This window comes from Coturnix japonica, unplaced genomic scaffold (genome assembly GCF_054131305.1).
Source record: "Coturnix japonica strain WE unplaced genomic scaffold, WE-NBRP24 Scf040, whole genome shotgun sequence".
Taxonomy (NCBI): domain Eukaryota; kingdom Metazoa; phylum Chordata; class Aves; order Galliformes; family Phasianidae; genus Coturnix; species Coturnix japonica.
In genome coordinates this window covers 5,059,182-5,128,844 of record NW_028188943.1, presented here as the reverse complement: position 1 = coordinate 5,128,844, position 69,663 = coordinate 5,059,182, and the positions used below count along the sequence as shown (strand labels likewise).

The 69,663-nt window shown below is 48.0% G+C and overlaps 4 protein-coding genes and 2 long non-coding RNA genes across 8 annotated transcripts; 3 read left to right on the top strand and 3 right to left on the bottom strand.

Moving 5' to 3' along the window:
* Window positions 1-26,021: 26,021 nt before the first annotated feature.
* LOC116654023 (uncharacterized) lies at window positions 26,022-34,573 on the bottom strand. Its single transcript, XR_014940260.1, has 3 exons — window positions 34,134-34,573; window positions 28,994-29,148; window positions 26,022-26,624 (listed from the first exon to the last, which is right to left on the bottom strand). It is a non-coding gene; the product is annotated as an uncharacterized LOC116654023 (long non-coding RNA).
* Window positions 34,574-38,427: 3,854 nt separating this feature from the next.
* Window positions 38,428-39,671, bottom strand: LOC146753097 (uncharacterized). Its single transcript, XR_014940339.1, has 4 exons — window positions 39,585-39,671; window positions 39,058-39,493; window positions 38,788-38,906; window positions 38,428-38,622 (listed from the first exon to the last, which is right to left on the bottom strand). It is a non-coding gene; the product is annotated as an uncharacterized LOC146753097 (long non-coding RNA).
* An 82-nt stretch (window positions 39,672-39,753) lies between these two features.
* Window positions 39,754-40,920, bottom strand: LOC146753096 (E3 ubiquitin-protein ligase PHF7-like). Its single transcript, XM_085531214.1, has 4 exons — window positions 40,730-40,920; window positions 40,497-40,588; window positions 40,307-40,405; window positions 39,754-40,061 (listed from the first exon to the last, which is right to left on the bottom strand). Exons 1-4 carry the CDS (start codon window positions 40,782-40,784, stop codon window positions 39,933-39,935), a joined length of 375 nt encoding a protein of 124 aa, XP_085387340.1. The 5' UTR covers window positions 40,785-40,920; the 3' UTR covers window positions 39,754-39,932.
* Window positions 40,921-42,090: 1,170 nt separating this feature from the next.
* On the top strand, window positions 42,091-45,109 carry LOC146753095 (uncharacterized). 2 transcript variants are annotated; one of them, XM_085531111.1, is made up of 3 exons: window positions 42,091-42,378; window positions 42,470-43,175; window positions 43,341-45,109. In XM_085531111.1, the coding sequence occupies exons 2-3, from the start codon at window positions 42,824-42,826 to the stop codon at window positions 44,138-44,140; spliced, it is 1,152 nt and encodes a 383-aa protein (XP_085387237.1). In that variant the 5' UTR covers window positions 42,091-42,378; window positions 42,470-42,823; the 3' UTR covers window positions 44,141-45,109. The 2 variants fall into 2 exon arrangements, with proteins under 2 accessions (XP_085387237.1, XP_085387236.1); XM_085531110.1 differs by having other exon boundaries at window positions 42,470-45,109.
* A 16,978-nt stretch (window positions 45,110-62,087) lies between these two features.
* On the top strand, window positions 62,088-62,890 carry LOC146753094 (uncharacterized; the record flags this gene model as incomplete). Its single annotated transcript, XM_085531089.1, has 2 exons — window positions 62,088-62,144; window positions 62,447-62,890. A coding segment is annotated over exon 2 (441 nt), but the record flags the coding sequence as incomplete, so codon positions are not given.
* A 781-nt stretch (window positions 62,891-63,671) lies between these two features.
* LOC146753093 (uncharacterized) lies at window positions 63,672-69,317 on the top strand. Of its 2 annotated transcripts, XM_085531240.1 has the most exons (5): window positions 63,681-65,026; window positions 67,571-67,648; window positions 68,071-68,142; window positions 68,234-68,335; window positions 69,044-69,317. In XM_085531240.1, exons 1-5 carry the CDS (start codon window positions 65,014-65,016, stop codon window positions 69,289-69,291), a joined length of 513 nt encoding a protein of 170 aa, XP_085387366.1. In that variant the 5' UTR covers window positions 63,681-65,013; the 3' UTR covers window positions 69,292-69,317. The 2 variants fall into 2 exon arrangements, 1 of the variants encoding a protein (XP_085387366.1); XR_014940349.1 differs by lacking the exons at window positions 67,571-67,648; window positions 68,071-68,142; window positions 68,234-68,335; window positions 69,044-69,317 and adding an exon at window positions 66,234-66,441 and having other exon boundaries at window positions 63,672-65,026.
* Window positions 69,318-69,663: the final 346 nt, after the last annotated feature.

Below are 69,663 nucleotides of genomic sequence, written 5' to 3'. Positions count from 1 at the left end.
TTGTACCACGATAAAATTGGCAGCTGACAAAGTGAAGTTTTGTGCACATTCAGCTCTGCGGTCATCTTTGGGTTTTGGAAGTAATATTGTTCATATGATTAGGAATTACACAATTTACATTGTCGCCTCTGTGAGTCCGGGGGTGTACTGGATATTGTGTTGAGGGACATGGTTTAGTGGGAGCTATAGGTAATAGGTGAACAGTTGGACTGGATGATCTTTTAGGCCTTTTCCAACCTTGGTGATTCTATGAATCTATGATTGAGGTTAAACAATTATTCAGGAGTATCACTGAGAGATCTGCCCCAAGGTGAGAAGGCTCTGCATGGCAGAGGGTGTGGGACGGTCTGGGCAGCTGCCTGGAGCGGTGGGCACCCCCAGGGCTTTGGAACTTCATCTCTGAGCAACTGCAGGATCCTGAGAAACTTGTAGAATATTGGGGGAAGGTCTGATGAAACCCTGGAGATCTCAAACAGGCACAAATAACTGGAGTGTGCCAGGGCCTGGCCCACACCTACTGAGCTGTGTTTAACATTCTTCAGCATCATCAATGGGAAGATCGCTGGATCTGCTGACAGATCCCGCTGCCACTCCATCCCTCATACTGAGCTCTGCAGTCACTTCTGCTACAGGTCCTGTAGCTGTTCCAAGTATTGCTATAAGAAAATGAAACAAATGCTTCCCAAGGGAGGTGCACTGTGCCAGGAGGTACAGCCCTGTAACCCTCCAACCCCTCCAATGAGCACAGTGGCTGCTCCAACTTCAGTCAAAGGTCCTATGGTGATTTCAGCTCTGGCAATGAGCTCTGCAGTTGCTCCAACTCCTGCAGTAGGAAAACAGCCTCTCCAGTTCCTACAGTGAACCTTGAGGCTGTTAAAACCCCTGCAACAGGTCCTAGACATGCAAACAGATATGCATATAAACTATTATCATCTATATATCATATGTATATGTATTAGTACACGCACACGTTAGCCACTGCCTATATTGTATATATGTGAAAATATACTATATATATATAAGATATGTATATCTGCATTTATCATATTTATAATCGTTTTCTTTTTATCTTGACCTTAGACCACAGATTCTAAACCTCAGCACTGCCTTGAGTCCCTTACAGATCTCCTTGGGACTTCTGAAACTATCCCTGCCAGTCAGTGAAATGCATCAGAATATCTTGATGGCTTCTCAGGGAGCAACTGGTGAGGTATATTCCTTACATCAGCTTTGAAAGAGGCCTCCAGTTCTCTGGACCTGCTCTGAAGCAGCCCTCTTGTTATGGCAGTGCCAGCAAGGAGACCAGCTCTGACAGACCTGTTCATATTGCCGGCTACTGACTGCAGCCCTGAATTGCTGCTGTAGAGACAACAGGACTGTCGTGAGACACACAAGACCTTCAGGACTGCACAAATGAGAGGACTCAAGAGCACTGCAGCACTGGAAAGAGCACATGAATGAAAAGAGCACTTTGTGCTGCTGTCTGTGGCTGTACCTCCCCAAATCCAGGCAAAGTAGGAAGAAAGAAAAGCTAAGTAAGTCTATTTTGAAAGCTTTTTAGGTATCTTATAACATATTCAGGGAATCTGGTTCCATGTTTACATGAGCTCTTGGAGTGAGAAAATGGAAATTAGGTAGGAAAGAATTTAAATACATTTTTATTTATAAGTTCAATAACATTTTTTTTTTGCACATTCCTATATGTCACATAATCAAACAGATAAAGATGCATAAAACATAAAGAACCATCACTGGGAATCCTATTGAGGAAGTTGTGCATTTTATTGTAGCTGGAATAGTGCGTATTGCAACACCTTCCTGACAGCGTGCTTGATCTCCCTGTTCCTCATGCTGTACATAATAGGGTTCAGTGTTGGAGGAACCACTGCGTACAGAAGTGCCACTGTCAGATCCAGGAGTGGGGAGGAAATGGATGGGGGCTTCAGGTGGGCAAAAGCACCAGTGCTGAGAAACAGGGAGACCACAGCCAGGTGAGGGAGGCACGTGGAGAAGGCTTTGTGCCGTCCCTGCTCAGAGGGCATCCTCAGCACAGCCATGAAGATCTGCACATAGGACACAACGATGAAAACAAAACACCCAAAGGCTAAACTGACACCAAAAAAGAGAAACACAACTTCCCTGAGATAGGATGCTGAGCAGGAGAGTTTGAGGATCTGGGGGATTTCACAGAAAAACTGGTTCACAATGTTTCCTTGGCAGAGAGGCAGTGAAAACGTGTTGGCAGTGTGCAGCAGGGAATAGAGAACCCCAGTGCCCCAGGCAGCTGCTGCCATGGTGGCACAAGCTCTGCTGTCCATCAAGGTCCCGTAGTGCAGGGGCTTGCAGATGGCAACGTAGCGGTCATAGGACATGATGGTGAGAAGGAAATACTCTGCTGAGATGAAGAAGAGAAAGAAAAAGAGCTGTGCAGCACATCCTGTGTAGGAGATGGCCCTGGTGTCCCAGAGGGCGTTGGCCATGGCTTTGGGGATTGTGGTGGAGATGCAGCCCAGGTCAAGGAGGGCCAGGTTGAGGAGGAAGAAGTACATGGGGGTGTGCAGGCGGCGGTCGCAGGCTACGGCTGTGCTGATGAGGCCGTTGCCCAGGAGGGCAGCCAGGTAGATGCCCAGGAAGAGACAGAAGTGCAGGAGCTGCAGCTGCCGCGTGTCTGCCAACGGCAGCAGGAGGAACTCGCTGATGGAGCTGCTGTTGGGCATCTGCTGTTGTTGGGCTTGGAGTCCTGCTCAGAGTGCAGAAGATAATGACAAGTCCAGACCATTCTCAGAGACACTCCTCCTGCAATAATATAAAATGTTTTCATTCTCCTACAACAGTGTAAATTTAGCACCATTACTTGCATTTAATTTCATTTTGTTCAGCATTCCTTAGGCAGAAGCAGCATTTGGAGCTCTAACCATTCCTCTTACTTTCTTACCTTATCCCGCCTCCCTGGATATTTTCATCTGTTTCCTGTCTCATATCTTTACCCCAACTGGTCTTAGTGCCCCAAAAGCAGCCTCTGTGCCATTCAACTTCAGTTAGAAAAAGCTGCCTGTTTGCAGCTAAAGTGAATTATTCATACCTACAGAAAATGATGATAATTAAAATTGGTTCCATCCTTCAAAAAAATGGGAGACTGGAAGCACAAAACGTATGACTGTTCACAAAAAAAGCAACTGATGGATGCAAAATTCTCAGAAGTGTGACAGCTACTTTCTGCCTCCAATTCGTTTTGCCTCAGAACAAGAAATGGGAATCCCCTGCCTTGGATCTCCTCTTCCAAGAGCACTAGAAAACAGAGTTGTGCAATGGATCTGTGATCCCCCTGCCCCAGGCAGCAGCTGTGGCAGCACAAGCCCTGCCGGGGGCCTCCTTCCCCCAACACGTCTCCCCGCAGCGCCCTGGGCAGCTCCCCGGGCAGGCTGAGTGCTGAGCCTGGCAGGCGGCAGAGTCCCATACCCGGCACACAGCCCCTGGGGCACAGCAGGGACCCTGCTCTGCAGGACAGCCCTGGGCACCCGCCTGCAGCCCCAGCTGCACAGCCTGCAGCCGTGCTGGGACATGCAGCACTCAGGGCTGTGCTCTGACTCTGATGCAGGGAAGTCCAGAGCTGGAGCAGAAGGCTTTTAACACAGTAAAGAAACATGCAGTGCCTGCATCCAGATCTGCTATGGGATGTCCCAAATTAAGTTGACCCTCTATGAAAAGCAGCTCATGGTCAGCTGTGAGACTTACCGTGTCATGGTCTGTGAGCAATGCTCCTGCAGAGAGCTCACAGCCCGCTCACACCACACACATACTGCAAGCTCTCTCCATATTCTCTCTTCTGTTTCTGTCACCTGCAGGCTGTGCTGTGCACAAGAGCTGCTCCTGGGCACAGCTGTCTCTCTGCAGCTCTGCCCACTTTTATGAGCTCCCTGTGTCCCAGGAGCCTGGACAAGCAAGCAGCAGATTATGTCATTTTTATCCTTCCAACTCATCTCCCCTGACATGTCCCTGGGTCCTCATGGCCAACAGCTCCTGAAAGACAACAGCATCATGACTGTGCTTTGAAATCCACTCAATTAACCGCCACATGTCCAGTGGTCAGTGACTGAGAGGAGACATATGGGGAGTGCTCCCAGAGAATATTTGATGAAACAATAAGGGCACCCAGACAAGGAAGGCGAGGTTTGGACTTTCCCTGTGCAGGACAGTGATCCAGCTGAGGCAGTGCAGGAGTCTCATCCCTTGATAGAAATCCTGGAGCTGAAATGGGATTCAGCTCCCTACACACCCACAGGAGCTGGGATTCCTCTGGTTCAGTTCAGAAGTGCACAAGGAGTTGCCTGCATGTGAGCTCCTGCTCTGAGTCCTCGGTCCTTCAGCTGGGAGGCAGTTGCTCACACACAGACACTGGGTGATGCCCAAGGTGCCTGGGCTGCTCCTGATGTGTGCCAGTGCTTGTAAACCGTGTGGGAAGTCCCTGAGATAGAAAGCTCCTTCCTGGGCATCAGCTGAGGGCCAGAGAGGGGATAGCACCGGCTGTCTGGTGAATTCGCATGCAGTTGCAAGAGCAGCACAGGGCCATCTGGAAAGCGATGCCATAAGTGCGTCCGTGTTGCTAAGTCACCTCCAAGACCCACGATTGCTCTAATGTCTGTGTGCCACCTTCTGCACACTGATACCATAGATGAGCTATCCAGTCCAGCTATGTCCAGTGATGCTTTTCAATTAGGATGTTTACTTCTGTGGTTTTGCACTAATGCAAACACCAACAAACAGTAAGCTAGAAATATTGGTAGAGCTGCTGGTTTGGGCTCCTGTTTGGACCATGGGGACACAGTTGAATGGCTTCCACAACTGCACTGTAGCACAAGGGGGATACCAAGTCTTTAGGATGGATGGGCGAGGAGACATAGAAAGGTGACTGCCCACTGTGAGAGTGCACTGAGCTCTGCCTGGGGATGGAAGAGCAGACAGGTCAGAGCTAATTCAAATGGCAAACAGAGGAGACCATCAGTGTGTTTTCCTGTCTTCTTGATCAGGGAGAGTAAGTGGAAGGTGCCCTCTGCAGACAGATGGGAATCTGATGTTGTCTGTCCCTTGTCCCATTTGGGGGCCTTTGTCACTCCATTATCTGCGGCAGGGACAGCACAGCAGGGCATGTGGCATCCAGCAGATCCATGGAGAGCACAGATGGCAGATTCTTGACCAAGCCATGGAGGAACCAAAGAGGAGAGGTGCTCTGCTGGATCTCATACTCTCCGGCATGGAAGGACTTGTGGGAACTGTGAAGGTCAAAGGGGCATCAGGCCATGTGCAAGATGCAAATGTATCTCTTTTTATTTATTTATTTATTTTGAGGCTGTAAGCTTAATAGTTGATCATAAATGTCAATAAAACTGAAACCAATAATTGAAGACAAAGATGGAAATCAATGAAAATGTGTTAACCCTTCTCAACATGAGAAATTCTCATGAGTCTTGTTCAATTTTAAGTTGTATATATGAATCTTTGAGGTGATTTGATGTCTTTTTTTTTCTTTCTTTCTTTTTTTCCTTTTACTGAAACTACAATGTTTTCCAGAACTGTGTTCGCTGGACACAAATGCCTTCAGGTTCACAGACACAGACAGCGGTGCCATTGCAAATGCCCTGTGACTATAGCCCGGTGCCCAGCACTGCTCTTCCCTGCTGCCTATTTGATGTGTCTCATCCTCCAGGTGTTTTCAACTCTCCTAAATAAATGGCCATGGTTAAGGGCATGTTTTCAGCAGGCCATTTGGGCACACACTACTCCCACTGCCCTCCAGATTTCTCCATCCCTTGCTCTTTGTTCAGTCAGATACCTCCCAATTATCTGTCTGATTTCTGACTTTCAGGGGGATTACTGGAATTTGTTCCATCTCCCCAAAGTCTGATGGAATGTGTTGTCAACTCCTTTACTGTGATTTGATCTATCCCTTCCTATCTATTCTTTTTCTTTTTCTTCTTATACTTTTTCTCAATCACTGTCTCTTTTTTATTAAGGCACGAAGTCTGAAAGATGTTCATTAATGTCAGTAAAAGTGAAAAACAGAGTTGGAGACAAAGATAGAAATCAATGAGAATGTGTTAACCCATCTCAATGTGTGAAATACTCACAAGTCCTGATCAATTTTAAGTTGATACCTCTCAACAACCTGGCTGATCTATCCCAGGGAGATTACTGGAATTTGCTCTATCTACCAGAGCCGGATGGCCTCTGTTGTCAACTACTTCACTATGATTCAATCTATCCTATCCTACCTCAGTCTAAATCATTTCTTTTAAAAATATTCCATATGAAAGACAAACTTCAATAGATGCAGCTTGAACATGGCATGCAGTTGATCACTGTGTTTTACTGTTCATTCAATTGCATCACCTTTCCTTCCATTTGCTGGCCAGATAAAAAAGAGAAATCTTTCCTTTTCCATGTGCAGCTGGTTCTCTGAGGAAAGCCAGTGGGAGTTGGTGCAAAGCAGTTTTAACACTGAGAGGATGAATGCAGAGGAGAAGAGTGATGTGAAGAAAAGTGATGCAAGTCCCATAGGTCCATTGTGAGCAGAAATTGGGTGGGGAGGTTGAGAAGGACCTTTGTCAACACAGTAACAGTACAGAACTCATTGGGACATCCTGGATTGGTATCAGTTGCACAGTGCTGCTTTAAACCCAGCTATAAATAAAGAGACAATAAATTTATAATGGATTCTTTCTCTTTAAGCTCTCTCCAGATATCCCTCCTTTTTGCTGAACAAGATCTGATAACCTGAAGAAGATAACAAGATGGCATAAAACACAGGAGATTATTTAGGTTATAATGGGCCCCAGGGCGCATTTGATGCTGAGTCTATCAATCTCCAGTGCAGAGAGAAGTTTCCACAAAGTGCTCAACAAGACAAAGTCAGAAGTAACAGTGAAGTTTCTTGGAGTATTAATGGGCCCACTGAGGAACATTAACAAGCAAGCTTCCCAAGGGACTTGTTAGAGAAGATAACTGGAAGCCATGACTACAGGCAGGCAAAGGCACTGGCATGCTAAGAAACCTCTCCTTTGCCTTACAAAGCAGACAGGTCAAGCCCTGATTACAAGACCAGTGGTAGAGAGGTCCTGTATCTCATGTTGGCTCCTGGCATTTCCTGGGGCAATGGGTTGGAATTTTGTATGATGTTAAATGAAAGAAATGGGGAAAGAAGATCCCAGGCTCTACATGTAGTGCAAGGACGCTGTGAGGTTCATGTCCCATATGAGACCTATGTTTCATTGCAGAATGTGAGAAGGGATGTGAGAAGGGCCCAGTCTGAACAAGCAGTCAATCCCTGTGAAACTCTGAACTTCAGATCTCTCAGTTCCAGTGCCCTCCTTTGCACATTCTCCCAGAGTTTGAAGTCCTTTATGTTCTGCGGTGCCCAGAAGTGCACCTAGTGCTGCTAGTGAGGCAGTAGCAATGCAGAGCAGAGAGGGACGATCCAGCTGGCAATAAGTTGCTTCATGCACTCCAGGGGACCGTTGTCTTTCCTGGCTGCCTTGGCACACTGCTGACTCACATTCAGTGTGATGCTGACCAGCACCCCAACCCTTTCCAGTCAGACTCCTCTCCAGTGTCCCATATCCAGTCAGTGTGTATGTCCAGCATTGCCCCTACCCAGGTGCACAATCAGGCACTTGTTCTTGTTATACTTTATGCACATGGTGCTTAGTACCAACTGGTACCCACTTCTCTGACTTGTCCACATCTCTCTGCAAGTCCTCTCCACCCTCAGTGGAGGCAGCAGCACCTCCTCATCTGGTCTCATCAGCAAACTTGCTCAGAACGTCTTCTAGTCCTGCATTCAAGTCATCTGCATAAACATGAAAGGAAAGTGGCCCCCAAATGGAACCCTGGGGACCCCGACAGTGACCATCTACCATCCTGATGGAACCCACTGACTATAATCCTTTGGGACAGAACTACTGGCGAACTGCTCACCCACCACATTGTGTTTCTGTCTAGCCATATGCAGAACATTCTGTCCAGAAGGTTGTTGTGAGAAACAGTGTCAAAATCTCCACTGAAATCCTCAAGGATTACATCAACTGGCTTCCCTTGGTCAACTAAACGGATAACTGTGACACAAAATGAGCTTAAATTAAACAGGACCTTCACCTCACAAACTTGGGTTGGCTGCGACCAATGACAGAATTGTCCTTCAGCTGTTTTTCCATAACTCCCACCATCATTTTCTCCATAATTTTACCAGGCTCTGGACTGACAGGTCCATAATTGCCCAACTCATCTTTCTTGCTCTTCCTTACAACGAGACAACATTTGCCAGCTTCCTGTCAGCTGGCATTACCCTAGACTTCTTTAGATGCAATTGAAATGAGAGCCCAGAGCACACTAAGATGTCATCATTGAAAGAAAGTAGATGTGCCATAGCTTTGCAATGCCTTGAACTCCAGAGTATGCCACAAATGGAGCAGAGGGGAAGATTTGCCTCTTCTGTAGTGAACTCATTCATTTGGTAAGCAGAATAACACTACCTGATACATGGGGACTGTGTCTCTGCTCTGCTCTGCTCAGCTCACAGGGCAGCGGTGCAGGGTGTTGCTCTCATGTCAGTGCAAGTAAACTCACTTTAACCCTTTTTCCTCTGTAAATGCTTCCTCTATTTGTATGCTCAGATACACTTCCACATTCCCTCAAGTACACTTTCGTATATCATTAACAATTACACTTTCTTATACCATCAAAACAGTTTGTCAAACAGTACAGTTCTTCAGTTCACATAAACTACCTTAATACAGTCTGTATTCTTCAGTTATAAACACTGTGCCACAGAACCAGCACTGACTGAACCACCTCCCTCACACACTTCCTCGCAAGCAGTACATAGTATTACATAAATGGGTTGACACTCATTGGTCGGGTGGAATGTACACCTCTCCTCAGGACCATCTTATTAATCTACAGAGTACAAACTCCTGTCTTCTTACATACAAGCAGAAAGTACTTATGAGTGGACAGACAACACAGTCTTTCACTTTGTCTGTGTCCAGCCATTTCCCTCACAGGAGGAAGGAAACACGGGTCGGGACTCGGCACTCACCCTGCAGCTGTTCTGTGTCTCACTCACACCACACTCACTCTGACATTTAGATCAAAAACCATGGTTTATTCATACTACACAATGCTGACAACGTTTTCTAGCTGGAATCTTAATAACACTCATACTCTGGTCGACCAGTTGCAAACGTTAGTGTTTTTCCCAGAGTCGGCTTGACACATGGTACCAAACACTTAAAGCAGATGATAATATTGAACATACAACCTATAAGCCCCATGATTACACCTTGGAGAACCCAGGCTACCATTTGACAGGCTATCCAATATATACCATACCTGTAGGAAAGACCAACCTAGGTCCCTCCTATTGTCAACTACCTGGGAGAGAGTATTTGTTCTTGTTTCCATTCATATGACATACAGTTCCCTTTCATAGGAACTCACCCAAGGAGTCTTCCTACCCCAGCTGGGAACCAAAGCCATGAGCTCACCTCCCTGGGAGCAGCGCGTATGGCTGTAAACTGTGTAGGATGTCTCCTCAATACATATGGGCTCCACTTACCATACACATACCTGGTCCACCTATGGGTGGTCCTTGTCTGTCCCTGCAGTGATCAGGTGAGGAAGGGAGTCCTTCAGAGAAATCTCAAGGTGCGCCAAAAGTGTCTCCCTCTCAGCTGGTCCTGCAGCGAACAGAGCTGGTCCCACCTGGGCCGCCAAATTGACTACAGGAATTGAACTCTATAACCTCTATAACTGATACAGTCTCCCATGACATACTTATACCAAAGTTGAGGAAGTATGGGATAGGTGAGCGTACAGTGAAGTGGGTCGAGAGGGACCTGGGTGTCCTGGTGGATGACACATTGGCCATGAGCCATCAGTGTGCCCTTGTAGCCAAAAAGGCCAATGGCATACTGGGGTGTATTAAAAAGAGCGTGTCCAGCAGGTCGAAGGAGGTGATCCTCCCCCTCTACTCTGCCCTGGTGAGGCCTCATCTGGAATACTGTGTCCAGTTCTGGGCTCCCCAGTACAAAAAAGACAGGGATCTCTTAGAAAGAGTCCAGTGGAGGGCCACAAAGATGGTGAAGGGCCTGGAGCATCTCCCTTATGAGGAGAGACTTAGGGAACTCGGTCTGTTTAGCCTTGAGAAAAGAAGGCTGAGAGGGGACAGGATCCAGGTTAATAAATACCTGAGGTGTGGGGGTCATAGTGGTGAGGCTGGTGTCATTTCAGTAATGCCTGGGGACAGGATTAGGGGTAATGGGATGAAAGTACAGCATAGGAAGTTCTGCACTAATGTGTGCAATAACTTCTTTATGGTGAGAGTGACAGAGCACTGGAACAGGCTGCCCAGGGTGGTTGTGGAATCTCCTTCTCTGGAGATATTCAAGACCTGCCTGGACGCCGAGCTGTGCAACATGGTGTAGGGAACCTGCTTTGGCAGGGGGACTGGACTCAGTGGTCTCTGGAGGTGCCTTCCAACCCCTACAATTCTGTGATTCTGTGAATATCATGGGGTGGTTTGGATGGGGAAAGACTACCCCTTTGAATGACCTTTTGTCAGGGCATGTCCTGGGATTCCTAGGATCCTCAAAATGCAGCATTGCTTCTGTCACTGAAAAATGGGGCCCTGTGTGGGACGGACGGAGGGTCCATGAGTCCCTGGCCCACCTGACTGAGTATTTCCATGGTCTTAGCAAAGACATACGTACAACTTGAGAATGACAGTTAGCTGCGTTCATGGTGGCATGGCCACTGCTGATGGCCTTGAACTGTCTGAACATAACTGAAGAGGCTCAGGCTGATGCAAATCAGCTATTGAATGACAGTGTTGAAAAACTGGAAAGACAGGTGGCAGTTTTGATGGGGAAAAAACCTAATTCAATCATTCTCCTATGGAAGATCAGTAACATCTCTCTGGAAGACCATGGGGATCCTGTACAAGGGAATCTGTATAAAATGGACTCTGTAAATGAAGGCACTAAAAGGTCAGATTTTGAGGTTCCATTTGGACTAGATCTATTTGAGATCTGACTGATTGTAACCCAAAAATGAAAAAAAAATGCAGGATAGGCTGGTGGGAGTGCCCTGACCAGTGTCCAACCCCCCAAACCCTGCTGCCCATAATACAGCAGCTGAACTGTTGGATATAGTACAGTGGTTTAGACAGAAACCAAGAGAGCATGCCAGCATAGCTGCTCTGGTTATGGGACATGGAGGCAGAAAGCGCTGTGGTGAATGGACTGGAAATTTCAAAACTGACATCCATTACTACTCACCCTGCCCTCAGGCAAAGACTGTATGCTCTGTCCAACATAATGAGGATAGATGTGTGTCATATAACATGGCCAAATAAGAATGACATACCATTAAATATGAGCCTGTGGTCCTCTATGGAGGACTAACAAAATTATATTAGAGAATTAGGCATGAAAGAGGCAATCTATGAAGATGATTTTGAGAGCCCAGTGAATAAATTTTTCATCAGGAACGAGGGATCTCATCCTACAGCCATCACCTTTACATCAGGATGGGTCTATGTTATCCATACTGAACCCCCCAGTGGCCCTCAGGTGCTGTAATACAACAGGCTGCCCAATTGATGGGGAGACAAGAGTGCCTATGGCCAGATGCAGGCTCTGAATGGTGGTGGAAAGGTCAGAGAACCATCTGCTGCCATGACTTAGGCGTCCAGCCCCTAAGGTAATCCAGTCTGGACCCATTAGAGTCTTGAGACAGCAAATGTTTAAAGACCAGATTAGAGCAGGAGTTCAGTTTAAAAAGATCGATGGACAGCATAATCAGGAAAAAATATCTGTTAAACAGGCCCAAGCACTGAGTATTTATAGTCCAACCTTTTCAGCCAAACTAGATGTGAATGTAACTCAAGAAGGGTCTGGATGGGGGCTCTGGCAGAGCCAGAGTTCTTTGTGAACCCCTATGAGGTTTTAGTCACAGGTTTGGCATGGAGCAGAATAAAGATACATCACAGTTGAAAAGCATTTATTGGCTACCTATTCTACACTACAGGTGGTAGAACCAGTAACTCAGATTTCAGAGGTTATCGTTAAACAACAAGGCCAGTCCAGGGGTGGGTAAAAGATCTAACACACATCTCTATGATGGGGGTGGCCCAATCACAAGCAGTGGTGCGCTCAGTTGTTCTGCTTGCCTGCTCCTCAAGGAGTTAGGAGAAATCTGTGCCTGCTGCGTGTTCGAGTGCATGCGCAATGCCATGTGGAGGGCTTATCACAATAAAGATTGGTGGATTTGCTGCGTAGACCGGTCAGAACTCAGATCTGCGTTGTGCTTCCTGCAGCACCAAACGCCCAACAGTGGCAGTTCCGTGTATTGGCCAGCAGGTGGCAGCAGAGACCACGGAAAGAACCTCTGCGGGACAGACCCTGGGGATCCGTTCTCTTTTGATTACAGGGGAAGAACACAAAGATGGAAGAGGAGGGAAGGGGGAAAAAAAAAAGAAAAAAAGAAAAAACCAAACCACAGCAAAGAAATAAAAACTTCTCCAAACGTAGCAAACGTGAATCTCTGTCAATAAATAAATGAGTAATTGAATTGATGTCCCTTCCCCCCCCCCCCCCCCCCCCCCAACTTCTGAGATGAAAAAAACCACCTGGTATCAATTGGACAGATGCACACAGTGAAGCCAGGGATGGTCTGAAACGCAAAGCAGCTGAGCAGCTTTTAGAAGAAAACAGAGTAGTAACAACTTCTGTACCTACATTCACCACTCTGAGATCCTGTCTGGGTCACCCAAGGCTTGTAAATAACCACTGGGTCGGTTCTGATGTCGAGTGATTTGTTGTCAGTTCTCTCATGGTTCTCCGGTCAGTTCTCCGGTGCCAGGATCTGCCACAGGGCATTCTGACCACGGGCATCATGTTTCTACGCTGCCGCCTGCATTTAACAGGCAATGGGACTGCCCAGCATGTGCAAGGCAGCACCTCTTTCACACCACCAGAATGTTTAAGGCTGTTGGGATTGTTGTTAGCGTCCCATTAACACTGAGGCTAGAGATACCCTTAGGATTGACATTACTATTAGCATTACTTTGATGGTGCCCTATCTGGGTCATTTCCAGGGGATGTCAGGAGTAAGGCATAGTGTCAGGAGAAAAAGAACAGACTCTGTTACTTTATAAACGTGATAATAGAGAGAGTTCATTGGAAAAAATACAACTCTTAAATAATACAAAGCATGCTTCTGATTGGATGCAGGCATCATCTGGGCTCTGATTAATATTACTTTTAAGGTAAAGATTATTGTTACCTTAATGATTGTTTTTTGGATTATGATCAGGGTAAAGGTTCCTTTTGCTACAAACTTCTAGCATCATTTTTGTTGTTGCATTTGGAGTTAGGGACGATTTTAGAATCAGGGTAAGGGTTAGGATTAGAGTTACATTGCAGGTTAATGCTGTTATCTTTACAGCTCCTGTGAGGGTTGGGGTCTGGGTCAGGTGTTTAAAAAATGAAATGAAAAAAGAATTAAAAAAATACATTGAAAGCTTCAGATTTCCTTAATCTTTGTGGGAATCATATAATGTGCAACTCAAATCTACCTCTTCGTGCAGTGACTGCCTGTAAATTTGCTAGAGCCTAATATAATATGGCCTTGTGCTTCCCGCTAACTCACCTTCATTTCATTTTCATTAAATTTGCTTGGTAGTCAGATTTTGGTGTGTGGATATTTTAAAACAATCTAACTGACATTGGCAAAAAATTTAAAATAAAATTATAAAAAAAATGCACAACAGCATTGTATCAATTTTTATAGATAAGATAAAGAAGAGCAGTTTTCCTTAGTTTTCTATGCCTCTTTAATTTCTTACTCTCTCCCCTTGTGTGAGAAACTCTCAAAGTCAAAGATTTCTAGTTAGGCAAAGATGGCAGCAATAGCAGCAGTGCTTATTCATTATTGCAATACTGCGCGCACATCCCCTATTGGCCAGGGAGAAACTGCACACCAGTCAGTGAAATCAATTCTGTTCTGTGCCCTAAACCCAATGCAGGTGATGCTCTCATGGCTCTCATTGGTTGAGCATCTCAGGCTCACAGACTCCTCGAGACTGTTGCTAGGATTCATTTCCATATAAGGTCAATTACCAACCTCTTGTTTTTAGGTTTGCCTTGTACTTTTCTGCGGACAGAGAAGGGCAATGTTTCCAAAAGTCAGTACATTCATTCTGTCCTGTGCTGGGCTCTACCCACCCTGTGTATTTATCTTGTGCTTGTCTCAATTCTACCCATGTCAGAATGCCCCCAGTCTTAACTTAACTCTGTTCAGAAACTTTCTTGGTGGAAAAACTACTTATACAGCTGTTTTACAAGAGGGTTATACATTCAGTTAGGGCCTACACTATGTACTGAAAATACTGGAAACTTCCACTGCAAAAACACAATCTACCTCTCCCATCTGTGCAGCCTTGCAGACCCAGAGCATGCCAGGTTATTTCTGCTTTCATAGCATTTGCATGCTGTAGGGTGAGCAAAAGGTTCTGCTGCTTGATTCTTCTGCAAGAGCTGCCTACCGGCAAATGGTTGCAGGGATGGAGGATGTGACAGAAAGCATTTGTCTCCACAAGAGCAGAGTTACATTCAGTGCAGAGAGTGTGAGAGTCAGGTTGGTGTGGAAAAGCACTGACACGCTGGGGATGATGCAGTGCTCACATGTCTAACACTCACAGACATTACTGTCAGAAGGATGGTGCTGTGTTGTGCTTCTACCTTTGGCAGCCCCTGGAGAAATGCTGTGGCACACAGAACACCTTTGTATTGCACTGACTGCTGCCATGCAGCATGGATTTAACACACCAAATCCAGAGCAGCATGACTGCATCTAACTGCCCTGAGAAAAACTACTGTAGCTGAAGAGATGAGGAGGCAGCTGCTCATCTGCAGAACAAGCAGTACTGCCAGATATTGGGCCAGGTGAGCACCTCCTGCTGCAGCGTGATGATGACAGGGCTGGAGATGATCTGCAAAGCCAGCTTAAAAGTGGGAGACGTGAGTCAACATGGCAGGAGGACAGAGGTGTTAGGGAGCAGCCAAGGCATCAAAGAGTATCAAAAGGCTTTGAAAGGTATCACAAAGCAACAGCCAGGAAGACTGGGATTATCATGAGCAGCAACCTGGATGCTAGAGATTATTTGCTACCATACAAAATGGTAGAGATCTTGCTGCAGACATCCCAAAGCCAGGCAAAATGGGAACCCAGAGCTCTGCCTGCACGAACCCCACAGCCAGAGTGTTGCAAGCTGAGCTGCCTTGCTGTTTGTTGCATTCATCCCAATCCCTGTGAATGAAGGCTCAGAATGCAGTCAAGGCGATGACTGAGCATGAGAGTGACTTTATTCAATAAAAGACAGGAGGGCTTGAGAGGTCAAGGGTGAAGATGGGACTCCTCTTGTCAAGATGAGAGTGGCTCAGAGCTTGTGCTGCTGCCTGGTGCCTGGGACTGGCAGCCTGACTCGAAGTCCCCATCTAAGATGCTCAGCTTCACCTCACTGATGCTGACCTGCTCCTGCATGGTGGTGCTGCTGCTGGGGCACTCGGGCTGTGCTTGGGATGGGCAGCACTGCAAAGGCGCTGGGTCACAATCCAGGCAGGTGACTGCTGTGTCTGGCAGGCTCAGGTCAGCATCTTCAGCAGAGCCAGGAGATATGAGAGCATGAACGTGGATGAGCCCCTTGTGTCCATCACTGTTACCATGTGGAAGGCTGTCATCCGAATTGCAGCGATTCGTGCTTAATAAGAACTCTCCATTGATGGAAACACACTGCACATCACTACTTGGTTTGGATCTTTGGGGTTGACAAGGGCTCGAATCACCTAGGAAGGCATAGAAACACAAGGGTTAGTTTCAAACATTTGCAAGTTGAATCATGAAAGGTTGTTGATATTTGGTAATAGAGTGGCGGCAGGAAGAAGCAAATAGGCTTCAAGCAACAGAGCCACTGTCTTGAAAGTGATCCTCATGCAGGTCCAGCTCGTGTGTTGTTTCACTGTAATCTGCTTCTTTGGGTCTACCTAGTGGGCAGCAGCACTCGAGCTGTTACTGATATCACTGAAAAGAACTGGAGACAATTGTTCTATTCCTAAGAGCTTCAAGGTGCCTAGAAGCACAAATAGAAACCAGCAGTATTTCATCACTTCACCAAAAGGAAGGTCAAACACCTGAGCTGTGAAGAGCAGTTACAGAACCTATGCATAAGATCACACCAGACATACTTTGTTCTAATAACAGTTATGGCACATAGTCCATTTCCTTCAATATTCCCAAAATGAAATGATGTGGAGCATTACAGGGAAAGAAACACTGCACACAGACACTATGACCCTGATTATACTCAAGCAGCAGACTTAAAACAAGTCAGAGTTTTTGATTCCAGGATATTTCAGGACCTATCATGTGTGAAATTCAGTTACACAACAGTGCCTAGGTGCCTGCGTTTCAAGCAACTTTCAGATCACAGCCATGTAAAATAAAAACAAATTCAGTGCAGAAATAGCAATCCTGTACCTTAATACTCATGAGATTATCCATTTTTTACAGCACTCTAAGTTCTAAAACTTGCTCATCCCAGTTCACTTCAACAAGTTCCACCAGTTCAAGCAACGCAGTTCTGAGATCCTGTGTATGTTATGCAGATAGAATTGAACAGTGCAGGAATAATCTCTGACAGCTTTAAGAGCTCCGTTCTGCTTACAAACTCTCAGTCCAAAATTATTCGCAGTTTTAAGGCAATGAACACCTGAAGCAGTTGGATCATCTGCCATTTGCTGCATTCTGCTTCTTGGCATCATGATTAGCACAAAGGGTTTTCTGCTGTCCTGCAGAGATGGACGAAGTCCTGCTTACAAATGGACCAAGTTCCAGTGTACAGCAGAGATTTTACCAGACTAACAAGCCACGTCATTCAATTCATTTGCTCAGGTTGTTATGCACTCAGAAAGGAAACAGAACTAACTGTTGAATTCTGAAGGTAATCTGTGGGGTCCTGTAGAGAGTGTTTTTTACAGCTAGTTATCTGAGAAGGGTCGTAAACACGGTGCGGTTAATCAAGCAGCCATAACACCTGCAAGGACAGTGAGAACATCAGGATGCCCTGTGATGGTTAGAAACTAGCCATGGTTCTGGGAACTCAGCAAGGGAGTATCTTTCAGTTGATAACAACAAGCTGTTAAGATACTCGGGGATGGTATGTAATTGGGAACCAATGATGAGCTCCACTTTTGCAATATGTATGAGCTAATTATCCGTATTATAAAGGTACACGCAGCCAAGGAATAAACGAGATTCGCTGATCATGTCAATGACAGGTGTGGTCGTCTGCTTTTCTCCCGCCGTTCTGCAACATCGTTGTTGTTTAGTGTCACTGGGTTCGTTAAACTGCTGTTCATTCTCAGATCGTTGGGTTTTTTTCATTTTTTCCCTCCTAGACCCACTCGCAATCTTACTTCCCTTCCCCTCTCGGCCGTGCTGCACCGCGCTGTTAGAGAGGGGAGGTTCTTTGTTCCTTCTCTCCCTGGGTTTGTTCCCACTGTCACCGAGTGAGCTCTAGAGAGAACTCCGTGACACAAACTCATTGCAAAGTCTAAGCTAGAAGAAGCGTCACCTCAGTGTATCCCAGAAAAAGAATAGCGTTGAGATTTTAATTGGTTTTGGTTTTTTGTTTTATTGGGGGTGGGTTGTTTTTTGTTGGTTTTTTAGGGGTTTTTTTTTTTTTTTTGTCTTTTTTTTGGGGGGGAGGGGGGTTGGGGGGGGGAGGGGTGGAGGGGTGCGAGGGGAAGGGAGAGGGAGGGGACAGTTGTTTGGTTGTTTTTAATATACAATAAAGCTATGCAGTTCCGCTGTCAGTCGCCTCAGAGAGTTCCCGAAGGAGCTCAACCACATTCTGCTCAACATCGAGTTGTTCCATTGAGTGGAGCAATGGTAGTCTTGCAGATGGAGCAATGCAGGAATTCTGACAGGATCTCCAGGTGTATCCAGTTCATCATCTGAAAGCTCCGCAACCAAATTGGAAGGGACCAGTCCTCTTGTGCCATCTGTCAGCTCTCCCTGAAACCAGCCATTCTCACCCACATCTCCAAAGACATTACGTTTTGTCCGGCAGTCAGAGGAAGCTCGTTTTCTGGGTCCTCATGAGGACCCTCAACAGGAATGTAGCTGTGTCGAGCTAAGAATCTTCAAACTGCTGGTGATACCTGTCCTGGAGAATGCAGGATGAAGGACAAAAGCTCTGCTCTCACATTCAGGGCCGTCCTCTGACAGAAGGCAGCACTCAGGACTGTTCCCAAGGATCTCTTTCATGACTTTGAGTTCAAGCTCCGAGTCTTCCAGATGACCTTGAAGACTTCGGGCCTCTTCAATGGCAGAATGGAACGGACTGGAGCTATTACGGAGATTCTTGTTTGACTGGGTCAGAGTCTGTCTCGTTGCCTTCCCCAGCTCCATCTGCTGCTTCTGCTGCTCTCTTTTCCCTCTTGCGTGCTCTGTGAGAATGAGTTTCAGAAAGCACTACTCACTGACAGGAAATAAGGGGAAACTTGAAAGACTTTGCAACCTAAGTCCTGGCAGTGTACTGCCAGCGGCTGATTTGGCCATCCAGGATCCTGGCACCACAAATGCTTCATTGCCAAATGCAGCAATAAGGTGTTCTGGGGAAAGGCCAACTCACAGGTAGTTTTTGAGCACCCATATCACAACACCAACGGCCAGCACCAGCGCAGGCAGCAGCATCACTGAGACCGTCATCGGAATGCGGCGCTTCCGCACAGATCTGTGAGCAGCATCCTCTGTGCTTTTGCCTGTGTTCATCCCTGGAAGAAATGAGACAATGTCCCACGTTACCTTCAGCTGCACTACAGATAATCTCTCAGTGTGCTTCATGGACCCAAGAGGTCATTTTGTCAGTGGGTGCCTCCGTCTCTGGTGCCGAAGCACCGGAGGACAAGAAGGATTGCTTCCACCTCTCGTTGGGTACGGAGAGGCTGCACAGGCACTACCCGTGTCCTCCTCTGGGCCGAGAGCTGGGGCTGTACTCTGGGGTCTGGGCTTGGTCCGTGGGGAGAGCTACAGAGCAGAATCCCTCACGCTTTTCCCGGCATGCGTGTCCTGAGCTCCCCCTGTGGGACGCCCCCCAGGCTGAAGGTCAGGCTTCAGCCAGCACAGGGCACAGCCAGAGCCAGCCCAGGGGAGAAACACTCCTGCAGGCTCCTACCACGCAAGACCCTGCTCATCACCCTCAGGTGGCTTCGTTCCAAAAGGGCAAACTCTGCGATCTGGGAGCGGTGGGAGCTGAGCAGGGTCACAGAGGTCTGCAAGTACCTTCCCTGGCACATTGCTGGAACAACTCTCCACACCCCACGAAGGCCAGCCATTTTCAGAGAGCCACCCCTGGCTTCTTTTACATGTGCTCTATGCTCACACGCTCAGGTCTGGCTGCTGACCTGGTGTGCAAGAGCTGGCAGCAAGAGCCTGCAGGCACGCAGTGACTCTGGTTCGTGACACCGTATGATCATAGGACAGAAATTACCTGGCATGCCAGTTGGTGCTGCCTGTATTCCTCTGTCCGGGACTGACAGTGTGGGATATCCGCCTTCCTGCAGTGCATCCGGGACCGGCAGTGTGGGATATCCACCTTCCTGGAGTGCATCCGGGATGGGCAGTGTGGGATATCCACCTTCCTGGAGTGCGTCCCGCTCACTTTGTTGGTCCGTTCCTTTAGAAAGAAAGCAGGGCAGTAGGATTGGGATGTCACGTGCCCTCATCAAAAACTGAGCTTCTCCAATCCCGAGCTCAGGTAAAGTCCAGCCCCCCCCCCAAGTACACTGTGAGCCCCTCTGTTACCCAAGGGCATTTGGGCCCTCCCAGCTATTGGACAATGCTGACTCCCTCACACCTCTTGAGGAATCAGCTCCTGTGCAAGGCCCTCACATACTGTGCTGTCACCAGCCCGTCACAGCCAGGTAGCTGCAGGCTGAAATCCAAGCTCTAACACACAGTCCAAGCCCTCAGAATTAGCATCTCCACCTCATTTCCAGCATTAGCAAAGGCAGCCAACCCTGCTCGGGATGCTCCTCCTGCCTTGAACTTGCTCAGCTGCACGGAGGGCTTTGGATGAACAGAAGCACAGCGCTTGCCACTTTGCCACTTGCTGCCATCTGGGTGCCAACGACTGCACAAAGCAGCTCTGACAAGTAATGGTTGTGCTGGGGGAGCAGCTGCCTCTGGGTCTTGGCTGGATGCAGACCATCTGGCAGCAGACCAGCTCTGGTGCTTGACAGCACCTGCAAGGTGATACACGGAACACGGCTGCAGCACGGCTCTGACCCATCCCTTCCTGCTGTGCAGGCTACAGCCTGCCCACACCTGTATATCACACCTCAGCTTCCCAGGTCCCACAGTGAACAGACTGAAGTATACCCACCACGCTCTGCCTTCTCCATTTCCTTCAGCAGTCGCTTCAGGAGACGGGATGAGCCCTGAGAGTATTTTCCTCGTGTGGATTCATCCTCTTCTCTTTCTGGACCTTAACAGAATGTATGAAGTTAAATATCATGTGCATGAAGATCTGAAGATCAGCGGCGAGTCAGCCAAGTCAGTGAAGACAGAGTACTCACTGCTGGGATTCCAGCTGGGCTCCAGCACAGGAGGAAACCGATGACCGGGCAAGGCCCACACTGGGGGCACTTCTGCAACCAAAGACCCATGAAAAGTTTTAGTCACACACTACAGCATCAACTGAGTAGCAGAGCATACAGGGGACAGGGCCTGCAGACACAAGTGTGATCAGACACAGGTGAGGAGAGCTTCCAGCACATGTGGGGGCCTCCTTTTCCCTGAGTGACCTGTAGGGTCTGGCGGTGGTTGGGGAATGCCACAGCCCGAATACAAAGGTCTGGGCTCCCTCAGCTGCAGAGGGGCAGCGGTAACCTTCCCACTGAAACATGGCAGCTCTCAGAGAAAAAATACTCATGGCTCATCTGTGCAAACCCTTCCGGGCACAAACAGGCTTGGAAGACCTGGAGAGGATCTCCAGTAAAATTGCACCCAGGTAAACCATGAGAGCATGAACGTTTCAGCCTCCAAGGAAACAGACACAACTTACCCCTGGGTTGTCCCCCAGGCACAGGCATGAAGTCCGGATCCAAAGGAGCATCCGGAAAGGGAGCACGAAGCTCATCATCTAGAATCAAGAACAGATGAGATAAGTTCCCACTTATATACACTATATGGTGTGATCTCCTTCTCCCTCAGTAACTGGATGTGGAGAATAACTCAGGTCATGATTTCCAAAGTTGCAGGGTGGACGGGATGACCCGTAGGCTGGCACCTGGCAGCGTATGCAGTGCTCTCTCCGGGCCACGTGCCACATCTCTCACAGATTACGTGGAAGAAGATGCAGCCCCCCAGGGCTTTCTTACTGGGAGGCCTCTGATGGACAGCAAGGTCACACTGAGGCACTGGAGGAAAGCACACCTGTCTCTTCCCCTGGGCTGTGGACTGGGGCTCTGGCTTGGAAACTGGGGAGTGCCATGAGCCTGAAGCAGAAATGCTCATGCACGCCCAGCACGCCTCTTCTGAACTCTCCCCGGGCATCTCCCAGGACGAAGGCTGTGCTGCAGCCAGCAATTAGCAGAGCTACAGCCTGGCATGGCTGGAGCCAGCCCTGGGGAGCAACGCAGCCACGGGCTCTTGCCCGGCTCCTGCAGTGCTGCCCATCACCCCCTACCCAGCAACACCCCCATGGAAGGCAGGCCCCAGGCAAGTGTACTACAGGGCCGTGGGGACACAGCCTGACTTCTTGCTCCCAGCGCTGCTCAGTTTGGGTCCCATCTCTACCCACTCACCTGCTCCCCGTGCTCGCCACGGAGCAGCACAGCTCTCCTGAAAACTCATGGCCACCAATAGGAGGAAGAGAACAAGGCGGGCAGGGTCCATGGCCCCCCCCACACTTGCACCACGCTTCCAACACCACCGCTGCAGCCACAGTGAGTGTCGCACTGAGCCAAGCCTGCAGCCAGGCCTTGTGAGCTCATGACGCAGCTCAGCACAGTCATAGGATGGGGCATTGTGACCTCACATCTCTGTGATTCCGGGTGGCGGCTCCCCGCAGGCTGCTGCTCTTGTGATGCACTGCACCAGGGCTGTGTGGGGCTGGTGCTTACATCATAGAAATGCAGAATCATAGTATGGCTTGGCTTGCAAGGGACAGTGAAGAACTCAGAACCCCAGCCCCACTGCCTCGGGCAGAGATGCCACCCACAGAGTCTTGCTGCCCAGAGCTCCATCCAGCCTGGCCTTGAACACCTCCAGGGATGGAGCATCCACAACTTTGCTTGGCAAACTTTTGCAGAGCTTCAACAACCCCAAGAAGGCATTATTTATTTCCAGCCTGGTGCAACACCTCAGGCCACAGGGGTAGTGACGCAATATGCACAGGTTATCCACGCGTGTGAAACGTGCTGCAATTAAGCAAGCCAAGCGGATAAATCCTCTCCAGTGTGGAGGATGATGGCTGAAATACAAACACGGAGAAGCTGACCTTCCCACAGACCCGCCCAGTCAAGTGTCACATGCTTACATTTTTGTTGATAGATCTGCAGTTTCATCTTTTTTTGATGGCTAAGGAAATCCCCTTTCCTGCACCAAGTGTATTTCCCACGTGTAACGTGCTTCCAAGCCTGATTTTAGTAGCAGATATTGAAGGCTTGCTAGTTGGCACCTCCCATCCCCAAAGTCCCAGTGAACTCACCCACCGCTGGCAACTGGATGCTTGGTGGCAAGAGAACCATCACCTATAGGATCCCACCCGGGTCTCCAGAAACTGTTGCACCTTTGGATACATGGCGATAAATACTGTGTCCATACAACACCCTCATTGAATCAGAGCCTGCCACCTTCCCTACAACCAGGCAAAGGGCGCAAAGGAAGCTGAACTGCTGAACCAGGCACCAATGGGGCTTACGTGTTTGCATCAAAAGACAAAATACCAAGCAGAGAGCATGGGAATCAGATGTTGTTTCTGAAGCAGAATTAAGATTAAAAAAATTGATTTCACAGTCTGACATCAACCCTCCTCCACCCCTCCCATTCCCCCCCCAGAGCACCCCTCCCTTCCTTCCCTCTTTGTTTAAAGGAAACAAGGGGCCTGGGAGAGCAGGAAGGATGCAGATAAGGAGTGAGACCTCACGGAAGACATCAGGCAAGGAGGAGAATAGATGTTGTAAATACCAGAAGAGGAGCTGCATCCCCCTGATAAGAACAAGAGGGGGTCTGCATGCTAAACAACTATTGAATATGTATCAGAATTCTGAGAAATCATTGACTATGTATGAGATGTACCTATATCTGTGTCAAGATTTTACAAGTCCATGTGCAAGTCTGGTGGAGCTATCCCGCTTGCACCCAGCGCTGGAATAAACATACCTGCTTTATAACCCATCTATGTGTTATAGAGTTTGATTCCGCAAGTCACTTACACCCCATATTTTCCTTAACAGCCACACTGGGTTATCTGGATTTGTTACACTTATCCATAGTTGCTGGCAGATGTTTCTCTCTCTCTCTCTGTCTTTAATCCCCACACAGCCCATCTTCCCAACTGTGGGTTTCGGTTAGGAGGTATGCACCCATAGGGTCCATGCCCTGCTTGTAGATATTTATCCTGCCCAGCCCCAGGTGCCCAATCTGAGGCAATAGTTTCACATCCCTAATAGGCACAGTAATATGAGCCTGGGTGGTTACAGTATCCCCTCCCTGGGTTTGAGCTTAGGCAAAAATAGTAACCCTTTTGGTTTAGACTGGGCTGTATAGGTACCAGGTCACACAGGGATGTAAGGAAGCTTGGTGTGGGTGGCGCTGTGCTGCTATACAAAATGTGATCACTGTGAGAATCCCCAAGTACCAATGGATACCCCTAAGGCCCATCTTTCCCCACAGTTCACTCCTCTGCCTCACTCGTCAACTGGGTTGCAACCAGCTACGAGGGGTTTTTTTAGTTCTTCTCAGCAGCAGTAGTGTTCTTCAGGGGAAGCCTTTACCTGGAATACCCATTGGGCTTGTCGCAGTGTGAGCTTCAAGTCGTCACTCCCGGGAGCTACCTCCCACTTCTCGTCACCGATGGGTCCTTTAACACGGCTGGCATGAGTCCATCCTCTCTCTGCGGTTCGAATAGCTGTTTCTGCAGTAAATAAAACAACATAGGGACCTTCCCCTTGTGGTGTTAGTGTAGCTTCTTTCCAAGTTTTTATTAGGACCCCATCCCCTGGCTGTATCCTATGGATTGCTATCTCCAATGGGGACTGCTGTGCAATCAGATCCTTCTTGTAGTTCCTTGCACCCATTCATTAATTGTATAAGATTTTAATTGATCATCTTGTAAATGGGGGTGACCAAGAGGTATTTCAAGATTATAGGGCATACCATACAGCATTTCAAAAGGCGAAATTCCCAGATCAGTTCTGGGCTTCACACATATATTTAACAGAGCTAACAGCAAGCATTTTATCCAAGATGTCTTAGTTCCTATCATTAATTTTCTAAGTTGTTTTTTAATTTCCCCATTCATTCGTTCTACTTTACCAGAGCTCTGAGGGTGCCAAGGAATATGATATTCCCATTTAATCCTTAGAATTTTCATTGTGTCACGTGTAACCTTTGACACAAAATGAGGTCCCCTGTCAGAATCTATTGCTTCTCTAATTCCATATCGAGGAATTATATTTTCTAATAGTACCTTCACTACTGTTTGTGCTTTAGGGAATGCCTCAACATAGTTTGTAAGATGGTCTACAATCACTAATAAATATTTATATCTCCCAGTTTTAGGGAGTTCAGTAAAGTCCAACTGGATCCTTGCGAAGGGTCGATAAGCCAATTCTCGCCCTCCTGGGATTCTTTTTCTCATATTCTTTGCATTCACCCTCCAGCAAGTCATATATCCATTAACAATCCCCTTTGCTATGTTACATAGCCCTGTACACATATAATTATTGGCAAACTGATCCACTAAGGCCTGAGTACCCCAATGTAACATGGAACCTCCGTAACACCCTCATAGCTACTGATTTTGGTAAAACCACCCATCCATCAGGTAATGTCCATTTTCCCATTTCATTTTCCCAAATTCCCATTTGTATCATCTTTTCTTTTTCCATAGTCATGCACACACACGCACATGCGCGCACACACTCACGCACACACACACGCACACACGCACATGCGCACACACGCACATGCACACACACACACGCACACACACGCACACACGAACACGCACACACACACGCACACACACGCACAAAAGCACACGCACACACACACACGCACAGACACACACACGCACACACACACACGCACACACACACACACTCTCACACACACACACACACACGCATAGACACACACACGCACACACACACACACTCTCACACACACACACACACACGCACAGACACACACACGCACACACACGCACACACACACGCGCGCGCACACACACGCGCACACACGCACATGCACGCACACACGCACACGCATACACGCATAATCCAAGAGGACTCGCACTCCAAGAAAAGGTCTAGGTACATATTTACAGACAGAACATTTACATATTCATTACGTTTCACAGAAATGGCCTGGAATTCTGAGAAATTATTAACATATTGTCCGACTCTCTTGAACATGCGTCCTAAAAATGGGGTGGGGGTCTCCGGTGGTCATTGGATGAAGGCTAGTAGTCTACCCCGCTGTGAACTTCCAACCTTTTAGTGGGGGGTAGTCCAAACCAGCTCGTACTGGTGTTTTGTTGAGCCGAGGCATCTGTTTCACTCTCCCATCTTCTACAACAGGAGTCCATTCTTCTTTCTTATCGTTGATGGGCGGCAAGTTTCCGTGGACTCTGCATTCTGTTCTTCAGCTTACGTGCCTGCAAGTGCCATGTCCTTCAGCGTGGACCTTCAGCTGACCTACAAGGAAGATAACCACGCACTCCTGCTATCAGGTACTCCCACAGCCCGGATGGTAGAAGTCTATACAGTCTGGATAAATGTTCCCATGTAACCAATGAATCACCTAGGAATGAAGCTCAACTCACACAATGGAATTTCTGAAGTTTCAGTTTGCTTTTACAAAAACAAACAAACAAACAAACAAAAAACCACAAAAAAACAAAAAAAACCAACAAAAAAAAACCAACAAAAAAAACCCCCAATGAATTTATGCACATATACGTGCACAAGCATACATAAGAGAAGCAAAGCCCTGAAGAAATTGCTGATACTGAAATGTCATGTATTTAGAAGGCAGGAAATAGCAGGTGCAAATGTAACATGAAGACCTAGCAAATCCAGCTCCTTTGCACATATTTCTAGCAATCTGGTCCCTTCCTGTTCTATCACATACTATTTGCAGGCAGAAGCCTGATTCACACATTGCACATGGCAGACCTATGCTTCAGAAGAGCAAGATGTTTGACTGAGAGTGGATGTTTTCCATAGGATCTCTACTTGTCTATTGCAGGGATGAAGAGGTACAGCAAATACCAGGAACTGCAAAGAAAGAAGAGGAAGGTCTCAAGGCTGATGTTGCTGAATGTCTAATTTCATGTCTACAATCCATGCCTGAATGTCTAGAGGGATGGATTTTCCCAGTACTAAGCAAAATGATTAAACCAAGCACCAGGAGAGATCACCCACCCATTGGGTTGACCCTCTGTTCTCGGTCCCTGACTCCAACCAAAACTAATGGATAAAATAAATGGTTAAAATGAGAGATGCTTCATAACGCTAAGTCGGACCTAAAAATTAGACATAGGGGATTTAAATTGAGCAGCACAAAACTAGGAAATTCCCTACTGTAACATCCCTGCCTCCCAAACAGAAACCCAAACCCATCATCTGCCCGCACCAACCTGAGATGCTGTGCAACTAAGTTAGTTGGCAGCTTGCTGCTATGACCCCCCCAAAAAACCCACTCTGACAAAATTAATGATCTTCTCTCCAGAGTATGGTTTGAATTGTGTCCAGCAAGCAAAGCCTGCAGCCATATGCCAAACAATGAGAAGGAAATAAAATACTGACTAGCTGTTTGTTCATAAAGCTCCACCTATTCTGTGCACCACCTCAAACATTGCTGCTTTGTAAAGGTTGGGTTTAAAGATGGCACTGGATACCCAAGAGAAGACTCAGGTTTGTGTTTGCTAACTTTGCATTTGGTGTTTGCTGAGTTATGGAGCTTCCCTTGCAGTTTTGGAAATGTCTGTATAACAGCAATTGTCTGCATGGAGTTGTTACCCTGAGCAGTATCACAGTCAGGACTGGGTCCAGAATTCCTCTGGATATCAGCTATATTGGAAGCTATTAACAGTAGCAAACTACTGAAATATGATTAGAGGCAAGCTGATAACTCACTTTAAATCATAGCTGGCTTCTGCAGCCAGGGAGAAATAGCCAGACTCGCCGACAAGGCAGATGAAAGCCTCCAAGGGCTCTCTGTACCTCTCTGCCTCCCTCTGCTCCTGAGCAGAGATCCATGTGTATTCCTTGAGAACGCTGTCTGTGCCAGAGAGGTTTTAGCCAACCAGCTGTGTAATCTGCAGGACAAGAGGTCAGGGTCTCAGCAGGGAATTCAGAGCGGCTCTGAGCATCTCTGGGGAAAGCAATGGCAAGACCTGGGGATGCAAGAACTTGGGATGCTCTTATCACACAGGCTGCTGACTTTGTGTCCTTTCCCTGTGTATGCTGGACACCAGACCAGAGATGGGAGTTATTTGGCCCTTTGAGTCTAGTTCCCACTGTTTTGCCTGTAACTAGAGCAAAATTCCCTTCCATAAGCTTCCTTTTAAAAACGACCATCTTAAATATAGTTCAGTTGTCTGCCTGTTGGTTATATGGTCCTTCCCCAGTCTTTCTCTCCAACTCTTTTAGTTACTAGTTTAGACGTATCCATATCAAGGTTACCCCATTTCTTCTGGTGTTTCCATGAATCTTCCCTTGCAAGCATTTACCACAGTGCATTTAAAACCTTTTTTTTCCTGTCTTCTTGACTGTTATTATTATCACAGAATCACCTGGGGATTCACGCAATATCAAGAAGCCTCCAGGCTAGGAATAATCCTTTTCCTGAAAGGTTTACAGTCTAAGTAGGCAGGACTGTAAGTGGCAATGAATTGAAGCAGAAGGTCAAATAAATAATCTAACAGATCAATAGCAAATGTAAACAAGTTCCTATTTGCATTTTCCTGATTTGCCCACCACAAACCACACAAACATCTATGGATGCACCTATTGGTCACATGTGCTGCCTTGTCCATGCCACAGAACACCTGCTTTGCCCTGCACACACTAAAATTGCCCTACCATTCCCTGGGCTTGATATAGAACTAAGGTTGGCTCAGCTGCTCATTGCCAAGTGTGTGTGGCCAGCAGTATCACCATGAGACTCATGAGATGGCTTCATTGATATGGAGTCATCTCAGATATCAAAACATCTTTGTGTCTCTTATTCATTTTGCTGAAAGAATGCTTTTTTTTTTTTTTTTTTTTTTTTTTTTTTTCCTGTTAGAAAAGAATCACAGAACTATTTTTAAAAGAAGAAATCAAAGAAGCCAGGTTGCTTACAGGTCCTGAAAATTTCTGCGCTTCCATACTTGCACATTCCTCCAATGGAGACACGTAAATACAAAACCCATCAAGTGGAAACACATGCAGTCAGGTAGAGACAAGCAATTTCCATTTGTCACGCAACGTGCAGAGCCAGGCACAGGCTGTGCAATCCTGAGCTCTGGTCTCAGCCATCACCAGGGCTGTGTCTGCACCACGTCCAGCTGCCGCCCTTCCACCTACACTGGGGGAGATTCCCTCTCCACCTCTTCAGTAACAATAGGGTCTGAATCATGATAGTAGAATTGGCAACGTACCTGAGTGCATGGACACATATCCACCCTGTATCACAGTGATAACAGATCCTGCTGTAGGGCCGAGGACTTAAACTGAAGGAAATCAATCCATGCCTCTTGAGCTTGTTCTTGACATCAGCTCTGCTGCTTCCTGATCTCTGCATCCTTTCCTGTTCCTTTGGATTGGCAAAGCAAGAAAAACATACAGTTTTAGGCCTATCCCCTGGCAAAATGGCTGGCTCAACAGAAAGAATACACAATCCTCTGCAGAGGCACAGATCCTATCTCCTACTGTAGATCACATCAGATAACCCTATAAAAGGGCTTTTGTTCTAAGCTTCTATTCTGTTTGATTAAGAATTTAATATAATTTCTGCTTACTGAGTGCTTGTCTTCAAGATAAATCATTCTCAAATGATTAATAAGTGTGGTTAATTATTTTATACATTTCTCTATGTCTCCTGAGTGATAACAAAATTGTTCTGGTAAAAACAAAAACATATAACTTAATTCTTAAGTTTCTAAGCTTTGATTTAACATAGGAAATGTAAAACTGATCCACTACTGAGGAATTCTGAGTTCATCAGCCCTTAGTGAAGCTGGTCTCATTCAGGGAAATCCCTTGTGGAAATGCTCAGTCATGGTCTGAAACAGTGATGGAGCATGTGGGAAGGCAGGGCCAACCCAGGAGAGCTCAGGTGCAAGCAGTGCAGCTGAATAACTGGAAGGGGTGGAGGCAGGATTCACCCCTTCCCAGACCTCATTTAAGGGTTGGCAGTGGAGCTGAGGGCATCTCTTGCTGGCAGTCCCTGCCTACCTGAGGCTCTACAGAGGTAGGCAATTCTTGTCTTTCACTTCTCCATCTGTGGCTGCTGCATTTGGGTTTGTTCTCATTTGCTGTATCCAAAGACTTTGCTGCCCTGCTATTACCATCTCAGCATAGCATTGCAACAAGCATAGGCTGCATAAGGGCTGCCATTGTGAATGTGGTTTCTCAGTTAAAAATTTAGCAAGTATTACCCTGCTCTAATACCATTTCATTTTCTTTTTCTAACAGTAAGAGGAAATCAAGTAATCACTTCCGAAGCACATGAAAATACACAATGTGAATGGATGGTCTCTCATGGAAAAGAGTGTTCCAATGGTGTCTGCCCAAATAGTGCTGTGATAATGTTTTTTCTCCTTTCTTACATCACACCTCTCCCAGACTCCAAGCCATGCAGTAGGCAGGAAATGCCATTAAAATCTGCACATAAGAATATTATGAAGAATGCATAGCTGAACATCTGAGGCTCTCAGATTAAGTTTGAATTCTTTGTGTCAGCTCTGACTCAAGGGTTTAAATCGTGGTATGGCCTTGCTCCTTTTTTACAGGACACACAGTATTACCAGGTCGTTTTTCTCTATAAATCTTGGGTGTACACATAGAATCTGGTGCTGTATCACCAAGTCCAGTCTGCTGGAGTAATTGATTTGAAAAGTATGAAAAGTGTTTGCCATCCTTACTCAGATCACATATCCTATTCTGCAAGAAACCCCGAGAGGAATTTATAGGATTATTCAATGAGTGAGGTACTATTCATGGTGAGTAAAGGTGGCAAAATGAACTTGCTGCTGATTATGAGCAGCTTTTCCTCACTTACACTGCTGTAAATTTAAATTAACTCCACTCAATCAATGGTGAGTAATTGATATAAAATCAGAGTAAGAGGAGAATTAGTCTGTAAGTATGTCTAGAATGAATAAACAGCAAAAATTTGCTGACGTGTAGAACTCCCCCTTGAAGCTTAGCTGCAAGGTTACTTTTATAACTGATTGCTTCATTCTCAGAAGCTCTGCACTGCTGCTCGAAAAGGAGGTCTATACTGAGTTGCTACATGCTAAAAACACACATGGTTTGCAAAATCCCATTGAGTCTGGGACAGCCTTTGGGCACAGCCTTAGCAAGCAGCTCCTGTGCAGTGCCCTGCTGTGCGCTGCCAGCTTGCAGCTGGTTTTGCACTGGAGGACACTGGGCTGACACAGGAGAGGAGTGATTTGAACACTGCATCCCCTTCCTCACAAGCAATTCAGCAGATGCTTTATAAGAGCAAACAGAAGCTCTTGCCTTCAGCTGGGAGGTGTCTGCTCCTTCCTGCCTCCCCAGAGCAAGCATTGCACTCAGTTATGTTTGTATGGCAGTTCCCACTGTGGGGTTTGGAGCTGGCCAATACCTCTAGTTACTAACACAAAGCTATTATTATTTAATCTGCGGAGACCTCAGGATGCCTTTCGGGTGGCATATTTTTAACGCTCATGACTGTATTGCCTGGATATCGTTTAATTTTAGCTCTGCTTATTAGATTTAGAGAACAAAAAAACCTGCCTTCCTCCCTCTGTGATGCTGACCCTGCTCTGACCTGAACTCTGGCCATGGCTTTTCCTGCCCCACTTCCCTCTCCTTCCCCTCCCCCAAGCAGTGGGTTGAGGAGGGTGCCATCACCTCTGGAACTTGAAGATTAAAAGGCAAAAAATTGACAGTAAACCGCCAATGGCTCATTTACTGTTGACGGTGAGTCAATCAAAATCCTGCTTTCCCTCTGCTTCCTGGCTTTCCCATCTGTGTGAATTCATGACCTGATTTCTGATGTGTTCCACGCTGTTACTTTTTTCCCCTCGGAATTTAATTGCTTCTGTTTCACATTTGGGTGCTGAAAAGTTGACAGAAGCTGTACAATCCCCTCCAGCAACAGATCCTATTTATAATGCTGTAAACTATGTTTTGCAGTGATATGATTAGTAACAAAAGGGAGAAAATTACACAGAAATGTGCATCTCTTTGTATAAAACCCTGTTATCTGCCAAGTTTTACTATGAGGATCACCAGAAATGTTAGCACAGCGTAAGGAAGCCACCAAGTCTGCCTGCACAGGGCATTCTGAGAGCAGCACCACAGCGACTTGCCCTACACCAGGGACAGCATTTACCCAAACAGAGGTCAGAGTCAGGACTGAGCATCCTCAGGCACAGTGCACAGAGGAGGAGGGAGAGCAGGGGGAGGAAGGCTGGAATTTAGAGATTGTGGCAGCAAGGTGGTTGTGCTGTGATCATCTAAGGATGTCAATAAGGCTAATATCTTTTAAAAGACCGATCATTATAGCTGGAGGGAAAGAAAAAAATGAGGAAAGCTTTTGGGCACATAAACCCATCTTGAATGACATTTCAAGTCTCCTTCCATTTTCACAGGGTCTGAAATAGACCCATTTCTTCTTCGTCAGGAGCCCATGACATTTTTGTCGATATTTTTCTACCTCTTTTTTGTCTTGAAAACACATCTGAACTTTTATTTGCCGGAAACCACATATGCAGTAAATAAAAAGGGATACCTAAAGTTACCAAGTGTTTTATTTACTAAAAGATATTCTCGTGCAGGGAATGCTTGATGACTGTTTTGGTATTACTTTAGTATTTTAATTTTTAAGAATTGAAATGATCCAGAAACACTCCTAAGAACCAGGAAACTGAGGAAAGCTGGATGCACCAATGTTTTGCATAGGGTTTCTCTTTTCGCATATGCCTTTTGGGGTGGGAGACCTTTGCCTGAGATATGCCTGACCCACTCCACTGCAATAAGATGACCGTGAGAGCAACTGTTGGAGCCTGACTTGGCCTCAGCCATGGGCCAGTGCTCACTGATGGATGTTTTTAACCCTTATGAGGTTCTTTCCTAACTCTGGGCTCTGCTGAGCTGCCTTGTAGGACTGGAGCACAGGGAGGCCTCTGACAGTGATTCAGTCCTCCAACCCTTTTGATGTCATTAGACTTTCCCCAGACGGGTGGGGACTTCTACGAGTAAAGCAAACACCCACCTTTTTTGCAGTCAGACATTTGTTTCATCATGCTGTAGATCGTTATGTGTAGCCAGACATTAGGCAGCATGTCAAGGCCTTCAAGAGAGACCTGCTGCTCAGAGAGGTAACCGACTTCAGCCCAAGCGAGGACATCTTCATTATGGCCAAGGTAGCCCAAAGTTTTTAAGGCAGAAAACACAGGACTCCGAGCAACAGTGAGCACTGAGGAGACAAGGTTTGGCTGAGAACAGACTCCAAGCAACTGCTAGCTCTAGTCTGAGTGTACCAGAGGGATGCTATCAGCTTCTCCATACTAACAAGCACCAGTTTAGAGATACACTGGCAGATAAGCAGCAGAGTGATCCTTCCCACCTTCCCTGAGGCTGTAACACATTAAGTAAGGAATAAATCCCTTAAGCTGCAAGCAACAAATGTTCCTTGTGGACCAACTGGAATGCAGCTTCCTATCCTTTTCCCTCCCATGGCTAAAGTCTGTCTCTTAGCTGCTTCCTCTTCCACCAAGTCTCCATGAACAAGGAACAGCAGCTCCTCAGCTTTCAGCACTGGAATGGCTCTTCTATCGCTCTGACCCGTTTATTAAGAAACTCTTCTAATAAACTGCAATGCTAAGCTAGTACACTGCCTGGTTCTCTCCAGCAGGCAGCTGTTCCTAGAGGGGAAGAAATAGATTTATCCTGCCACCCACAGCACACCCTGGCAGGAAGTTTGGATGCTGCTATCATTCCATCAGTCTTTTTTAGCTCTCTCTTCTTGCAGGCACTTTTTGCTGTGTCACAGTGTTTGTGCTTGTTTATGTGGCCATGCACACATTTTCATGTTCCTGTAACAGGCAGACATGTGGAGATGCATAGGAGCTGCTGCATCTCATGATGCTGACATATGAGAACTTATTTGTTCAGCCTAGATCTGCTTTGCTCCCCCCTGTTTCAGCCACGATTACCTTAATATATGGAGGCACAATAGCAGTCTCCTCACTTCATTACCCCCTAACATCACACATCTCTCCAACATCCTGAATACTATTTCATTCGCAAATGTAAAGGTGGGCATCCTCGTTTACCTCTGACAGATGGCATCTGAGCTATCTACAAAGATATGTGCTTTTACCCCAGAAAAGAAGCAAAGTCAGCCACGTTGATCTGATCAGAGATGGATGGGATGGAAGTAGGAATGGCAAGAAGAGTCTTATACTCTTTGGTAGAAAATCAACACAGAGCAGTGTGACAGTAATTACTGCACCTGGTTTATGATTCAAAGAACTGGCAGTACCAGTCCAGCTACTAATAGAGAAATCTGTCCATTAAACTTACCTTAAATGTTCTGTGAAAGACAGCAAAGTCAGGTCCTGTACAGGGACGTGAGCCTGTCAGTACATTATCTGGTCTTCAGTTCCAGCAAAGCCTTCTGCTCTTAGACAAGAGAGTCCAGTTTCTCTCCCTTCAGATGATGAACTGGCTGGAGAGTGTCACCACAAAAATGCCACAAGGAGCAGATCCCAAATGTGACTCCCGTGGCAATATGGTTTGGAAAGCTTGCAGCGCTGTCACCTGAGGAACACCACCTCAAAACACCGAGGCAGGACTTCAGCCTTCACCACTTTCAACCCAGCACCAGCTCTACAGAGAAAAGGGTATTTAGTCTATCAGATTTTGCGACGGGACCAGTGGGAAGCAGATTGAAAACCAGCAATTCGGGCAGCTTATAGTTATAGCCCAGGAAATAAAAAAATAAGAGGTGTAGGGGTTTAGAAATGAAGAGTGGGAATGAAGACCTAGCACTGTCTTTCAAGAGGTTCAGAATTCCCCTCAGCCCCTTTTTAAAGGCAAACCCCTGCAGCTAAGGCCAAGGCAATGCAATGGCTGTGCATCTCATTGCACAGAACTTCTTGTCCTTTTACAAGGGCATCTAGTGCCATCTTCTCCAGAAAAGCCCTTTCTCTAGAGACATAGGTGTGCTGGTGCAGCATTTCTGTTACCACATTACCTGCCTTCCTTCACATATCCTGGTGCACACTTACATGGACAGCACAGTTTTGCAGAGGCACTGCACCCACGTCGAGTTGTCAAGAGGTAATGTTACCTTTCCAAAGGATTGCTGCCAGAGTGACAACAGCTTTAGAAATGTGAATCTTCCAAATTCAAGGCTGAGGTCCTGGAAGCTCCTCACTCATTTGTCCAGGAGCTCCCTTTTTTTTCAGCACCCAGGCAGAGATGTGCAGTGCAGTCTAACAGAGAGGAGACCAAAGCTCTGTCCAAGATTGCCTCTGTGGATTTGGACAAATAACTTCATTCACTCTGTTTATATTTCCTTATCCCTATGGAGATGATGCTTCACAGGGTTGTTCTAAAGGTAACATCAGTTTACTACAACTGAGCTGCTGAGCACTGGCTGAGGACGCAGTGTGCATTCTGTTAATTAATCTGATCCAGTCTGTGTCAGTGCAAGGCTTCCTCATACATGACGTTGGCTTTTTTTTGTTATAATTCTGTATGAAAAAGCAAGCAGACAGATAGCCTTTAACCACCCAACAGCCTGGAAGGCAGGAGAAGCCGACTGGACTGCTTGTTGGAGGCATGGAGCAGGAACAAGGAATGTCAGTTCTGCCACTTATTCACTATTTGACTCTGGACGAAGCATCTACCCTCTGCACACCTAATTTCATTAAAAACAAATCAGGAGGGTATGCCAAGGTTATTGTTTTTCTAATTACCCCAGAGCCCTTCCTTGCATGGAAGGCCTTTCAGAGAAGGGATTCGCTCAGAAAATAGTAATCCATCATTCAGGTGCCAAGAAATCACAAAAATGCAGGCTGAGCCATGAACAAGCTGTGTCACCAAAGCATATTTCTGCTTCAGTGTGACAAACACCTGAGCAAACAAGCTGTGGGAATAAACATAATCAAAGGTTATTAGTTAATAGGGACTAATCTCCCACAAACACTTGTGTACTGAAGCAGGCTCTTTCAAAACACAGGTTCGGTCGCAGAAGGAATTCAGCTAATCTGGAGTTTGTTTTCTCCTGCCTGCTGTGTGGTATGTGGTAGAAATCACACACCGGGTCTTCCTGGCAAACCAGAATTGCTTTTGTTGATGTCCATTTCTCCATCTCTGCTCAGAAGCAATCGTGGGTTTGGATGTGCTTAGATAGCATCACTCGTATGGTAAGCTCTGCTCAGCCTGCTGTCATATGGGGAAGTGTATTGCTAATAGGGCCATGTGATAAACAAAACTCTTCAAAGAGGTGAATATGCATCTTTTGAGTGATGTGTTTTACACTATGAACCTTTGAAAAACTGCTCTGGTCAAGCAGAGGGGATTGTGAACTGCAGCATATGAGAGCTGACAAAGCTATCGTGTTGGCCACAGCTATGCAAGAGAGGGAACAGGTTCTGCTCCCTAGGAGAAGACACAGCCCCTGCCTCCTCCTCAGTATCTGTGCAGCAGGCTCTAAGGCTGCTCCCCAAACCAGGTAAGATGCTCAAGTGCTTACAAAGGAAAGGCTTTATGTGTTATTTCTGTCTGTCCCTAACTGTTCCAACGTGAGCCCCACAGCAGCAGCACGGAAGGACCTGCCTTTCTTACTGAAGCCCACAGGACTGTCTATGAGCCTCAAGTCAAACCCATGCTTAAGTAGCTGTTACATGAAGTCCCACCACAGCTGGGGACTGTGTCAGTGATGAAGTCACCCCCGACCTCTGCATCTCAGCCTGAAACACTTTGTTGCCCAAAAATGCAGCTTTTTTTAAGAATTAACTCATCTAACATCAAATGGATTTCATTATCTTTCCACAGAATGAATCAATAATAGCGGGCAGAGATCCTAATGCCATTTACCAGCATTAGTTTACACTCTCTGTGGAAATCTCCTTTCTCGTGGATTACAGTAAAGCAGAATTTATCAGGACTGCAGCGAAGCTGGGGGCATCGCTTTTGGTTTCTGATCACAGCTCTACCTTCCTCCACCAAGAAAACAGCAAATGATTAGTCATATAGTGCTTATTGATTTAGTAGTCTTCATTTTTAAAATTATGTTTTCCAGGATTGTTTTTTTTTTTTTTTTTTTTTATTATTATTACTGAAGCAAATTGTAACACACTGAATTGGAAGCTGGTTAACTCCTCCCTATCTCTGCTTTTATAGCTCATTTTCTCTCTGATTGAACAAAAGCCATTAAGTGAGAACTGTTTTTTCTAAACACAGGAAATAAAAGTCAGGCTTCATAAGGATGTATCATGCTCAGATCGTTTGTGCTTCCTTCTTTCTCACCACCTGCTGCAATTCCTACCCTTCTATCCCAACCGTTTTACCCTAATTTTTATGTGAGAATATCTATTAACAGAATCATACAGCAGATAACTGATGATAACAAGTACATTTGAATAAACAGTCACACAAAACACATTTTCTATTCCTACGACCAGGAGGGAGATAACAGATCCTAACCTCCAGATCAGAGCAGGACCAGATAATCTCAAAGCCTTGCTCCCTCTGCTCTACAGGTACACTCCTGCTTTTCAAGGAGTACTCGGATGAAGTACAATAGGAAGCTCCAGTCTGCCTTCCATGCAGATGATTTCCAGAGACTCAGGAAGAGGAAAGAACATCACTGGAACAAGGACCACAGGGATGGATTCAGATGACATTGGATAGGAAGGGGAGATCGTTCACGGCTGCTCCTATGACATCAGTAGGGCCAGCTGGTGATGTTAACTGATATACAGGAACAGCTGAAACATTGCTAACTGTCTATCACAGAGTGCTTTTTGCCATGGGTTTTGCTTATCGCACACAGTGTGCAGCAGCGCCTGGAGCAGCCCCGGCCTTTACACTGCACGGTACTATTGACATTGCGAGTGATTTATAACAAAGCCAAACATGACACAGAAATAGGGTGGGGAAATTTATTAAGGGATATAATAAACATATGTATAATAATAATAAATAAATAAATAATATTATATCATAAAATAAACTATATAAATAATACTCCTGCGGCATCACTAGGGCTGGCTGGTGATGTGCCGGGCCCGACGTGTTACCCGGGAGCGGCTCCGGCCCTGGGTTGGCCCTCGCTGCCTGGACCGGCTCGTGCGGCGTCTTCGGGGCTGGCTGCCGGTCTCTGCAGCCCGACGATGGAGAGGCGAGCGGCTTCGAGTCCGGGCCCGCGCTGGATGTCTGGATGGGCTTCCATCGGCTGTTCTGGAAGCCCTGGAGGACCCTGGTGCTGCCGGTGTGGTGTAGCTGCAGCTCTGAGCACCTGGGCTTGCTGTCTGCCTGCTCCCAAGGTGTCTCTGGGGCCGGCTCAGAGATTCTGGGGCCCAGTGCCGCAATGGAGAGCGGCTTCTTGTCTGGGCCCGCAGTCCCTGCCTGCACCTGAGGTTGTATCCCAGTGCAGGGCAGCCCCTCGAGGACCGAGAGGTCCCCTGGCTGGCAGAGTCTGAGCTGCTGCTCTGAGCAATTGGGGCAGCATTATGGATTCTTCTACGGTGTCTTCTGGACTCATTAAAGGTGTTTTCATCCCTCTGTAGATGTGGCATGCCTCTCCTGCAGTCCGTCCTCTGCTGGATGGACAGGCTGCTGCTCGCAGGCGCACAAGACTGGATAGCTGGCTCCGATGGTGCCTGTCTGGTGGTGATGGAGCTGCTGCTCTCTGTTGTCAAAGAGCTTTCGGTTGCCTGCAGTCCGTGCTCGCTGGTGGTGTCGGAGCTGCTGCTCTCGGGTGTCAGGGAGCTCTGAGATGGCTGCAGTCCCTGCTGGCTGGTGGTGCTGAGGCCAGCAAGAGCTGAGCTGGTGCTGGAGGCTGTAAGGGAAGGCAGGAAGGTGAGCAGGATGGAATTCCAGCCATGGGGTGGAACTGGCTCCCGTTTATCTGGAGCTGGAGGGATTTGAGCAGGGCCGCTCTGAGCAGCCGCTGCCAGGCCTGGCCTGGCCCCAGCCCAGCAGCACACGGCTGTTTGCCTCTTACAGGTGTCCTCTCCAGCACAGGCATTGCACTCCCATTCGGTTCTGCTATCACTCAGGTAGGAGCAACGGCGGTGTGTGCCTCGTGCAGCACAGTAGCTGCAGAGGAGCAGCTGCCAGGGCCTGTGGAAAGCAACGGGTTGTGGCCGTGAGGACAAAGTGCCGTGAGCCAGGGAGTGCCCGGCACAGCTCTGGTGCTCAGTCTGCGCTCCCCCAGCCCGTGGTGAGGCTGCAATGCCACGTAGAGCCCCAGAGGGCAGCTGAGAACACTCACCCCTCTCCTGACCGCAATCTGCCATAGGGGTAAAGGCAGTTTCTGGCATGGCACCGTCGATACCAAACTGCCAGTGCTTCATAGGCGTTGTTCTCCTCCCATTCTTCAACACTGCCAGAGAAGGGAGGGAATGTGATGAGCGCTCACTGACCCAGAACTAAAACTAACCCATAAAATCCATCCCCATCCACCTTATCCCTGCTTCCAGCTTCCCAATGACACTGAGGCCCATGTTAATGGCTGCCAAGGGCCAGACCTTGCAGGGCAGTCCTTGGGCAGGCACAGCTCTTGTGCCCTCACATCTCAAGAGCTGGATGAAAGACACCAACCTGTCTGGGATATGGATCCCCACAGTCAGCAAGTCTCGAAGAAACATCATTATGTCTCTGCAGTGGGGGCACTGGAAGTTGAGAATCCCAGAGCTCAGGGCCATTCTCTGCAGCAGAAACACAAGCAGTGTGGGTGTGAGCCAGGCCTGGTGCTGCTGAGCGCCTGTGATGCCCGCGGGGAGAGGGGAGGGCTCCTACCTGGATGCAGGCCCGGTGGAACCAGGCGTGCTGGCAAGCTGGGCATGACATGGTGCTGTACGACCTGCTGTCACCTACAGGCTCCATGCAGATGACACAGGTCGTGTCTGGCTCCGGTGCTGCCTGCACTGCCTGCTGTGGGCTGTGCTCCCTGCAGAAGGACCTGGAGGAAGATGGAAGGGATGGGCGAGGTGAGAAGGGCTGCCAGGAGGGCAGAGGAATGGGAAGGAGCCCCAGGCCTTGGCTCTGGCTCTGTCAGGCTGCTGGGAGGTGTCACAGCGCGTTCCTTGCTGCTTTGGCTGGTGCTGACAGCAGGGTTAGAGGCCCACAGGACACACCTGGCAGCTCTTACCTAAACTCCCCCAAGTATTGGGTGACACACTGGCCCTCGTAGGCGCAGGGGAGATGGAAGCTCCTCTCACATCCCGGCTCTGCGCAGGTGATGCTGGCCCCCAAACTGCCACAGACGAAGCAGAACTGGAAAGAGCAGAGCAGCCCCATCAGCTGCAGGCTCAGGGCCTACGCAGTGGGCCCCTCACCTCTGGGCAGGGCTTAGGATGCGGGCAGGGCTGGGTGGCACTCTGCAGAGCTGCCTTGTGAACAGGGCTGGTCTGCAAGAGCAGGGATTTCTCCTGGAGCTGGGAGGAGGGGCTGGGATTGCTTTCTGGGGACCAGGCTGAGCTCTACTGGCACCAAGCTCCCTGTTCCGGTCCAGTGCTCACCGTCTGCTTTGCCTCCATCACTGTGCGTATCAGGTCTTCAAAGCAAAAACGTGCCTCATGATTATCTTGCGCGTTTTCACAAAGACCGCTGGCAAATCTCTGTACAGGAGGAAAGAGCACGGTCGAGTTAGGGCAGAAAGGAGGGAATCACTGATGGGAGGAAGGTGGCAGGAGACTCAAGGGAACTCACCGCACAAAATTCATGGTAATACAGTCTACGAATCCTCTTTCTGCGGCCAAGGATGTCCGAGTCTTCATCCTGTAGGCCACAGAGCACGCATGCTGGAGAGGAGAGAGTAACAGCAGTGAGCGCCTTGCAGGGCCAGGTGCCCCCGGGGGCTGTCCCAGGGGCTGCTCTGTGCCGGCTGTGCCAGCTGAGGGGCAGGGCCGCAGGCCGTGGATGCAGGGATACTTGGCTCTCACCTGGCTCTCCCAAGCCGCGCGTCGACCTCAACCAAGTGCAGAGTGTCTGTCCCATCACTGCTGGGCTTCGTCCTCTGCGTGCCAACCTATGGAGAAGCGGGACGAGGCTGAGCCCCTTCCTCCCTGCTCACCTCACCGGTTCGCACTGAGCTCAGCCTGTGCCCCACAGCCTCAGCTCTGATCCACAGCCAATGTGTCACAATGGCTGTTCCGTGCCACCCTCTGTGATGCCATCACACCTCACGGGGCTGAGGTCATCCAAGAATGGCGTCAGAATGGAACGGCCATTGTGACATGTTGGCTGTGGAGCAGAGCTGAGGCTGTGGGGCTCAGGCCGAGCTCAGTGCGAACCGGTGAGGTGAGCAGGGAGGAAGGGGCTCAGCCTCGTCCCGCTTCTCCATAGGTTGGCACGCAGAGGACGAAGCCCAGCAGTGATGGGACAGACACTCTGCACTTGGTTGCGGTCGACACGCACACAGGAGGCTGCCGGCTCGGGAGAGCCAGGTGAGAGCCAAGTATCCCTGCATCCACAGCCTGCGGCCCTGCCCCTCAGCTGGCACAGCCGGCACAGAGCAGCCCCTGGGACAGCCCCCGGGGGCACCTGGCCCTGCAAGGCGCTCACTGCTGTTACTCTCTCCTCTCCAGCATGCGTGCTCTGTGGCCTACAGGATGAAGACTCGGACATCCTTGGCCGCAGAAAGAGGATTCGTAGACTGTATTACCATGAATTTTGTGCGGTGAGTTCCCTTGAGTCTCCTGCCACCTTCCTCCCATCAGTGATTCCCTCCTTTCTGCCCTAACTCGACCGTGCTCTTTCCTCCTGTACAGAGATTTGCCAGCGGTCTTTGTGAAAACGCGCAAGATAATCATGAGGCACGTTTTTGCTTTGAAGACCTGATACGCACAGTGATGGAGGCAAAGCAGACGGTGAGCACTGGACCGGAACAGGGAGCTTGGTGCCAGTAGAGCTCAGCCTGGTCCCCAGAAAGCAATCCCAGCCCCTCCTCCCAGCTCCAGGAGAAATCCCTGCTCTTGCAGACCAGCCCTGTTCACAAGGCAGCTCTGCAGAGTGCCACCCAGCCCTGCCCGCATCCTAAGCCCTGCCCAGAGGTGCGGGGCCCACTGCGTAGGCCCTGAGCCTGCAGCTGATGGGGCTGCTCTGCTCTTTCCAGTTCTGCTTCGTCTGTGGCACTTTGGGGGCCAGCATCACTTGCGCAGAGCCGGGATGTGAGAGGAGCTTCCATCTCCCCTGCGCCCACGAGGGCCAGTGTGTCACCCAGTACTTTGGAGTGTTCAGGTAAGGGCTGCCAGGTGTGTCCTGTGGGCCTCCAACCCTGCTGTCAGCACCAGCCAAAGCAGCAAGGAACGCGCTGTGACACCTCCCAGCAGCCTGACAGAGCCAGAGCCAAGGCCTGGGGCTCCTTCCCATTCCTCTGCCCTCCTGGCAGCCCTTCTCACCTCGCCCATCCCTTCCATCTTCCTCCAGGTCCTTCTGCAGGGTGCACCGCCCACAGCAGGCAGTGCAGGCAGCACCGGAGCCGGACACGACCTGTGTCATCTGCATGGAGCCTGTAGGTGACAGCAGGTCGTACAGCACCATGGTGTGCGCAGCCTGCCAACACGCCTGGTTCCACCGGGCCTGCATCCAGGTAGGAGCCCTCCCCTCGCCCCGCGGGCACCGCAGGCGCTCAGCAGCACCAGGCCCGGCTCACACCCACACTGCTTGTGTTTCTGCTGCAGAGAATGGCCCTGAGCTCTGGGTATCTCAGCATCCAGTGCCCCCACTGCAGAGAGAGACGGACATTTCTTCGAGACTTGCTGACTGTGGGGATCCATATCCCAGACAGGTTGGTGTCTTTCATCCAGCTCTTGAGATGTGAGGGCACATGAGCTGTGCCTGCCCAAGGACTGCCCCGCAAGGCCTGGCCCTTGGCAGCCATTAACATGGGCCTCAGTGTCATTGGGAAGCTGGAAGCAGGGATAAGGTGGATGGGGATGGATTTTATGGGTTAGTTTTAGTTCTGGGTCAGTGAGTGCTCATCACATTCCCTCCCTTCTCTGGCAGATTTCCAGAATGGTACGACAACAACGCCTATGAAGCGCTGGCAGTTTGGTATCGACGGTGCCATGCCAGAAACTGCCTTTACCCCTATGGCAGATTGCGGTCAGGAGAGGGGTGAGTGTTCTCAGCTGCCCTCTGGGGCTCCACGTGGCATTGCAGCCTCACCACGGGCTGGGGGAGCACAGACTGAGCACCAGAGCTGTGCCAGGCACTCCCTGGCTCACGGCACTTTGTCCTCACGGCCACAACCTGTTGCTTTCCACAGGCCCTGGCAGCTGCTCCTCTGCAGCTACTGTGCTGCACGAGGCACACACCGCCGTTGCTCCTACCTGAGTAATAGCAGAACCGAATGGGAGTGCAACGTCTGTGCTGGAGAGGGCACCTGTAAGAGGCAAACAGCCGCGTGCTGCTGGGCTGGGGCCAGGCCAGGCCTGGCAGCGGCTGCTCAGAGCGGCCCTGCTCAAATCCCTCCAGCTCCGGATAAACGGGAGCCAGTTCCACCCCATGGCTGGAATTCCATCCTGCTCACCTTCCTGCCTTCCCTTACAGCCTCCAGCACCAGCTCAGCTCTTGCTGGCCTCAGCACCACCAGCCAGCAGGGACTGCAGCCATCTCAGAGCTCCCTGACACCCGAGAGCAGCAGCTCCGACACCACCAGCGAGCACGGACTGCAGGCAACCGAAAGCTCTTTGACAACAGAGAGTAGCAGCTCCATCACCACCAGCCAGGCACCATCGGAGCCAGCTATCCAGTCTTGTGCGCCTGCGAGCAGCAGCCTGTCCATCCAGCACAGGACGGACTGCAGGAGAGGCATGCCACATCTACAGAGGGATGAAAACACCTTTAATGAGTCCAGAAGACACCGTAGAAGAATCCATAATGCTGCCCCAATTGCTGAGAGCAGCAGCTCAGACTCTGCCAGCCAGGGGACCTCTCGGTCCTCGAGGGGCTGCCCTGCACTGGGATACAACCTCAGGTGCAGGCAGGGACTGCGGGCCCAGACAAGAAGCCGCTCTCCATTGCGGCACTGGGCCCCAGAATCTCTGAGCCAGCCCCAGAGACACCTTGGGAGCAGGCAGACAGCAAGCCCAGGTGCTCAGAGCTGCAGCTACACCACACCGGCAGCACCAGGGTCCTCCAGGGCTTCCAGAACAGCCGACGGAAGCCCATCCAGACATCCAGCACGGGCCCGGACTCGAAGCCGCTCGCCTCTCCATCGTCGGGCTGCAGAGACCGGCAGCCAGCCCCGAAGACGCCGCACGAGCCGGTCCAGGCGGCGAGGGCCAGCCCAGGGCCGGAGCCGCTCCCGGGTAACACGTCGGGCCCGGCACATCACCAGCCAGCCCTAGTGATGCCTCGGGAGTATTATTTATATAGTTTATTTTATGATATTATATAATATTATTTATTTATTTATTTATTATTATTATACATATGTTTATTATATCCCTTAATAAATTTCCCCACCCTATTTCTGTGTCATGTTTGGCTTTGTTATAAATCACTCGCAATGTCAATAGTACCGTGCAGTGTAAAGGCCGGGGCTGCTCCAGGCGCTGCTGCACACTGTGTGCGATAAGCAAAACCCATGGCAAAAAGCACTCTGTGATAGACAGTTAGCAATGTTTCAGCTGTTCCTGTATATCAGTTAACATCACCAGCTGGCCCTACTGATGTCATAGGAGCAGCCGTGAACGATCTCCCCTTCCTATCCAATGTCATCTGAATCCATCCCTGTGGTCCTTGTTCCAGTGATGTTCTTTCCTCTTCCTGAGTCTCTGGAAATCATCTGCATGGAAGGCAGACTGGAGCTTCCTATTGTACTTCATCCGAGTACTCCTTGAAAAGCAGGAGTGTACCTGTAGAGCAGAGGGAGCAAGGCTTTGAGATTATCTGGTCCTGCTCTGATCTGGAGGTTAGGATCTGTTATCTCCCTCCTGGTCGTAGGAATAGAAAATGTGTTTTGTGTGACTGTTTATTCAAATGTACTTGTTATCATCAGTTATCTGCTGTATGATTCTGTTAATAGATATTCTCACATAAAAATTAGGGTAAAACGGTTGGGATAGAAGGGTAGGAATTGCAGCAGGTTGTGAGAAGGAAGGAAGCACAAACGATCTGAGCATGATACATCCTTATGAAGCCTGCCTTTTATTTCCTGTGTTTAGAAAAAACAGTTCTCACTTAATGGCTTTTGTTCAATCAGAGAGAAAATGAGCTATAAAAGCAGAGATAGGGAGGAGTTAACCAGCTTCCAATTCAGTGTGTTACAATTTGCTTCAGTAATAATAATAATAAAAAAAAAAAAAAAACAATCCTGGAAAACATAATTTTAAAAATGAAGACTACTAAATCAATAAGCACTATATGACTAATCATTTGCTGTTTTCTTGGTGGAGGAAGGTAGAGCTGTGATCAGAAACCAAAAGCGATGCCCCCGGCTTCGCTGCAGTCCTGATAAATTCTGCTTTACTGTAATCCACGAGAAAGGAGATTTCCACAAAGAGTGTAAACTAATGCTGGTAAATGGCATTAGGATCTCTGCCCGCTATTATTGATTCATTCTGTGGAAAGATAATGAAATCCATTTGATGTTAGATGAGTTAATTCTTAAAAAAAGCTGCATTTTTGGGCAACAAAGTGTTTCAGGCTGTGATGCAGAGGTCGGGGGTGACTTCATCACTGACACAGTCCCCAGCTGTGGTGGGACTTCATGTAACAGCTACTTAAGCATGGGTTTGACTTGAGGCTCATAGACAGTCCTGTGGGCTTCAGTAAGAAAGGCAGGTCCTTCCGTGCTGCTGCTGTGGGGCTCACGTTGGAACAGTTAGGGACAGACAGAAATAACACATAAAGCCTTTCCTTTGTAAGCACTTGAGCATCTTACCTGGTTTGGGGAGCAACCTTAGAGCCTGCTGCACAGATACTGAGGAGGAGGCAGGGGCTGTGTCTTCTCCTAGGGAGCAGAACCTGTTCCCTCTCTTGCATAGCTGTGGCCAACACGATAGCTTTGTCAGCTCTCATATGCTGCAGTTCACAATCCCCTCTGCTTCACCAGAGCAGTTTTTCAAAGGTTCATAGTGTAAAACACATCACTCAAAAGATGCATATTCACCTCTTTGAAGAGTTTTGTTCTTCACATGGCCCTATTAGCAATACACTTCCCCATATGACAGCAGGCTGAGCAGAGCTTACCATACGAGTGATGCTATCTAAGCACATCCAAACCCACGATTGCTTCTGAGCAGAGATGGAGAAATGGACATCAACAAAAGCAATTCTGGTTTGCCAGGAAGACCCGGTGTGTGATTTCTACCACATACCACACAGCAGGCAGGAGAAAACAAACTCCAGATTAGCTGAATTCCTTCTGCGACCGAACCTGTGTTTTTGAAAGAGCCTGCTTCAGTACACAAGTGTTTGTGGGAGATTAGTCCCTATTAACTAATAACCTTTGATTATGTTTATTCCCACAGCTTGTTTGCTCAGGTGTTTGTCACACTGAAGCAGAAATATGCTTTGGTGACACAGCTTGTTCATGGCTCAGCCTGCATTTTTGTGATTTCTTGGCACCTGAATGATGGATTACTATTTTCTGAGCGAATCCCTTCTCTGAAAGGCCTTCCATGCAAGGAAGGGCTCTGGGGTAATCAGAAAAACAATAACCTTGGCATACCCTCCTGATTTGTTTTTAATGAAATTAGGTGTGCAGAGGGTAGATGCTTCGTCCAGAGTCAAATAGTGAATAAGTGGCAGAACTGACATTCCTTGTTCCTGCTCCATGCCTCCAACAAGCAGTCCAGTCGGCTTCCCCTGCCTTCCAGGCTGTTGGGTGGTTAAAGGCTATCTGTCTGCTTGCTTTTTCATACAGAATTATAACAAAAAAAAGCCAACGTCATGTATGAGGAAGCCTTGCACTGACACAGACTGGATCAGATTAATTAACAGAATGCACACTGCGTCCTCAGCCAGTGCTCAGCAGCTCAGTTGTAGTAAACTGATGTTACCTTTAGAACAACCCTGTGAAGCATCATCTCCATAGGGATAAGGAAATATAAACAGAGTGAATGAAGTTATTTGTCCAAATCCACAGAGGCAATCTTGGACAGAGCTTTGGTCTCCTCTCTGTTAGACTGCACTGCACATCTCTGCCTGGGTGCTGAAAAAAAAGAGAGCTCCTGGACAAATGAGTGAGGAGCTTCCAGGACCTCAGCCTTGAATGTGGAAGATTCACATTTCTAAAGCTGTTGTCACTCTGGCAGCAATCCTTTGGAAAGGTAACATTACCTCTTGACAACTCGACGTGGGTGCAGTGCCTCTGCAAAACTGTGCTGTCCATGTAAGTGTGCACCAGGATATGTGAAGGAAGGCAGGTAATGTGGTAACAGAAATGCTGCACCAGCACACCTATGTCTCTAGAGAAAGGGCTTTTCTGGAGAAGATGGCACTAGATGCCCTTGTAAAAGGACAAGAAGTTCTGTGCAATGAGATGCACAGCCATTGCATTGCCTTGGCCTTAGCTGCAGGGGTTTGCCTTTAAAAAGGGGCTGAGGGGAATTCTGAACCTCTTGAAAGACAGCGCTAGGTCTTCATTCCTACCCTTCATTTCTAAACCCCTACACCTCTCATTTTTTTATTTCCTGGGCTATAACTATAAGCTGCCCGAATTGCTGGTTTTCAATCTGCTTCCCACTGGTCCTGTCGCAAAATCTGATAGACTAAATACCCTTTTCTCTGTAGAGCTGGTGCTGGGTTGAAAGTGGTGAAGGCTGAAGTCCTGCCTCGGTGTTTTGAGGTGGTGTTCCTCAGGTGACAGCGCTGCAAGCTTTCCAAACCATATTGCCACGGGAGTCACATTTGGGATCTGCTCCTTGTGGCATTTTTGTGGTGACACTCTCCAGCCAGTTCATCATCTGAAGGGAGAGAAACTGGACTCTCTTGTCTAAGAGCAGAAGGCTTTGCTGGAACTGAAGACCAGATAATGTACTGACAGGCTCACGTCCCTGTACAGGACCTGACTTTGCTGTCTTTCACAGAACATTTAAGGTAAGTTTAATGGACAGATTTCTCTATTAGTAGCTGGACTGGTACTGCCAGTTCTTTGAATCATAAACCAGGTGCAGTAATTACTGTCACGCTGCTCTGTGTTGATTTTCTACCAAAGAGTATAAGACTCTTCTTGCCATTCCTACTTCCATCCCATCCATCTCTGATCAGATCAACGTGGCTGACTTTGCTTCTTTTCTGGGGTAAAAGCACATATCTTTGAAGATAGCTCAGATGCCATCTGTCAGAGGTAAACGAGGATGCCCACCTTTACATTTGCGAATGAAATAGTATTCAGGATGTTGGAGAGATGTGTGATGTTTGGGGGTAATGAAGTGAGGAGACTGCTATTGTGCCTCCATATATTAAGGTAATCGTGGCTGAAACAGGGGGGAGCAAAGCAGATCTAGGCTGAACAAATAAGTTCTCATATGTCAGCATCATGAGATGCAGCAGCTCCTATGCATCTCCACATGTCTGCCTGTTACAGGAACATGAAAATGTGTGCATGGCCACATAAACAAGCACAAACACTGTGACACAGCAAAAAGTGCCTGCAAGAAGAGAGAGCTAAAAAAGACTGATGGAATGATAGCAGCATCCAAACTTCCTGCCAGGGTGTGCTGTGGGTGGCAGGATAAATCTATTTCTTCCCCTCTAGGAACAGCTGCCTGCTGGAGAGAACCAGGCAGTGTACTAGCTTAGCATTGCAGTTTATTAGAAGAGTTTCTTAATAAACGGGTCAGAGCGATAGAAGAGCCATTCCAGTGCTGAAAGCTGAGGAGCTGCTGTTCCTTGTTCATGGAGACTTGGTGGAAGAGGAAGCAGCTAAGAGACAGACTTTAGCCATGGGAGGGAAAAGGATAGGAAGCTGCATTCCAGTTGGTCCACAAGGAACATTTGTTGCTTGCAGCTTAAGGGATTTATTCCTTACTTAATGTGTTACAGCCTCAGGGAAGGTGGGAAGGATCACTCTGCTGCTTATCTGCCAGTGTATCTCTAAACTGGTGCTTGTTAGTATGGAGAAGCTGATAGCATCCCTCTGGTACACTCAGACTAGAGCTAGCAGTTGCTTGGAGTCTGTTCTCAGCCAAACCTTGTCTCCTCAGTGCTCACTGTTGCTCGGAGTCCTGTGTTTTCTGCCTTAAAAACTTTGGGCTACCTTGGCCATAATGAAGATGTCCTCGCTTGGGCTGAAGTCGGTTACCTCTCTGAGCAGCAGGTCTCTCTTGAAGGCCTTGACATGCTGCCTAATGTCTGGCTACACATAACGATCTACAGCATGATGAAACAAATGTCTGACTGCAAAAAAGGTGGGTGTTTGCTTTACTCGTAGAAGTCCCCACCCGTCTGGGGAAAGTCTAATGACATCAAAAGGGTTGGAGGACTGAATCACTGTCAGAGGCCTCCCTGTGCTCCAGTCCTACAAGGCAGCTCAGCAGAGCCCAGAGTTAGGAAAGAACCTCATAAGGGTTAAAAACATCCATCAGTGAGCACTGGCCCATGGCTGAGGCCAAGTCAGGCTCCAACAGTTGCTCTCACGGTCATCTTATTGCAGTGGAGTGGGTCAGGCATATCTCAGGCAAAGGTCTCCCACCCCAAAAGGCATATGCGAAAAGAGAAACCCTATGCAAAACATTGGTGCATCCAGCTTTCCTCAGTTTCCTGGTTCTTAGGAGTGTTTCTGGATCATTTCAATTCTTAAAAATTAAAATACTAAAGTAATACCAAAACAGTCATCAAGCATTCCCTGAACGAGAATATCTTTTAGTAAATAAAACACTTGGTAACTTTAGGTATCCATTTTTATTTACTGCATATGTGGTTTCCAGCAAATAAAAGTTCAGATGTGTTTTCAAGACAAAAAAGAGGTAGAAAAATATCGACAAAAATGTCATGGGCTCCTGACAAAGAAGAAATGGGTCTATTTCAGACCCTGTGAAAATGGAAGGAGACTTGAAATGTCATTCAAGATGGGTTTATGTGCCCAAAAGCTTTCCTCATTTTTTTCTTTCCCTCCAGCTATAATGATCGGTCTTTTAAAAGATATTAGCCTTATTGACATCCTTAGATGATCACAGCACAACCACCTTGCTGCCACAATCTCTAAATTCCAGCCTTCCTCCCCCTGCTCTCCCTCCTCCTCTGTGCACTGTGCCTGAGGATGCTCAGTCCTGACTCTGACCTCTGTTTGGGTAAATGCTGTCCCTGGTGTAGGGCAAGTCGCTGTGGTGCTGCTCTCAGAATGCCCTGTGCAGGCAGACTTGGTGGCTTCCTTACGCTGTGCTAACATTTCTGGTGATCCTCATAGTAAAACTTGGCAGATAACAGGGTTTTATACAAAGAGATGCACATTTCTGTGTAATTTTCTCCCTTTTGTTACTAATCATATCACTGCAAAACATAGTTTACAGCATTATAAATAGGATCTGTTGCTGGAGGGGATTGTACAGCTTCTGTCAACTTTTCAGCACCCAAATGTGAAACAGAAGCAATTAAACTCCGAGGGGAAAAAAGTAACAGCATGGAACACATCAGAAATCAGGTCATGAATTCACACAGATGGGAAAGCCAGGAAGCAGAGGGAAAGCAGGATTTTGATTGACTCACCGTCAACAGTAAATGAGCCATTGGCGGTTTACTGTCAATTTTTTGCCTTTTAATCTTCAAGTTCCAGAGGTGATGGCACCCTCCTCAACCCACTGCTTGGGGGAGGGGAAGGAGAGGGAAGTGGGGCAGGAAAAGCCATGGCCAGAGTTCAGGTCAGAGCAGGGTCAGCATCACAGAGGGAGGAAGGCAGGTTTTTTTGTTCTCTAAATCTAATAAGCAGAGCTAAAATTAAACGATATCCAGGCAATACAGTCATGAGCGTTAAAAATATGCCACCCGAAAGGCATCCTGAGGTCTCCGCAGATTAAATAATAATAGCTTTGTGTTAGTAACTAGAGGTATTGGCCAGCTCCAAACCCCACAGTGGGAACTGCCATACAAACATAACTGAGTGCAATGCTTGCTCTGGGGAGGCAGGAAGGAGCAGACACCTCCCAGCTGAAGGCAAGAGCTTCTGTTTGCTCTTATAAAGCATCTGCTGAATTGCTTGTGAGGAAGGGGATGCAGTGTTCAAATCACTCCTCTCCTGTGTCAGCCCAGTGTCCTCCAGTGCAAAACCAGCTGCAAGCTGGCAGCGCACAGCAGGGCACTGCACAGGAGCTGCTTGCTAAGGCTGTGCCCAAAGGCTGTCCCAGACTCAATGGGATTTTGCAAACCATGTGTGTTTTTAGCATGTAGCAACTCAGTATAGACCTCCTTTTCGAGCAGCAGTGCAGAGCTTCTGAGAATGAAGCAATCAGTTATAAAAGTAACCTTGCCGCTAAGCTTCAAGGGGGAGTTCTACATGCCAGCAAATTTTTGCTGTTTATTCATTCTAGACATACTTACAGACTAATTCTCCTCTTACTCTGATTTTATATCAATTATTCGCCATTGATTGAGTGGAGTTAATTTAAATTTACAGTAGCGTAAGTGAGGAAAAGCTGCTCATAATCAGCAGCAAGTTCATTATGCCACCTTTACTCACCATGAATAGTACCTCACTCATTGAATAATCCTATAAATTCCTCTCGGGGTTTCTTGCAGAATAGAATAATATGTGATCTGAGTAAGGATGGCAAACACTTTTTGTATTTTTCAAATCAATTACTCCAGCAGACTGGACTTGGTGATACAGCACCAGCTTCTGTGTGTACACCCAAGATTTATAGAGAAAAACGACCTGGTAATACTGTGTGTCCTGTAAAAAAAGGAGCAAGGCCATGCCACGATTTAAACCCTTGAGTCAGAGCTGACACAAAGAATTCAAACTTAATCTGAGAGCCTCAGATGTTCAGCTATGCATTCTTCATAATAATCTTATGTGCAGATTTTAATGGCATTTCCTGCCTACTGCATGGCTTGGAGTTTGGGAGAGGTGTGATGTAAGAAAGGGGAAAAAACATTATCACAGCACTATTTGGGCAGACACCATTGGAACACTCTTTTCCATGAGAGACCATCCATTCACATTGTGTATTTTCATGTGCTTCTGAAGTGATTTCTTGATTTCCTCTTACTGTTAGAAAAAGAAAATGAAATGGTATTAGAGCAGGGTAATACTTGCTAAATTTTTAACTAAGAAACCACTTCACAATGGCAGCCCTTATGCAGCCTATGCTTGTTGCAATGCTATGCTGAGATGGTAATAGCAGGGCAGCAAAGTTTTGGATACAGCAAATGACAACAAACCCAAATGCGGCAGCCACAGATGGAAAAAGTGAAAGACAAGAATTGCCTACCACTGTAGAGCCTCAGGTAGGCAGGGATCGCCAGCAAGAGATGCCCTCAGCTCCACTGCCAACCCTTAAATGAGGTCTGGGAAGGGGTGAATCCTGCCTCCACCCCTTCCAGTTATTCAGCTGCACTGCTTGCACCTGAGCTCTCCTGGGTTGGCCCTGCCTTCCCACCTGCTCCATCACTGTTTCAGGCCATGACTGAGCATTTCCACTACATGCAGAAGGGATTTCCCTGAATGAGACCAGCTTCATTAAGGGCTGATGAACTCAAAATTCCTCAGTAGTGGGTCAGTTTTACATTTCCTATGTTAAATCAAAGCTTAGAAACTTAAGAATTAAGTTATATGTTTTTGTTTTTACCAGAACAATTTTGTTATCACTCAGGAGACATAGATAAATGTATAAAATAATTAACCGCACTTATTAATCATTTTAGATGATTTATCTTGAAGACAAACACTCAGTAAGCAGAAATTATATTAAATTCTTAATCAAACAAAATAGAAGCTTAGAACAAAAGCCCTTTTATAGGGTTATCTGATGTGATCTACAGTAGGAGATAGGATCTGTGCCTCTGCAGAGGATTGTGTATTCTTTCTGTTGAGCCAGCCATTTTGCCAGGGGATAGGCCTAAAACTGTATGTTTTTCTTGCTTTGCCAATCCAAAGGGGCAGGAAAGGATGCAGAGATCAGGAAGCAGCAGAGCTGATGTCAAGAACAAGCTCAAGAGGCATGGATTGATTTCCTTGAGTTTAAGTCCTTGGCCCTGCAGCAGGATCTGCTATCACTGTGATACAGGGTGGATATGTGTCCATGCACTCAGGTACGTTGCCAATTCTACTATCATGATTCAGACCCTATTGTTACTGAGGAGGTGGAGAGGGAATCTCCCCCAGTGTAGGTGGAAGGGCGGCAGCTGGACGTGGTGCAGACACAGCCCTGGTGATGGCTGAGACCAGAGGTCAGGATTGCACAGCCCGTGCCTGGCTCTGCACGTTGCGTGACAAATGGAAATTGCTTGTCTCTACCTGACTGCATGTGTTTCCACTTGATGGGTTTTGTATTTACGTGTCTCCATTGGAGGATTGTGCAAGTATGGAAGCGCAGAAATTTTCAGGACCTGTAAGCAACCTGGCTTCTTTGATTTCTTCTTTTAAAAATAGTTCTGTGATTCTTTTCTAACAGGAAAAAAAAAAAGCAAAAAAAAAAAAAGCATTCTTTCAGCAAAATGAATAAGAGACACAAAGATGTTTTGATATCTGAGATGACTCCATATCAGTGAAGCCATCTCATGAGTCTCATGGTGATACTGCTGGCCACACACACTTGGCAATGAGCAGCAGAGCCAACCTTAGTTCTATATCAAGCCCAGGGAATGGTAGGGCAATTTTAGTGTGTGCAGGGCAAAGCAGGTGTTCTGTGGCATGGACAAGGCAGCAGATGTGACCAATAGGTGCATCCATAGATGTTTGTGTGGTTTGTGGTGGGCAAATCAGAAAAATGCAAATAGGAACTTGTTTACATTTGCTATTGATCTGTTAGATTATTTATTTGACCTTCTGCTTCAATTCATTGCCACTTACAGTCCTGCCTACTTAGACTGTAAACCTTTCAGGAAAAGGATTATTCCTAGCCTGGAGGCTTCTTGATATTGCGTGAATCCCCAGGTGATTCTATGATAATAATAACAGTCAAGAAGACAGGAAAAAAAAGGTTTTAAATGCACTGTGGTAAATGCTTGCAAGGGAAGATTCATGGAAACACCAGAAGAAATGGGGTAACCTTGATATGGATATGTCTAAACTAGTAACTAAAAGAGTTGGAGAGAAAGACTGGGGAAGGACCATATAACCAACAGGCAGACAACTGAACTATATTTAAGATGGTCGTTTTTAAAAGGAAACTTATGGAAGGGAATTTTGCTCTAGTTACAGGCAAAACGGTGGGAACTAGACTCAAAGGGCCAAATAACTCCCATCTCTGGTCTGGTGTCCAGCATACACAGGGAAAGGACACAAAGTCAGCAGCCTGTGTGATAAGAGCATCCCAAGTTATTTTTATATAACTCTGTGTTATTGCATTCTGCCTTAGTTGAGAACCGAGAAGACTGTCTGAAGCAACAAGTGAAAGCAGCATTATAAATTTCATAGAGGAGAACAGTTTGACAGAGATGAGGCAACTTTACCATGCAAAGAAAAACTGTGCTTCACTAACCAGCAGCATTTTGTTTTTCCTGTCTGCAAAAAAGAGACAAGGGAAAACGAAGTAACAAAATTTACTGGTGTACTTAAAAAAAAACCACTAAGTCGTAGGAAACTGGGGCTTCAGCATAAAATGCATACACATAAAAAGAGGTTTCCAGAAGCAGGGAGAGGCTGAACTGCATAATAGGTGCAGCAATATTCAGTGTTTCCTGGAGAGCCACAGGATAGAGAGTCCAAATATGAAGAAAATGATTGAAGAGATCACAGAAGATAAAAAGGAAAGTGTAAATAAACAAATACAGGAGCAGCTCAACAGTGGCTGAAATTTACCTAAAAAGATGTTTCTGGGCAATGAATGATGAAGGTTCCTGACATATACTGCTGTTTACCATGCTGAGTATAACACAAATTTACTGTAATACTGGATTATTGCTAAATTCCACTGAGTAAGAGCTGTGCTGTATAAAGAGTCGTAGAATCATTGAGGTTGGAAAAGACCTCCAAGATCATTCAGTCAAATGATCACCAGTAATTCCCACTAAACCACATCCCTCAACACAGCACCTACACATTTCTTGAAGAGCTGAAGGGATGATGACACACATTGCTGGCTCATGTTCAGCCCAGCCTCAGCCAACACCCCCAGATCCATTTCTTCCACACAGTCTTCCAGCCACCCTGCCCCAAGCCTGTAGTGTTGCCTGGGGTTGTGGCAGTTATAGTGCAGAACCCAGCACTGGTCTTGCTGAACTTCATCCCATTGGTCTCAGCCCAGCAGTCAGGCTCTCCAGATCTCTCTGCAGGACCTTTCTTTTCCCAGGCAGGTCAACACTCCCTCCCAACTTGCAGACTTACTGAGGATGCACTCAATGCCCTTATCCAGGTCATCAATGATGATGTTGAACAGGACAGGCTCCAGCACTGACCCCTGGGGATCTCTGCTCTTGACCAGTCAGATATAACTGATACATAATAGGTTTTAACCCTCGTGCTTTACAGCACAAGGCAGACCGACTTCTGCAAGATCAAGAGGAGCTGGTAGATTTACTCTGCACATGTTTTGTTACACTTTGGTTTTCAGGGCACAAGAAAAGTTTCTTCTCTCTAGTTCCCTCACAAAAGGTAATATCTTCTGATACCCACAGCTTCGTACAGAAGACACTTCTGCTTCAGTCAGAACTTCCTTTTTAGGACCATTTTCTCATCCTTCCCAACTGGCACTTCAGCCTGGTTCAGAGCACTGCCAGCTCTTTATTGTTTGGTTCAACAGAGTTTTAAAGTCAACCTTTTATGTTTTTCTCTTGACAGAAAGCATGGTAATTTCAGAGCTGATTAACATTTTTCACAGGAGTGTTTTCCCATCAGACAATTTGGTTTCACTTAAACTGAAATTTGCAATGAGAAAATGTCAGTTCTGGAAAAAAAAAAAATAGAAAAAGAAACAGAGGTTTTCAAGCTATGAGAAACGTAACCAAATATTTTGTTTAGAGTTGACATTTCAACATAAAATGGCTTTTTGTTGCTGTTGACTCAAAATTAATAATGTCATAACTGAACGACACATTGGATCATTCTGTTTTGCTGTAAGATGCCTGGATCTTAACACTGAGACTTTATCTCAGGTTTTGGACTTTCTATTCAAGTTTGCGGTGAAGAATTATCTTGAAATTCCCATAGAAAGAAGGTTCCATTTCCTCCTCTGCCCTCACACCAGGGGGAGAGACCGTTCTGGAGCCGGAGGGAATACTGGGCAGCCTCATTTTGCACACTGCTTTCCATGTCATGGCTGAGACACATACAACTGGCCAAGGCACTTCTTAAAGCCCCTAGCTGGTTGGGTAGTTATGGGTTTATTTTCCTTAAAATCAATGCAGAATGCTTGAGTCCATCCCCAGCAATGCTTTGGAAAAATCCTTAAATCCTGTTTGTAAATGAGGAATAACAGTAGTTGCCTGTCTCACATGAGAGGGCTGTGAGTCTTAATTAATTGGTGCTTATAAAATTCTCTCAGATCCTTGAAAGGTGCTGAAGAAATCTCAGATCATGTTTACCCAAATGAGTGATTTGGGTGACATAGATAGAAGCGCTGAGCAAACCGAGCTGCCACTGGTAACAAGTGCCAATCATTTAGGGTTAACAGAACCTCTAATCCTCTCTGCCAGGTTCTGAACCCCCTTCCATGGGGTCTTTTTCTCCTCATTTTCACACATGAATGTAAAGAAGTACTTTTCAGGAAGTTAACAGTATTGCCAATTAAACAGATGGTGCCATTGGTGATGCGGAGTTTCACAAAGAGTTTCCACGGTGTTTCGGTTCTGGACAGATAGCCATGCTTCTGTTTCTTTCCTTTGTGGGTTTTTCTTTCTGTTTGCACCATTGACATCATCTCTAACTCATGCATGTAGACACAGAGGGGCAAAAGTTTGTGATCAGGACAGCAGGATCTGCAGAACAAAGTTTGTAAGTGAAGAGGCTTTACCTAAGCTCTATCCAAGGCTCCTTGGCCAAGGCTCTTCTTGCTCTGCTTGGCGTTCAGACACGTAGGATGTTTTTCCATCGAGTTGAAGTGTAGACCATATCAGCATTTCAAGAGAAAGGATATGGACTGGGGTTCTTGACTGATCTGCATGCTGATTTCTTGATCTCTGCTCCTCTCAATGCATCTCTTCCTCGCTCAGGAGAAAACAAACCTCTTGTCTCACACTTCCCCTCTCTTTTAGGCTGCTGTTTGTCAGTTGAGCTTCTGTCTGCTGCTGTTTGGAGGTCTGTCTCACCCTCACCAACTGCACCCCTATTCTCCATTCTGTCCTGAGGCTTTGAGTCTTCTTACTGCCAGCACCAGAAGTTGAGCAGTGTGTTTTTTCTTGCACCATGGGCTTTAGCTCCTGTAGGAAAACATGCAAAGGACACTGTGCCAGCACACACATGACTACATTGACATAGGCCAAGGAGTGCCTTTCCCAAGTCCTTTTAACTCTCCCCCATGTGGAATAAGTGATCTGAAAAAAGTCACAAGATTCCTAACAACTCTATGTTAGGAATAAAGTGAAAGCCAGAGAGAGCAAAAGGGAAGGGGAAAACCCTCCAATGGCCAACAGGAAAAGGCATGAAGGGATCTGAAGCTCTCGTAGCAAGTAGGAGGCCACAAAAGAAACAGTATAAGAATAACAGCATGAGAACAACAAGTAGATAAGTACAACAATAGCAGCATGGCAACAATATGGGAAAAGACTGCTGGTGGCATTCTGGAAAAGCACCATTTTAACAGCTTAAGTGAAGGGTTACAGTGCCGCAAATAGCAAGCCCTTGGCATTACTAAGACTAAAGCACTATGCATCAGTGGCCCTCAGGAGCACTGTGGCTGCTTTTCTTTGTTCCCACACTCTCTTGATACCTGACCTAAAAGACATTTATTTTGATTTCCTTGTTGGAAATCCCCAGCTAAGAGTGGCAGCGTTCCTGCCAATGTGATGTCTGGGCAGCTTCAGCCTTTTGGTAAGGGCTGCAGTTTGGCTGTATCAAAATAAAACCGGTCACTTGGTTATAAGCTGGTGCATCCCAGATTTAGCCAAGCCCTATCAGCAGCAGTTATCTGCATTTCTGAAGTAACAGCCAGTATGCCGTGCCACATCGTTAATAATCATTGCTGAACAATGGAATCCAGTCAGCTATTCATTTTCTTCATTACATTTCAGAGGGTTGGCCCTTCTATTGGCATTCAGAGGGAAAATGTCCCTATTGTACATTACATGCAGATGTGGGGGAGTAAAGATTCGTAGCCAGGATTTTCAAAGGGAACTAAGGGGATTAGGTACTCAAATGAATTTCTTGAATTTCTGTGGCTTAGGTACTTTTTAAAACTCAAGACAAAGCGATTGAGGAATGATTGGTGGATTCCGTAGGTAATCATATTTAATGTGACTCATTCTCATTATGTTTTTGTCTCTGAGTCTACCAGTCCTGGGAACTGTATTCTCTGTCCTCACTCTGTCTGCATCTCCTTCCATACGGCTGCCTACAGCATCCTTGTGTCTGGTCACATTTGTCTCCGTGTGCTTGGCACAGTCTCTCCAGCGACCAATTCTCTCTGGCTCTCTCCCTGCACCCCCACCTTTATGTAGGAAGGCCAGAAATGTTTCTCTGCACATGGCACCCAGGGCGCTCACACTGAGTGCTTCCTTTGCATTGTTACATCTTTATTTCCCCATCAAGGAGCATAATACCTTCCTTGGGTCCAGCCAAGGAAGAAAAGTAAAACCAGTAAACAGATGCGGTAATTAGATCTGATGTCCTGGCTCTAGAGAGGAAATTGGGAGATGAATTAAAAGTTGGTCCCCTTGGAAGGCTCCCCAATGGATATTGATCAGGCTTAGGCAAACTAGAAACAGTCCAAGGAGAATTTATTCATTAGAAGCTGACAACCAATTGTTTCTTCCTCTCCCTGTTTCGAGGCTGCGGTTTTTGTTTGCCTGTTTCTCTGATCGAGGCAGCAGGTAAATTCCTTTAACCGCACTGCTTTGTCTGTGTTTGGGGGCAGTGGAGTGGAAGCATGAGGGCTGGCAAAGCTCATTAAAGTCAGGAGCTCAGAAGCAGCGCGCAGGTCTTGCCATTGCTTTCCCCAGAGATGCTCAGAGCCGCTCTGAATTCCCTGCTGAGACCCTGACCTCTTGTCCTGCAGATCACAGCTGGTTGGCTAAAACCTCTCTGGCACAGACAGCGTTCCCAAGGAATACACATGGATCTCTGCTCAGGAGCAGAGGGAGGCAGAGAGGTACAGAGAGCCCTTGGAGGCTTTCATCTGCCTTGTCAGCGAGTCTGGCTATTTCTCCCTGGCTGCAGAAGCCAGCTATGATTTAAAGTGAGTTATCAGCTTGCCTCTAATCATATTTCAGTAGTTTGCTACTGTTAATAGCTTCCAATATAGCTGATATCCAGAGGAATTCTGGACCCAGTCCTGACTGTGATACTGCTCAGGGTAACAACTCCATGCAGACAATTGCTGTTATATAGACATTTCCAAAACTGCAAGGGAAGCTCCATAACTCAGCAAACACCAAATGCAAAGTTAGCAAACACAAACCTGAGTCTTCTCTTGGGTATCCAGTGCCATCTTTAAACCCAACTGTTACAAAGCAGCAATGTTTGAGGTGGTGCACAGAATAGTTGGAGCTTTATGAACAAACAGCTAGTTAGTATTTTATTTCCTTCTCATTGTTTGGCATATGGCTGCAGGCTTTGCTTGCTGGACACAATTCAAACCATACTCTGGAGAGAAGATCATTAATTTTGTCAGAGTGGGCTTTTTGGGGGGGTCATAGCAGCAAGCTGCCAACTAACTTAGTTGCACAGCATCTCAGGTTGGTGCGGGCAGATGATGGGTTTGGGTTTCTGTTTGGGAGGCAGGGATGTTACAGTAGGGAATTTCCTAGTTTTGTGCTGCTCAATTTAAATCCCCTATGTCTAATTTTTAGGTCCGACTTAATGTTATGAAGCATCTCTCATTTTAACCATTTATTTTATCCATTAGTTTTGGTTGGAGTCAGGGACCGAGAACACAGGGCCAACCCAATGGGTGGGTGATCTCTCCTGGTGCTTGGTTTAATCATTTTGCTTAGTACTGGGAAAATCCATCCCTCTAGACATTCAGGCATGGATTGTAGACATGAAATGTAGACATTCAGCAACATCAGCCTTGAGACCTTCCTCTTCTTTCTTTGCAGTTCCTGGTATTTGCTGTACCTCTTCATCCCTGCAATAGACAAGTAGAGATCCTATGGAAAACATCCACTCTCAGTCAAACATCTTGCTCTTCTGAAGCATAGGTCTGCCATGTGCAATGTGTGAATCAGGCTTCTGCCTGCAAATAGTATGTGATAGAACAGGAAGGGACCAGATTGCTAGAAATATGTGCAAAGGAGCTGGATTTGCTAGGTCTTCATGTTACATTTGCACCTGCTATTTCCTGCCTTCTAAATACATGACATTTCAGTATCAGCAATTTCTTCAGGGCTTTGCTTCTCTTATGTATGCTTGTACACGTATATGTGCATAAGTTCATTGGGTTTTTTTTTTGTTGGTTTTTTTTTTTTGTTGTTGTTGTTTTGTTTTTTTGTGTTTTTTTGTTTGTTTGTTTGTTTGTTTGTTTTTGTAAAAGCAAACTGAAACTTCAGAAATTCCATCGTGTGAGTTGAGCTTCATTCCTAGGTGATTCATTGGTTACATGGGAACATTTATCCAGACTGTATAGACTTCTACCATCCGGGCTGTGGGAGTACCTGATAGCAGGAGTGCGTGGTTATCTTCCTTGTAGGTCAGCTGAAGGTCCACGCTGAAGGACAAGGCGCTTGCAGGCACGTAAGCTGAAGAACAGAATGCAGAGTCCACGGAAACTTGCCGCCCATCAACAATAAGAAAGAAGAATGGACTCCTGTTGTAGAAGATGGGAGAGTGAAACAGATGCCTCGGCTCAACAAAACACCAGTATGAGCTGGTTTGGACTACCCCCCACTAAAAGGTTGGAAGTTCACAGCGGGGTAGACTACTAGCCTTCATCCAATGACCACCGGAGACCCCCACCCCATTTTTAGGACGCATGTTCAAGAGAGTCGGACAATATGTTAATAATTTCTCAGAATTCCAGGCCATTTCTGTGAAACGTAATGAATATGTAAATGTTCTGTCTGTAAATATGTACCTAGACCTTTTCTTGGAGTGCGAGTCCTCTTGGAGGAGGAGATATCCCCCTCGCATCTGGCGCCATGACGAGCATAGCTGCTTTATAAGCTTACGTGGGTTATAGAGTTTGATTCCGCATGTCACTCCCTTCACTATTAAGAGGACAAAGAACTTCTGGCACAGAAAGATGCCCACCTGCAAGGCCCAAATGTCATGCTTCTTCCTTCCTCGCTCTGCTTGGTAAAACCCAGCGTGGGGCTCATTTGGAAGGAAGGTTTGGTGTTTGGATTTCTCGGGCAGTCGTCACCTAAAGCCTGGAGTGCCTGCGTCAACTGTGGTGGTGCAACTCCCGCACCCCACATTCTCCCCCTTCTCTCAGTCCCCTCGGTGCACCTTTTCTCCTCAGACAAGAAGTGGAGGCTCTCCCCTTCCCTCGTCCCTGCTCGCTTCTGGGTAGCACGGGGCAATGGATCGGAACATCAGGGGATGCCCCCGTTGCATCCGACTCCTGGCTTTGCGCCCCATTGCCCAGGAACAGCCTCTCCCGACAGGAAGGGCTGAGATGGCTGTGCTCGTGCGGCCCGGAGAAGGCTCTGGGGAGACCTGATGGCGGCCTTCTCGTCCTTGGAGGGAGCTCACACACGGAGGGACCGCGACTTCTTACGCGCCCTGACAGTGTCCCAGCAGCGGACTCGTCGCCCTGCGCACACCAAGTCGGTCATCGCCGCGTCCTTATGTACAGAGTGCAGGCCGAGGCGCTCGGCGGCTTCCATAGAAGGACGCAGTGTTTCCCGATGAGGGCCCTGGCCCACGCCGCCCCAAGCAGCAGCGGACACCGGGCGGCACCGCCGGACCACACGAACGCGCAGCAGGCACAGGCTCCGGCCCTGCACGGCCTCCTGCACGCCCCTCCCTTCCGCCCCTCCTATTGGCCAGCCCTTCCCTGTTCGGCCATCTGATTGGTTTTCACTGCTGCCTATTATTGGTGCGCCCTTCATCCGGCGTGTGGAGGCGTGACGTCACTCGACACGACGCGCCGCGCGGTGGATGGGGGTGAGCGTCACGTGACCCGGGGCCGCGGCGGTGCGGGGCTGAGGGGAGTGAGTGGTTGCGGGGCTGGCGGTGCGTTACGGGGCGTGGGGGGTCCCGTAGGGCTGGGAAGGGACTGCGAGGCGTTCCGATGGAGCTGTGGGTGCCTGGACGTGTGTGGGGTCCGCGTGGGGCTGGGAGGGGGGCGGGGAAGCGGGGGGTCTCGTGAGGCCGGGGGAGCACATGGCTGTTATGCGGGGCTGTTATGCGGGGTATTCCCCTGAGACTCGGGAGAAGGGGCCGGGGGTCTCCGTGCCCGATGGGGCTGTTCTCCCCGCGATTCCCCCTCCTCCCTTTCGTTCTGCTCTTGCAGACCATGGCTGCCCCTCTGTCCCCCACGGTGGTGCTGGGCGAGGCCTCGGAGAGCGACTCGGAGCCGGAGCCGGGGGGGACCGCAGCCGGGACCCGTGCGGTGGGGCTGAAGGTTCCTGGGGAGGCGTCGGAGACTGAGGAGGAGGAGGAAGAGGACGGCGTGTCCCGAGTGCCACTGCCGGGGGTGTCCCGGGGGGGCACCTCACTGCTGCAGCAGCGGCTGGGGGCGGGAGAGGGCCGGCTGCGGGGTGCGATGGCTGAGGCACTGGGACGCGGTTTCAGTGGGGCTGCGCGGCTGCTGGAAGGCCACGAAAAGGGGGAAGCGTGTGTGTGTGTGTGTGTGTGTGTGCGTGAGTGTGTGCGTGTGTGCACGTGCGTGTGTGCGTGTGTGTGTGCGTGTGTGTGTGTGCGTGTGCGTGTGTGTGTGCGTGTGTGTGAGAGTGTGTGTGTGTGTGTGCGTGTGTGTGAGTGTGTGTGTGTGTGTGCGTGTGTATGCGTGTGCGTGTGTGTGAGAGTGTGTGTGTGTGTGTGCGTGTGTGTGTGTATGCGTGTGCGTGTGTGTGTGTGCGTGTGTGTGTGTAAGCGTGTGCGTGTGTGCGTGCATGTGCGTGTGTGCGCGTGTGTGTGTGCGCGTGTGTGTGCGTGTGTGTGTGTGTGCGTGTGTGTGTTCGTGTGTTTGTGTGCGTGTGTGTGCGCGCGCGCGTGTGTGTGTGTGTGCGTGTGTGTGTCTGTGCGTGTGTGTGTGCATGTGCGTGTGTGTGTGCACGTGTGTGTGTGTGCGTGTGCTTTTGTGTGTGTGTGTGCGTGTGTGTGTGCATAAGTGTGTGTGCGTGTGTGCGTGCATGTGAGTGTGTGCGCATGTCCGTGCGTGTGTGCGTGTGTGTGTGCGTGAGTGTGTGCGTGTGTGCACGTGCGTGTGTGCGTGTGTGTGTGTGCGTGTGTGTGTGTGCGTGTGCAAGTGTGTGTGCGTGTGTGTGAGAGTGTGTGTGTGTGTGTGCGTGTGTGTGTGTGCGTGCGTGTGTGTGAGAGTGTGTGTGTGTGTGTGCGTGTGTATGCGTGTGCGTGTGTGTGAGAGTGTGTGTGTGTGTGTGCGTGTGTGTGTGTATGCGTGTGTGTGCGCGTGTGTGTGTGTATGCGTGTGCGTGTGTGCGCGCATGTGCGTGTGTGCGCGTGTGTGTGTGCGCGTGTGTGTGCGCGTGTGTGTGTGTGCGTGTGTGCGCGCACGTGTGTGTGTGTGTGCGTGTGTGTGTGCATGTGCGTGTGTGTGTGCACGTGTGTGTGTGTGCGTGTGCGTGTGCTTTTGTGTGTGTGTGTGCGTGTGTGTGTGCGTGTTCGTGTGTGCATAAGTGTGTGTGCGTGTGTGCGTGCATGTGAGTGTGTGCGCATGTCCGTGCGTGTGTGCGTGTGTGTGTGCGTGAGTGTGTGCGCGCATGTGCGTGTGTGTGCATGACTATGGAAAAAGAAAAGATGATACAAATGGGAATTTGGGAAAATGAAATGGGAAAATGGACATTATCTGATGGATGGGTGGTTTTACCAAAATCAGTAGCTATGAGGGTGTTACGGAGGTTCCATGTTACATTGGGGTACTCAGGCCTTAGTGGATCAGTTTGCCAATAATTATATGTGTACAGGGCTATATAACATAGCAAAGGGGATTGTTAATGGATATATGACTTGCTGGAGGGTGAATGCAAAGAATATGAGAAAAAGAATCCCAGGAGGGCGAGAATTGGCTTATCAACCCTTCGCAAGGATCCAGTTGGACTTTACTGAACTCCCTAAAACTGGGAGATATAAATATTTATTAGTGATTGTAGACCATCTTACAAACTATGTTGAGGCATTCCCTAAAGCAAGGGCTACAGCACAAACAGTAGTGAAGGTACTATTAGAAAATATAATTCCTCGATATGGAATTAGAGAAGCAATAGATTCTGACAGGGGACCTCATTTTGTGTCAAAGGTTACACATGACACAATGAAAATTCTAAGGATTAAATGGGAATATCATATTCCTTGGCACCCTCAGAGCTCTGGTAAAGTAGAACGAATGAATGGGGAAATTAAAAAACAACTTAGAAAATTAATGATAGGAACTAAGACATCTTGGATGAAATGCTTGCTGTTAGCTCTGTTAAATATATGTGTGAAGCCCAGAACTGATCTGGGAATTTCACCTTTTGAAATGCTGTATGGTATGCCCTATAATTCTTGAAATACCTCTTGGTCACCCCCATTTACAAGATGATCAATTAAAATCTTATACAATTAATGAATGGGTGCAAGGAACTACAAGAAGGATCTGATTGCACAGCAGTCCCCATTGGAGATAGCAATCCATAGGATACAGCCAGGGGATGGGGTCCTAATAAAAACTTGGAAAGAAGCTACACTAACACCACAAGGGGAAGGTCCCTATGTTGTTTTATTTACTGCAGAAACAGCTATTCGAACCGCAGAGAGAGGATGGACTCATGCCAGCCGTGTTAAAGGACCCATCGGTGACGAGAAGTGGGAGGTAGCTCCCGGGAGTGACGACTTGAAGCTCACACTGCGACAAGCCCAATGGGTATTCCAGGTAAAGGCTTCCCCTGAAGAACACTACTGCTGCTGAGAAGAACTAAAAAAACCCCTCGTAGCTGGTTGCAACCCAGTTGACGAGTGAGGCAGAGGAGTGAACTGTGGGGAAAGATGGGCCTTAGGGGTATCCATTGGTACTTGGGGATTCTCACAGTGATCACATTTTGTATAGCAGCACAACGCCACCCACACCAAGCTTCCTTACATCCCTGTGTGACCTGGTACCTATACAGCCCAGTCTAAACCAAAAGGGTTACTATTTTTGCCTAAGCTCAAACCCAGGGAGGGGATACTGTAACCACCCAGGCTCATATTACTGTGCCTATTAGGGATGTGAAACTATTGCCTCAGATTGGGCACCTGGGGCTGGGCAGGATAAATATCTACAAGCAGGGCATGGACCCTATGGGTGCATACCTCCTAACCGAAACCCACAGTTGGGAAGATGGGCTGTGTGGGGATTTAAGACAGAGAGAGAGAGAGAAACATCTGCCAGCAACTATGGGTAAGTGTAACAAATCCAGATAACCCAGTGTGGCTGTTAGGGAAAATATGGGGTGTAAGTGACTTGCGGAATCAAACTCTATAACACATAGATGGGTTATAAAGCAGGTATGTTTATTCCAGCGCTGGGTGCAAGCGGGATAGCTCCACCAGACTTGCACATGGACTTGTAAAATCTTGACACAGATATAGGTACATCTCATACATAGTCAATGATTTCTCAGAATTCTGATACATATTCAATAGTTGTTTAGCATGCAGACCCCCTCTTGTTCTTATCAGGGGGATGCAACTCCTCTTCTGGTATTTACAACATCTATTCTCCTCCTTGCCTGATGTCTTCCGTGAGGTCTCACTCCTTACCTGCATCCTTCCTGCTCTCCCAGGCCCCTTGTTTCCTTTAAACAAAGAGGGAAGGAAGGGAGGGGTGCTCTGGGGGGGGAATGGGAGGGGTGGAGGAGGGTTGATGTCAGACTGTGAAATCAATTTTTTTAAACTTAATTCTGCTTCAGAAACAACATCTGATTCCCATGCTCTCTGCTTGGTATTTTGTCTTTTGATGCAAACACGTAAGCCCCATTGGTGCCTGGTTCAGCAGTTCAGCTTCCTTTGCGCCCTTTGCCTGGTTGTAGGGAAGGTGGCAGGCTCTGATTCAATGAGGGTGTTGTATGGACACAGTATTTATCGCCATGTATCCAAAGGTGCAACAGTTTCTGGAGACCCGGGTGGGATCCTATAGGTGATGGTTCTCTTGCCACCAAGCATCCAGTTGCCAGCGGTGGGTGAGTTCACTGGGACTTTGGGGATGGGAGGTGCCAACTAGCAAGCCTTCAATATCTGCTACTAAAATCAGGCTTGGAAGCACGTTACACGTGGGAAATACACTTGGTGCAGGAAAGGGGATTTCCTTAGCCAAAAAAAGATGAAACTGCAGATCTATCAACAAAAATGTAAGCACGTGACACTTGACTTGGCGGGTCTGTGGGAAGGTCAGCTTCTCCGTGTTTGTATTTCAGCCATCATCCTCCACACTGGAGAGGATTTATCCGCTTGGCTTGCTTAATTGCAGCACGTTTCACACGCGTGGATAACCTGTGCATATTGCGTCACTACCCCTGTGGCCTGAGGTGGTGCACCAGGCTGGAAATAAATAATGCCTTCTTGGGGTTGTTGAAGCTCTGCAAAAGTTTGCCAAGCAAAGTTGTGGATGCTCCATCCCTGGAGGTGTTCAAGGCCAGGCTGGATGGAGCTCTGGGCAGCAAGACTCTGTGGGTGGCATCTCTGCCCGAGGTAGTGGGGCTGGGGTTCTGAGTTCTTCACTGTCCCTTGCAAGCCAAGCCATTCTATGATTCTGCATTTCTATGATGTAAGCACCAGCCCCACACAGCCCTGGTGCAGTGCATCACAAGAGCAGCAGCCTGCGGGGAGCCACCACCCGGAATCACAGAGATGTGAGGTCACAATGCCCCATCCTATGACTGTGCTGAGCTCCGTCATGAGCTCACAAGGCCTGGCTGCAGGCTTGGCTCAGTGCGACACTCACTGTGGCTGCAGCGGTGTTGGAAGCGTGGTGCAAGTGTGGGGGCGGCCATGGACCCTGCCCGCCTTGTCCTCTTCCTCCTATTGGTGGCCATGAGTTTCCAGGAGAGCTGTGCTGCTCTGTGGCGAGCACGGGGAGCAGGTGAGTGGGTAGAGATGGGACCCAAACTGAGCAGCGCTGGGAGCAAGAAGTCAGGCTGTGTCCCCACGGCCCTGTAGTACACTTGCCTGGGGCCTGCCTTCCATGGGGGTGTTGCTGGGTAGGGGGTGATGGGCATCTTCTTCCATGTAATCCGTGAGAGATGTGGCACGTGGCCCGGAGAGAGCACTGCATACGCTGCCAGGTGCCAGCCTACGGGTCATCCCGTCCACCCTGCAACTTTGGAAATCATGACCTGAGTTATTCTCCCATGCCCCACATCCAGTTACTGAGGGAGAAGGAGATCACATCATATAGTGTATATAAGTGGGAACTTATCTCATCTGTTCTTGATTCTAGATGATGAGCTTCGTGCTCCCTTTCCGGATGCTCCTTTGGATCCGGACTTCATGCCTGTGCCTGGGGGACAACCCAGGGGTAAGTTGTGAGTGTCTGTTTCCTTGGAGGCTGAAACGTTCATGCTCTCATGGTTTACCTGGGTGCAATTTTACTGGAGATCCTCTCCAGGTCTTCCAAGCCTGTTTGTGCCCGGAAGGGTTTGCACAGATGAGCCATGAGTATTTTTTCTCTCGGAGAGCTGCCACGTTTCAGTGGGAAGGTTACCGCTGCCCCTCTGCAGCTGAGGGAGCCCAGACCTTTGTATTTGGGCTGTGGCATTCCCCAACCACCGCCAGACCCTACAGGTCACTCAGGGAAAAGGAGGCCCCCACATGTGCCGGAAGCTCTCCTCACCTGTGTCTGATCACACTTGTGTCTGCAGGCCCTGTCCCCTGTATGCTCTGCTACTCAGTTGATGCTGTAGTGTGTGACTAAAACTTTTCATGGGTCTTTGGTTGCAGAAGTGCCCCCAGTGTGGGCCTTGCCCGGTCATCGGTTTCCTCCTGTGCTGGAGCCCAGCTGGAATCCCAGCAGTGAGTACTCTGTCTTCACTGACTTGGCTGACTCGCCGCTGGTCTTCAGATCTTCATGCACATGATATTTAACTTCATACATTCTGTTAAGGTCCGGAAAGAGAAGAGGATGAATCCAATCGAGGAAAATACTCTCAGGGCTCATCCCGTCTCCTGAAGCGACTGCTGAAGGAAATGGAGAAGGCAGAGCGTGGTGGGTATACTTCAGTCTGTTCACTGTGGGACCTGGGAAGCTGAGGTGTGATATACAGGTGTGGGCAGGCTGTAGCCTGCACAGCAGGAAGGGATGGGTCAGAGCCGTGCTGCAGCTGTGTTCCATGTATCACCTTGCAGGTGCTGTCAAGCACCAGAGCTGGTCTGCTGCCAGATGGTCTGCATCCAGCCAAGACCCAGAGGCAGCTGCTCCCCCAGCACAACCATTACTTGTCAGAGCTGCTTTGTGCAGTCATTGGCACCCAGATGGCAGCAAGTGGCAAAGTGGCAAGCGCTGTGCTTCTGTTCATCCAAAGCCCTCCGTGCAGCTGAGCAAGTTCAAGGCAGGAGGAGCATCCCGAGCAGGGTTGGCTGCCTTTGCTAATGCTGGAAATGAGGTGGAGATGCTAATTCTGAGGGCTTGGACTGTGTGTTGGAGCTTGGATTTCAGCCTGCAGCTACCTGGCTGTGACGGGCTGGTGACAGCACAGTATGTGAGGGCCTTGCACAGGAGCTGATTTCTCAAGAGGTGTGAGGGAGTCAGCATTGTCCAATAGCTGGGAGGGCCCAAATGCCCTTGGGTAACAGAGGGGCTCACAGTGTACTTGGGGGGGGGCCTGGACTTTACCTGAGCTTGGGATTGGAGAAGCTCAGTTTTTGATGAGGGCACGTGACATCCCAATCCTACTGCCCTGCTTTCTTTCTAAAGGAACGGACCAACAAAGTGAGCGGGATGCACTCCAGGAAGGTGGATATCCCACACTGCCAGTCCCGGATGCGCTGCAGGAAGGCGGATATCCCACACTGCCGGTCCCGGACAGAGGAATGCAGGCAGCACCAACCAGCATGCCAGGTAATTTCTGTCCCATGATCATACGGTGTCACGAACCAGAGTCACTGCGTGCCTGCAGGCTCTTGCTGCCAGCTCTTGCACACCAGGTCAGCAGCCAGACCTGAGCATGTGAGCATAGAGCACATGTAAAAGAAGCAGGAGTGTTTCTCCCCTGGGCTGGCTCTGGCTGTGCCCTGTGCTGGCTGAAGCCTGACCTTCAGCCTGGGGGGCGTCCCACAGGGGGAGCTCAGGACACGCATGCCGGGAAAAGCGTGAGGGATTCTGCTCTGTAGCTCTCCCCACGGACCAAGCCCAGACCCCAGAGTACAGCCCCAGCTCTCGGCCCAGAGGAGGACACGGGTAGTGCCTGTGCAGCCTCTCCATACCCAACGAGAGGTGGAAGCAATCATTCTTGTCCTCCGGTGCATCGGCACCAGAGACGGAGGCACCCACTGACAAAATGACCTCTTGGGTCCATGAAGCACACTGAGAGATTA

What these genes read in the sequence shown, in the direction of transcription:
- LOC146753096 (XM_085531214.1), bottom strand. Translation starts at nt 40,784, where the DNA reads ATGGGACAGACACTCTGCACTTGGTTGAGGTCGACGCGCGGCTTGGGA. An exon ending in ATTACCATGAATTTTGTGCG is followed by an intron (nt 40,406 to 40,496) that starts GTGAGTTCCCTT and finishes CCTCCTGTACAG; the next exon opens with AGATTTGCCAGCGGTCTTTG. An exon ending in TGATGGAGGCAAAGCAGACG is followed by an intron (nt 40,062 to 40,306) that starts GTGAGCACTGGA and finishes TGCTCTTTCCAG; the next exon opens with TTCTGCTTCGTCTGTGGCAG.
- LOC146753095 (XM_085531110.1), top strand. Translation starts at nt 42,824, where the DNA reads ATGAAGCGCTGGCAGTTTGGTATCGACGGTGCCATGCCAGAAACTGCC.
- LOC146753093 (XM_085531240.1), top strand. An exon ending in GCCTGGGGGACAACCCAGGG is followed by an intron (nt 67,649 to 68,070) that starts GTAAGTTGTGAG and finishes CTTTGGTTGCAG; the next exon opens with AAGTGCCCCCAGTGTGGGCC. An exon ending in AATGGAGAAGGCAGAGCGTG is followed by an intron (nt 68,336 to 69,043) that starts GTGGGTATACTT and finishes TTCTTTCTAAAG; the next exon opens with GAACGGACCAACAAAGTGAG.